We start from the raw sequence: 71,623 nt of genomic DNA, 5'->3' as shown, positions 1-71,623 counted from the left end.
TTGAACTCAAACTATAGCTGAATTCAAAACTGAACTTTTGGTTCTCCAGTCTTTCTCTGCTCTCCCTCCCCTAATGCTACCCCGCATCCAGTGCTGGGATTATGGGCTTGAGCTGCTATTCCTGGTTCATGTGGAGCTGCCGGTGGAGCCCAAGGCTTTGTGCATGCCAAGCAAACACTCTACCAATCATGTTGTATCCCTACACCTTAATTTTATTTTATTCCTAAGCTGGTGATGTGAAATGTGACGGTTTGTCATGGCCCATTCTGTTACATGCTACACGATCACAATGCGAAGCAAATGACATTTCTCTATGCACCGTGTTGCTAAGCTAATTTGGCAATATGAAGGGCAAGCAAGCCAGCTTTTATTGAAAGGTAAAGTAACAGCTCCCTGCTCCCTGAAGCAGGGTTGCAGGTGAACACACTTTTATTTTCAACTTAGAGTGGTCTCTTGGGGATGTAACCACACTATAAGCAAAGGAGTATCTGTATTTCTCATGTATACCTGTCTAGAAAAAAATTTAATCTTGTTATAATTACCTCTAAGTTTTGCTGATTTTTTTTTCTTTTTTCTTTTCTTTTTTTGGTTTTTCGAAGCAGGGTTTCTCTGTGTAGCTTTGCGCCTTTCCTGGAACTCACTTGGTAGCTCAGGCTGGCCTCGAACTCACAGAGATCCGAGATCCGCCTGGCTCTGCCTCCCAAGTGCTAGGATTAAAGGCGTGAGCCACCACCACCTGGCCTGATTTTTTTTTTTTAATGACAAGGTCTCACTCTGTAGCTCTGGCTGGCCTGGAACTTGCTCTGTCAACCAGGCTAGTCTGGAACTCCCAGAGATCTGCTTGCCTCTGCCTCCTGAGCGCTGGGTGCAAAAGAATTGTACCACCGTGCCCTGCTTTTATTGTTTCTAAAATAAATGTTTGCTTCACTTTTCACAGGGGGGAGGAGGCACTATGTGCGTCTTAGTCCATTTTGACTGCTATAACAGAGAATACTACAGACTGAGCAACTTATAAACAGTAGAAAGTCATTTGGCTGACAATTTATGAAGTTGATCTCAAGATCCAGGATGTATTGAGTGAGGGTCTCCACGCTGCACCACTGTTGTGTGAGAAAACCTTTCCTGGGGAGGTGCAACACATGTCAGCTCATCCTAGAGAGGGATCCCATGACAGCCCAAAGCACAGACACCACCAAAGTCCAACTTGGTGAGCCAGGAAGTTTTATTCCAGTGACTTACAGGAATACAGGTGAGGGGTCACTTACAGGGACAGAAATGACTCAAAGACAGCTGCATCACCAGAATCCACTCCAGCCTACGTGACAGCTCACAGAACCGGAAACCTGGAGCACAGTGCACAGCCTGCAGGCAGGTCAACAGGCTGGAGAGTGTCCTTTCCAGGTGCCACATTGGTCTCAATCTTTTCCAGGCATCTCTCCTCAGCATCTTCTTCGCAGCTCAGCGCCACTTCCTCTGAGAGGGACTCTCATCTTCCATTGCTTGCTCTGGCCAGGAGGGGCCTGGTGAATCTGGTCAGTTTCAGGGAATTCTGGGAACTATTTGAGTTCTTTACCTTCTGCTTAAGGAGCTTCCTGGCAGGATGGGGGATATTTCAATCTTGGAGGAAATTATTACACAAGAATTGCCTCATCCCTCAACAGAAAGTATCACATGGTTAAAACAAAAATAAAATGTCACAAAGCCGGGCAGTGGTGGCACATGCCTTTAATCCCAGCACCTGTGAGTTCGAGGCCTGCCTGTTTTACAGAGCAAGATCCAGGACAGGCACAAAACTACACGGAGAAACCTTGTCTCGAAAAAAACCAAAAAAATAAAAATTAAAAAAAAAAAATCTGGGTTTGGGGATTTAGCTCAGTGGTAGAATGCTTGCCTAACAACTGCAAGGCTTTGGGTTCGGTGCTCAGCTGGGGGGGGAGGGATATCCTACAAAAACCCAACCCAAACTAAAAAGCCTGTTAGGACAATAGGACAAGAAAGTATTGAAGTTGGTTTTCTTTTTTTTTTTTTTTTAACCTTTTTAGAGCTTTATTAGGAGAAAGGAGAGAGAGACAAAGACAGACAGACAGACCACGTGGAGGGGAAATACAGAGAGAACCTGAAGTTGGTTTTCTAACAAACCCGTTGTCACAAACGTAAACCCACTCCTGCACCAATGTCATTGATCCACTCCCGAGGATACTGTTCTAGTGTTTGGAGCCTTTGAGACCTTCACGGCTAGCAGAGTGAGGAGCCATGGAAGGCAAGAGGCAAGAAGATGCAACCCCATTCAGTATCCCGTGTTTGTTCAGCTTTGCTCGGACTCTAAGTGGTTTATTTTAGACACAGCACAATGGGATAAAAAACTATGCTGGTGATAATTAACCCAATCCCAGGAGCACAACAAATCATACATAAAGTCCATGAGGAACTAAGTAAGGGTCTGGGGGAGGGTTTGGTGCCTCCAAGTCTCTGACCACACAGATAGTGCAAGGGTCACCAGGCTAGGACACATCCACTCCAGCCTTCTGGGCAGATGACAGATACTGCGTTCCTTCTCCGGAAGGACAGCCAGGCTTGCTTAACATTCCAGGTGCCTTAGTGCTTATCTGTGATCAAAAGACCTTTGTGCCTTCTACACTCATGACTCAGGACGTAAGCAGCTCAACACTGAGGCCCCGAGTATTGCCTGCCTATGGACATTGGGGAATATATTAAAGGCACAACACATTGTTTCTCATAAAATCATGTCTGTACATCAAGTATTGTTTCTCTATTGCTAGCTTTCTACTTAAGTTTTATAAATGCATGCCATTTTACAATTTTTTTTTTTTTTTGAGCTGAGGACCGAACCTAGGGCCTTGCGCTTGCCTAGCAAGCACTCTACCACTGAGCTAAATCCCCAACCCGAGTGCAATTGTTAATTTATTATGGATAGCAAGAATAAATGAGCCTGGCAGTGGTGGCACACACCTTCAATCCTAGCACTTAGGAGGCAGAGGCAGGCAGATATCTGAGTTCAAAGCCAGCCTGGTCTACAAGAGTGAGTACCAGGACAGCAAGGGCTACACAGAAAAACCCTTTCTCAATAAACCAAAACCAAAACCAGAAAAAAGAATAAATGAAAAGAAACAGGTATCTTGGGTTAACATGTGTAGCCTGGGTTACTGTGAGTTTGAGGTCAGCTGAGCTACAGTCTGATCTTGACCTGGGGGTTGGGGGCAGTATAAGAAAAAGACCTCTGTTTTCAGCTACTCATTACTATGTTTAGCAATTTGTATTTAGAAATTAATTTGTTATATGGAAACAACTTTTTGTTTCATTTTGTCTTTTGAGACAGGGCCTCTCTATGTAGCTCTGGCTGTCCTGGAACTCACTGTGTAGACCAGGCTGCCCTGGGACTCAAAGAGATCTACCTACCTCTGCATCCCAAGTGTTGGGTTTAAAGATGTGCACCACAATGCCTGTCTTCAGTGCTCTTGAAATGTTTTTTTTTTTTGGGGGGGGGGGCTGTTTTTTTTGTTTTTTTTTTTTGAGACAGGGTTTCTCTGTGTAGCTTTGCGCCTTTCCTGGGACTCACTTGGTAGTCCAAGCTGGCCTCGAACTCACAGAGATCCACCTGGCTCTGCCTCATGAGTGCTGGGATTAAAGGCGTGCGCCGCCGCCGCCGCCGCCGCCGCCGCCGCCGCTGCCGCCGCCGCCGCCGCCACCACCACCACCACCGCCCGGCTTGAAATGTTTATGTGCTTTAAATAATCAAAAATCCTTATCCATGACCTAAAGAGATGTCCAGCAGCTATGAGCATTGGCTGCTTTTTTAGAGGACCTGGGTTTGAGTACCAGCACCCACATGGCATCTGTAACTCCAGTTCCACAGGATCTCACACCCTCTTCTGATCTCCTAGGGCATCAGACATGTATGTGCTACACAGACATACATGTAGGCAAAACACCCATACACATAAAAAATAAAATAAAACATCTTCATTTGCCAGGCAGTGGTGGCACATGTCTTTAATCCCAGCACTCAGGAGGCAGAAGCAGACAAATCTCAGTGAGTTCAAGGCCAGCCTGTTTTACAAAGTGAGTTCCAGGACAGCCAGGGCTGTTACACAGAGAAACCCTGTCTCAAAAAAACAAAACAAAACAAAACAAAACAAAAAAATCTTCATTCACCTTATTCCACTTGGGATTTTATTTCTGCTTGCACATTCACCAGTAAAGTGGCTTCTTGGGAAAACATTGCAATTATTCATAGCTGAATTTTTTTGCTTGGTAGTGCATGCTTGTAGTCTTAGTTAGCTACTTGGTACATTGAGGCAAGAGGACCACTTGAATTCAGGAGTCTGAAGCCAACCTAAGGAACGGAGTAACACACACAACCCACCCCCTCCACATACACACACGCGCACACACACCCATACACCCCCCACAGACTCTACACCACCCATACCTTCCCACATACCCCCTACACCACACACACCCCACACCCTGCCACATACCCCACACACACCCACACACCCACACCCCTACACACAGTCACATCTTTACACACCCCACACACCCCCACACACACCTCACACATCCCACACAGAGTGTAAGAGGGAGAATGAGTTCACACTCATGACCTCCTGTTTTTTAAACTGTGAAAGAATACTCCCTGACTCTGTAGTGGTTGGAAACTTGCTTGGAAGCCTTTTGTTTTGTTTTTGAGACAGAGTTTCTCTCTGTAGCCCTGGTTGTCCTGGAATTCACTCTGTAGACCAGGCTGGTCTCGAACTCACAAAGATCTGCCTTTCTCTGCCTCCAGAGTGCTGGGATTAAAAGTGTGTGCCATCACCATCCAACTTCTTGGAAGCCTTTTGAAGGCATCGCCTCTCCTTGTTCCCTGCAGCCATTACCATTCTAAGCTAATTTTCTTGATGGAAAATGCTAATAACTTATTAACAGGACCAGCTAAAAAAAAACTGCTCTCAGCTGGGCAGTGGTGGTGCATGCTTTTAATCCTAGCTCTTGGGAGACAGGCAGATCTCTGAGCTCCAGGCCATCTGGGTCTACAAATAGAGTTCCAGGACAGCTAGGACGGTTACAAAAGAAAAACCAAAAAGGAAAAGAAAAAGAAAGAAAAGAAAAGTGCTACCAGGCTGGAAGTGGTACTGCACTGGTGCACACCTTTAATTACATAATTTCATCATTCTGGGGGCAGAGACTTAAGAAACTTGGTGAATTCAAGGCTATCCTGGTCTACATACAGGACAGCCAGGGCTATAGAGAGAGACTCTGTCTGAAGAAGAAAAAGAAGAGAAGGAGGAGTAGGAGCAGGAGCAGCAGCAGCAGCAGCAGCGGCAAGCTGCTACCTTCAGAGTTGAACTGAGTAAGGCAGCATCCTAAAGAGCACCGAATGATGTAGCCCCTGCTTTTGTAAGAACAGCACAGGGTTTAGATGCTACCACTGTGATATTTTATACTCTGTGTGCCCAGAAAAAGAATTCTTGAGATTATAAAAGTATTCAACAATAGAATGCAGCATTCTGTAACCATTTTCTATCAGGGAGTCACTGTAAGTAGAGTGAATGAGTGCTCGTAGTGTTTTGACGTCAAGATAAATTTCTGTACTTCTAGAAGTTCAGAATCAAAGTAACAGAGACACAGGACATTTTTATCTGGTTGAAAAGAGTTCTTTTCATCGAAGAGAAATGTAACTTAAGCACCCATGCTGTCCTCAAACTTGGATTATCAATTCCCTTGCCTCACTTAGCTCTTGAGAGCTGGGATGGCAGGCATAGACTACCACAAGAGCTTTCTATTTCTGTTTCAAAAATCTTTTGTCTCAAATTCTACTTTGCAAAAAACAACAACAACAACAACAACAAAACTTTGAATTAATTGTAATGTGTATCAACATTTTAATTTCTCCTCAATTCAATGTGGTTCTAAGGAACTTAACTTCTCTAGGTCTCAGAGTTTGTTTGTTTGTTTGTTTTTTTAAGATTTATTTATTTATTATGTCCACAGAAGAGGTTGCCATATCTTATTACAGATGGTTGTGAGCCACCATGTGGGTGCTGGGAATTGAACTCAGGACCTCTTGAGTCCTTAACCTCCCTCCCTCCCTCCCTCCCTCCCTCCCTCCCTCCCTTCCTCCCTCCCTCCTTCCCTCCCTCCCTTCCTCCCTCCCTCCGTCCCTCCGTCCTTCCCTCCCTTCCTCCCTTTCTTCCTTCCTTTCTTATTTATTATCAGCTGGACCCTAACATACTTCCTGAGAGCAGGATTTGGCTGTTTGGCTTCAAACTCTACTTTTTCTAGGACAGTTCCCTTTGCATGAGAAGCAGTCTAAAAAGATTTACCTTCAAGACTGTGCCCCAGTCAACTTTCTTGTATTGTTTATCATGCTGCTTTTGGTCCTGTTGGTGCATACAGAGATTTTTGGAAGTTTGAAATCCGTGATACTTGCTCATCCTGCTGGTGCTCTGAGCCTCCAGTAATTCTTTTTGGTTTCTTTGTTTTAGACAGGATCTGAGTGTGCTGGCCTGAAACTAGCTATGTAGACCAGGTCAGCCTTGAATTTACAGAGATCTGCTTACCTCTTGCCTCCAAGTGCTGGGGTTAAAGGTCTACACCACCAGGCATTTTTAAATTTTTATTCTATTATTACTGTGTGTGTATGTGTGCTAGTCATGGAGGCAGGGACATGCACAGGCCGTGGCATGCATGTGGAGGTCAGAGGACAACTTTGTGGAGTCATTTCTCTCCTTTTACCTTACATGGGTTCCAGGGATCAAGATGAGGTCATTAGGAATGTGTGTCAAGCGCCTTTACCTGCTGAACCTGTTCTCTAAGGAATGACTTTGCTCTTCACTCTTCCTTTCCTCAATGCTTACTCCAGCTGGTGCTGCTAACATAGTTACTCATGTATTTACCAAATGCCGCCACATTTTAGTGAGGAAGGGTCTCTTTCCTCTAGGACCTGCAAGTACTGGAGAGGAGAGAGATGATCCTCAGCTGCTGGAGAATTTTTCACAGCGTCCTTTGCAGCAAGTGTTCGTGAAAAGAAAGAAACAGTGGGGCTAGCCAGGGAACTGAAGGTCTGCCTGTTTCCGGTGCCTCCTGTTCAATGGGAGATGTCACTCTCTACGCAGGAGATGTCCTCCTTATAGATGAGTCCACATCATAAAGGACATGGTCAGTTATGAATGCTATAAAACTGTAATGTGAATTTTATTTTCAGGATTCTAATCGCGTTGGTCATGCCATTAGTTACAGCAGAGTTCCTTTTTTTTCCTCCTCAACGGACAAGATTTTGTATCTTGGAAGTCTTTGCTTTTTAGTTAAGTGTTTGAAAAGCAGAAGAAAGAACAGAGCCACAGAGAGAAGGCATTCACGATAACATTCCCAAGGAGCGTTGGGGAACTTGTTACATCCTGTGCTCAGTGTTTTGTGATGCTTGAAGAGTTTTCTAGAGAGAGAAGTATGATACATAACAAATAGCTGGGAAAGCTCTGAGTCATGAAGACATTCTTTTTTTTTTTTTTTTTAATTTTATTTATTATGTATACAGAATTCTGCCTACACACCAGAAGAGGGCACCAGATCAAATTACAGATGGTTGTGAGCCACCATGTGGGTGCTGGGAATTGAACTCAGGACCTCGGGAAGAGCTGCCAGTGCTCTTAACCTCTGAGCCATCTCTCCAGCCCCATCATGAAGACATTCTTAAGAGCCCAGCTACTGGTTCTTGCTTCAGAGATATTTAGAGCATTGGGGATGTAGCTGACTTGGTAGGGTTCCTTCCACAGCATTGCATAAACAGAGTGTGGTGGCACACTGTGTACCCCCAGCACTTGAGAGATGAAAGCAGGTCAGTTCAAGAACATCTTCAACAATGAGAGGAGTTCAAGACCAGTCTGGGGTCCATAAGACCCCATTTCAAAAGGAAAAACAAAAGCATTTTATTTTCCTTTTTTTTTTTTTTTTTTTTTTTTTTTTTTTAACGATTTCTTTATTTTTATTTTATATGCATTGGTGTTTTCCTGCATAGCTGTCTGTGTGAGGGTGTCAGATCCCCTGGAACTGGAGTTACAGTTGTGAGCTGTCGTGTGGCTGCTAGAAATCAAACCAGGGTCCTCTGGAAGAGCAGTCAGTGCTCTTAACCACTGAACCAACTTCAGTGGGAGAAATTATTAAGATAGAGCCAAGTATGGTGGTGCATGCCTGTAATACCAGCACTTGGGAGGCAGAGACAGGATTGCCCAAAGTTTGAGGTTAGTCTGGTCACTGTAGCAAGTTCTGGCCAGGGCTCCAGTGTGAGACCTTGTAGTAAATTAATTGCCCTCATTTTTTCAGATAAAGGCCTTGAAAAATCAGAATGCTTATTAACATTTATCTTAAGTGTTTGTTTGTTTGTTGTTTTGTTTTTTTCGAGACAGGGTTTCTCTGTATAGCTTTGTGCCTTTCCTGGATCTCGATCTGTAGACCAGGCTGGCCTCAAACTCACAAAGATCTGCCTGGCTCTGCCTCCCGAGTGCTGGGATTAAAGGCGTGCACCACCACCGCCTGCTGGTTGGTTTTTTAGAGACTAGGTTTCTTTGTATAGCCCTGGCTGTCCTGGAACTTGTTCTGTAGACCAGGCTGGCCTCGAACTCAAGGAGATCTGCCTGCCCCTGCCTCCACAGTTCTGAGATTAAAGGTGTGCACCATTACTGCCTGGCAACCTTTATGTATCTATTTTTGGCCATATTCCCATTCTCTGGTCACACTACTTTCAGCATCATTCTACAGATATTTCCTGTACTTTTCATATACTTTAGATGTTTCATGCCCCCAAATGTAAAGTTATATGAATTTATCATTGTAATCAGAATCTATGAAGTGAAAAAATCTCTCTCAGTCTTCCCAGATAGGATAAGTTTCCCATAATTTTTGTACTTGTCTTTCCACTAGATAATGAAGGTTGGGAATGAATCCAATATCATCTGTGTGTCTTTAAAGCCAACTGTAGAATAGGTATTCATTCAATAATTGCCTGTTGAACCGATTAGTGTAAAGAACAAACATACCAGCATAACGTTGGTCCAATGCCGCTCAGTGCAATTCTGAGCGTGCCTCCAGGTAAACATCTATAGTGTTTAGAAGATATTGAAGTGAGAGCTAAACCTAGAGGTATCTAATCCTTGCTTCAAGCCCCATGCATAGATATTGGAGAACTTATTTCAACTTTCTAGAACTGTTTCTACATTTAGAGGGTTATATGATCTCAATCTAAAATGGAATCATAACCTTAAATATTTTAGGTCAGAAAATTGTACAACTCTGATAAAATGTGTACTAAGTCCATGAAAAAAATACACTAATGACAGGCATAAATAGATGCTTTACATGGGAAGCTTATGTTTCAGTTATAATTTTTAAGCATATTTACATACATTTTATATTTCATTTACTGATGCATTTTTAATTTTAAGCAAGATCTCACTGTGGGACAGATAAGATATCTCAGCAGATTTGGGTACTTGCTGCCAAGCCTGATGACCTGAGTTCAATCCCTGGACCCTACATGTTAGAAGGAAAGAACATCTTACCACCGACTGCCACTGCTGTCTTTTCCTGAGAAAGAGACCTGCTTCCTGTGTGTCTGTCATTTTATTGACTTTCTGTTCTGCCTTCTCATTGGTTATAAATCTAATCACATGACCTCCTCGTCACTGCCTGTCTCTATGGTTGGTTTGGAGATTAAAGGCTTGTGTCTCCATGCTGGTGGTGTCCTTGAACACACAGAGATTCTGCCTGTCATGTGATTGGGATTAAGGGCGTGTGCTAACACTGCCAGAATTCTGCTAAATGGCTTGCTATTAGCTCTGACCCCCAGGCACTTTTATTTATTAACATACAAATAAAATTACATTTGAGCACAAATAAAATATTACCACACACACACACACACACACACACACACACACACACACACACACACAGCTGGTACATGTGTGAGAGGACAATTTTGTGGAATTAGTTCTCTCCTTCTACCTTTATGTGGGTCCAAGGAATTGAATTTAGGTCATCAGGCCTTTTAGGGAAACACTTTGCCTACTCTACTGAGCCACCTTGTCAACCTCCCAGCCCTTCTCATGAAGATTTTGTTTTGTTTGGATTGTCTTTTTTTTTCTTTTCTTTTTTTGTTTGTTTTTGTTCTTTTGTCTTTCCAGACAGAGTTTCTCTGTGTAGTCCTGGTTGTCCTGGAACTAGCTCTTTAGACCAGGCTGGTCTTGAACTCAGAATTCTGTCTGCCTCTACCTCTATTATGACAATAATGCAACCCAAAGTAGATCTGATGGACAAGGAATGGGTGTATTGGTGGTGTTCAACTAGTCCGAGCTACCCCCGAGGCTGGCCTAGGAGGATGGTTTGAGCCAGGAATTTGAGGCCAATCTGGGCAACAAAGTGAGATTACTTTGTTACACTAATCTCAGATGATTTTACAGTAAAATTATATATTATTGTATATGCTCTTGAGATTATGTCCATCTAAACTATATCTTAGAAATATTAATATGATTTACTATTACGGTTCTTTTCCCAGCACCATGCTCAGTGGTATAATCTTGGTAAGCTTGAAATCAACATGAAGGACAGATTTACACTATGCAAGTGGGCAATCCCTACAAACCAAGGCCTTTCTTTCCTTCCTCCCATTCCTTAAGAGGTGGTTGCTAAACATTGATTAGCATACCATTGTTGAAAGCCAAAACTGGAAACAGGGCAATGAAGAAATGTAGGATGGAGGAAATTTGCACAGTAGAAAAAAAAAGATGAGGTGTATGAGAGAAAAAAGGTAAGGAATAGAATTATTTGAAAATTCCAATACACAAATAGCAGGAATTTGAAAAAAAAAAAAAAAAAAAAAAAAAAACAGAGGTGGTGTGTGTGTGTGAGAGAGAGAGACAGAGAGAGAGAGAGAAAGAGAGTAGAGATTGTGATGATTAGTTTTAATTGTCAACTTGACTCAATCTAGCATCACTTGTGTAGAGAGTCTCAGAGTGGGACGGGCTAGATCAGGTTGGCCTGTGGGAAGCTCTGTGGGAGAATATCTTGGTTATGTGTGAAGATCCAGGCTACTGGGGGCAGTACCATTCCTTAGACAAGGGTTTCATGGACTGGGTGAGTTTAAAGACCGTGTTGAACACAAATAATATACACCCCTTTCTCTCTACTTCACTATGGATGTCATGTGACTAGCTGTTTTTGAGTTCCTGGTGCCTCGACTTCCCCACAATAATGGACCATATGTAACCTGGAGTTGTAATCAAGAGTAGACCTTTTCTCCCCTGAGTTGCTTTTTTATCCCAGCAAGAGAAATGAAGCTAGACCAGAAAATAATGAACAATGTAAAGGGAGTCGAAGGAACACAAGAAAGGTTTCAGAACTAAACTCGGAAGTTCCTGAATTGAGCCCGTCTAACTCAACGAATGAAAAGATGTACATCAAAGCATGTCTTCCTGCATTTTCAGAATACCAAAAATAGAAGCTTCCGAGAATTAACAATGAAAACAGGTTCTCACACACACAAATGCATTTCTACATGCAAATAAAAAAAGGATTTCATTAAATTGTTCAGCAGTTAAACTGGAAGGTAGGATATGAGTCACAGTTCTAAAGAAAAGTAATTTCTGGGGCTGGAGAGATGGCTCAGTGGTTAAGAGCACATGCTGTTCTTCCAGAGGACCAGGGTTCAGTTCCCAGCCTCCACGTCTCAGCTTATCACTGCCTATAACTCCAGGATCTGACACCCTCACACAAACATACATGTAGGCAAAACACCAATGCACATAAAATGAAAGTAAATAAATTAAAAAAAGAAAAGTAATTTCCAACTTACTATTATATACTGAAACAAATCATCACGTTAATTTGTGAGGTGCTCAAATAAGATATTTTGAGACAAGAGCTTTAAAAAATTTTATCATCTTACCCTTTTTCAGAAAGTTACTGGAGGATGTGCTCTATCAAAATATAAGAGAAAAATAAACATAGAATCCAGAGCAGAAGGGACTCACACAAGAAGTGAAATCTCCTTACGAGGTGGTGGCACACACCTTTAATCCCAGCACTTAGGAGGCAGAGACAGGTGGATCTCTGTGAGTTCGAGGCCAGCCTGGTCTACAGGGAGAATTCCAGGACAGGCACCAAAAATACACAGAGAAACCCTGTCTCGAAAAACCAAAAGAAAAAAAAAAAAAGAGGGAGGTGGGGGAATCCCAGCATGACAGCGAAGAGAAATCCCAGAACAGTGTGCAACGAGCTTCGAATTCAATAGCTAAGATTATATTAGGAAGGCTTTTCCAAGAAACAACAGGAAATGCATGGAGCCTGATCAGGCCGAGTAATATTTACAGTTCCGACGATCATTGGAAAGAAAATTAATGATGGGCACATAGAAACCTTAATAAACCAAAAATTGTGACAATAACTGATTCCAGGGGAAAAATGAAAAACTGATAAAGGAAATACAGATGCATTATACTACACAGACACTCTGTGAATAGTAGTTTTGAATCTGTAATAATGTAAATTAAAATTTTATTTAGCCCACAGTGGAACCGACATTTGGAGAGAATGGGGAAAGATGAATGGAAGGGCTGAATTGGCGAGGGACCAATAAGGCGATCCCGCGGTTAGTAGGAAACAGACCCCCGCTGGCCTCTGTAAAGATAGAGGACGTTTTCTTGAGGTCTTGAACCCCCTTCGCATTGATGTAGACTTTATAAGGGAGATCGGGGACGGCGACTGGAGATATTGATGGAGAGGGGTTTTGGAACGGGGTGGTGTTGCTCCCACCTGCTTTGGAGGAAGCTGCCGGCAATGCTACCCTCAATCCGGGAGGCCCAGGAGACCGCATCTGGGAAGCCTGAAGCTCTGGTGCTACCCGGGGCTCGACCTGGCCCTACTTTCACTAGGAACGTGTGGCGGGGAGAGGCCGATCGCCTGCGGGCAGAGGGCTCTGCAGTTGGCAGGAGTTGCTGTCGCCGCGTTCCAGCCGCTTGGCCGGGCAGGAGCTCTGAGCTGGGTCCAGGCGGGAGGACAAGGCCCGGCCCTGTTGTCGCAGCACAGTCGCGGGTCCAGGACGGGCCGGAGACTTCCACAGGGCGCTCGCTGCCTGCCGCGGGAGGGAAGCGGCAGTTCTACCCCGGCACTCCCAGCCGCGACACCCAGCCAAACTAAGACCCATCAGCTGTCTGCCACTCCGGACTTCACCTGAAGCCCTCTGCTCTCGCTCCCACCTCACTTCATACCTGGATCCCTCTCCCACCCTGGCCTCATCTCCACTCCACCTCAAACTTGGATCCCTCTCCCATCCCAGCCTCATCCCCACCCCATCTCAGACCCGGATCCCTCTCCCATCCCAGCCTCATCCCCACCCCACCTCAGACCCGGATCCCTCTCCCATCCCAGCCTCATCCCCCACCCCATCTCAGTCCTGGATCCTTCTCCCACCCCAGCCTCATCCCCACCCCCACCTTAAACCTGGATCCCTCTTCCAATTCCACCCTTATCCAAACCATAACTTAAGACCTGCATATCCTCCCCAGGACCTCCCCAGACCCTCTAGCCCCATCACCTCAGATCTCGATCTCTTTCGCCCACCTCTCCCCATCCACATGCCAGACCTGGACCGCACCTAGGACCAAACCCCATCCTGGCCTCAGACTTGACCCTTTCTCCCACGATGGCCCTGCCCCGTTTCTCACCTCAGAGCTGGATCTCTCACTCAGCCCTCAGCCCTGAGTGTTACCCCAGCTGTCTTACCCCAAGCCCGTCTTGCCCCGTAGCCCACAAAGGGCAGGTGGCTGAGCAGCCTGTTCCCTCGCAGCCCGGCTGTACCACGTCCATCCCTGAGCCCTGGCCGCCAGTCACTGCAGGGTGTGTTAGGACCAAAGTGAGCCTCAGCCTCAGCCGGTTCTACACCTCAAAGAAGGAGGCAGGACAGAGCTGTCAACCGGAGCAGGGAAGGAGGCTCCGGATTTGGGTAGAAAAGAACCTAAAGAGCTAACGGGGAGGGTGGTGTTTGGGTAACATTAAGGTGCTACGCTACACATTGGTTTTAAGGAACATTTAGAAATTTGGTGGTAAATCAACAGAGACGGTCCATATGATTGCACAGTGAAGTCAAAATGAGAGGGGATGCAAGCCGGCAGGGAATGCTGCTATGCTATTGTTGTTGTTGTTGTTATTATTATTATTATTATTTTACAACCTTAAAATGTTCCTTGGCTTTTCAAACGAATGTAACCAAAAACTGTGTAAAAGAACCGTTAATCACCTTTGTTTACTCCAAGTCTTAAATTTCCCAGCAAGCCCGCCACAAGCTGTGTGATCTTGGCCAAGTAACTTCATTGAGAGGCTGGTTTGCTTATCTGTTAAATGAGGGTCGCTTAAGAATTAATGACAAGGTAGGCAAATTGCTTTGTGATGTCTGTGATGGGCACAAACTAGCTGTCCAAAGAACCTTATGAATGAAGTTATTCTAAATGAATAAGGCAGTTTGTAGTCAAAAAAGCGGCCTCTTGTCCACAATACCTGTGTGTCGAAGAGCTGGAGTGGAGGCGATCCAATTTGAATGTGCGGTTTTTGAGCAAACCAAAAGTGTAAAAGAGCGACCAATAATAGAGCTGCTTGTGTGAACAATCTGAGGTCTTTTAAAATGTTAATTTGTACCTGGACAGTTCCCAGGTTGTAGAAGCTTAGGGTGAGATGGGGGGAATAGAAGGGGGCAGAATCTCCAGAGAGACATAATTCATTGTTATGTATTTCATTTTACAAAGAGTGTTTCTCCTATGGGAAATGAACCTCAAGTTCCTTTAGGCAGAAGTGTCTCTGACAAAACTAACAATGTCTAGAAGAAAAGCTGAGGTAATTTGCTGTGGCTTATCGGTGAGAAATTCAGGGAAAGTATATTTTCACCTTACTTTCCTAGCTCAGCCTAAAGTGATATGAACATGGAAGCTGAACAAGAGCTTAATTCCAAGGCTTTTCTTTAGACTCTATTAAAACGTTTTCCTTAAACAGAAATCACAGAAACAATATGCCTTAATTATGATTCATATTGACTACACCATTCTCCCAATAACAAATATGAATGGTTTGGGAGCAATCCTTCAAAATTTATTTATTAATTAAATTTTATCTATTTATTATTGTATGTGTGGGTGCATGATGTGTGTGTGTAGCCCTTCTGTGGAGGTCAGGGGACAACTTTGTGTAGCTGGTTCTTTTCTTCCGCTTTTACATAGGTTTCAGGGATCAAATCCAGACCACCAGGCAGAGCAGCAAGTGCCTCTATCCAGTGAGCTAGCCCTTGTTTATTTCCTTTGTTTAAACACCTCCCACACACTCCTAAAGTGGATTATACAGTATATGATTCTTCAATGTGCCTTTTAAATTTTGGGGACGGGCTTCGAGACAGGATTTCTTCGTGTAGCCTTGGCTGTCCTAGAACTAGCTCTGTAGACCAGGCTGGCCTTGAACTCACAGAGATCCACCTGCCTCTGCCTTTTAAATTTTAACCATGTGTGTTAGTCCTGCTTCCATTTCATTGTATATGGACGTGTGCACACACTGTCCATTCCTTTCATCGTGTGTGTGTCAGTCCTGCTTCCATTTCATTGTGTATGGACGTGTGCACACACTGTCCATTCTTTTCATTGTTGTTGTTCTTCTGCTTTTTTTTTTTTTGATACAGAATCTTTCTGTGTAGCCCAGGTTGGCCTGAACCTCAGGATCCTGCTGCCCCAGCCTCCTAAGTGCTGGAATTGCAGATGTGTACTACTATGTTGACCCTCACTCTCTTAACAGTTTTATACTGTGGTCTGGGGACATGGCTTAGTGGGTAAAGGGCTTGATGCACAGCATAAGGATCTGAGTTCTAATCTCCAGCTGGCACATAAAATGCTGGGTGTGACATCATGTGCCCCTGTACTGTAATACTGTAATTAATACAGTTGCCACACACACACACACACACACACACACAAATAGTATACCATTATATACTTGTACTATTTAGTTACTTTCTTAACAAATAATCTCTCTCTCTCTCTCTCTCTCTCTCTCTCTCTCTCTCTCTCTCTCTCTCTCTCTCTCTCGATGAGACAGGATTTCTCGGTATAGCCCTGGCTGTCCTCAAACTTGGTCTATAGACAAGGCTGGCCTTGAACTCAGAGATCTGCTTGCCTCTGCCTCCCAATCCCCTCTTCCTCTGGGATTAAAGTCATGTGCCACCACTGCCCAGCTTCTTCTTTTTTCAATTATTATAAACAGTGCTTCATTGACCATTCTTGTACAGGACAGGTTTGGAAATGTTGGGATTGTTGGGCTTAAGTCATGTGTGTTTAAAATGTGGCTAGATATTGCCAAACTGTACTCAGAATAAAGAAAGTTTAGTTGTCTTAACTATTCCTCAAGGAGTTGTGAGAACATTTTTTTTTTTTTTTTTTTTGAGACAGAAATTCTCTGTGTAGTCCTGGCTGTCCCAGAAGTCTCTGGCCTCCAACTACCTCCGCTGAGATTAAATGTGTGCAGTACTTCCCCCATGCTCAACCTATGTGAGAACATTTTCAAAGATAACCCCTGTGCTTAAAACTATGATATAAATATCTTTAGGGGCTGGAGAGATGGTTCAGTGGTGAAGAGCATTGGTTGCTCTTCCAGAGGACCTGGGTTTGATTTCTGGCACCACGTGATTGTTGACAAAGCACTGTACCTCCTGTTCCACAAGATCTGCTGTTCTCTTCTGGTCTCCAAGGGCACTGAACACTTGCGGTGCCCAGGTGTACAAGCAGGCAAAACACCCATACACGGACATTTTTAAAAAAGAACTTTATTTTTATGTGTACAGGTGCTTTGTCTGCACATATGCCTACACACCAGAAGAGGGCATCCGATTGTGAGCCACCATGTGGGTGCTGGGAGTTGAACCCAGGACCTCTGGAAGAGCAGCCAGTGCTCTTAACTGCTGAGCCATCTTTCCAGTCCCTCATGGTGACATTTTCATGCATAAATATAATTGGACTTTGCTCATGATCCTCTTTGTACTTTCTCTGGAAAAACTCAATGGTTCCAAAGACAGTATTTGGCCCTGTGCTTTGTAAAGGATGTTCAAAGCTCCATGGGCTCCATTTGCCCCGGGCTTGGAAGATCATCTCAGATGCATCCCTGGGCAGAAAGTATGAACATAAATGCCCTCATTCTTTGTATGTGGGCATGCAAAAACTATGCCCACAGCAGCTGTGCCCAAACTCCAGGGTTGTTTGGGGGGGGGTTGGAGAGTAGTGGGGAGCAGGGGTGCCCCCTTATTTGGCAGTTTGGCACTATTGTAAATTGACACAGAGGACATCAAAGGCACGGAGCTTCCAGAGACTACGATTCTAACAGGGCAAAAACGGGACCTCAGCTGTAGAAGCTCGTGAATCCTCACTCCAGGGTGACTCGCCGATTCTCCAATCGTCTCTCGGCTGCTCTGTTCTTCCCCTGCTCCTTTCGTCTACGTCTTTCCTACACTTCCTAGTTTCTACTGTGTGGTTTGCTTCCTTACAACTTCCCTTGTCAGATGGGTGGGCGTGGGGCTCGAGCCTGTAATCCCAGCACTTGAGATGCTGAGGAAGGAGATCACTGTGGGTACCAGAACAGTCTGAGCTACAAGGTGAGAGTCTGTCTCCAAAACCAAGAAAAATCAGCTCTCCTTTGTCAGCGTCCTGTCTCTCATAGATTCTTTTTGACTGTAAATAATATATCTCCACCAAATCATTTTCTTTTTACATTTTTTTCTTCTTCTTGTAGAGGCCCCACACATGCTAAGCAAGCAGTCTCCCAGAGCCACACACCTGCCTTTCTACACAGTCTATTTATTTTTGTTCTTTTGAGACAAGGTTTCTTGTGCAGCCGTGAGATCCGCCTGCTTCCACCTCCCACGTGCTGGGATTAAAGGTGTGCAAAACCACGGCCCAGTGCACACATGGAAGGACACACTCAGTGAACAACTATGTGGAGATGGGTCTCACCTTTCCCTCCACCGGATTCAGGGATTGAACTCCAGTTGTCCGGCTTGGCAGCAAGCACTTTTACCCACAGAGCCATCTCAATGGCGCCCCCAGCTGGTTTTGAATTAATGAGCTCCAAGGTTGCTCCTACCTCAGTCTCCAAAATGCTGGAATCAACGGTGTGTGCCTCCACAGACACCAGAGCAAGCTTTGGAATAAGAGCATTAGGAACTTGGTTTCTCTCTCTCTCTCTGTATGTGTATACATAGGTATATATTAGATCATATTATATATGACAGTGGGTAAAAGTGATTGCTTCCAAGCCTGTCTTGAAAAACAACAACAAAAACAAATTAAAGAAATATTAACCATCATTTTTTTTTTTTTGAAAATTCAGCTTCTTAGCTGTTCTAGCCTCTCAATAGACATATGTGGTTAGTGGATTCCAATTTAGAAAGTGCAGATAAAGAACATTTTGTTTGTACATATGGGAGAGCAGGCATGATGACACACACCTGTAATGCCAGCACTTGGGAAGTGGAGGCAGGGGGATGGCCAGTTTGAGGATAAGCTAGGCAATACTGCCAGACCCTGTCTCAACATAAAATAAAATAACCTCAGTTGGGGACTGTGGAAATGGCTCAGTAGGTAAAAGACTTGTCCTGAAACCATGAACATACAAACCTTAGGGGCAGCGTTTGATTCTCAGAACCCACGTAAAAGCTGGGTGGATTTGGTGGCCCAGTAGTAATCCCACATCTGGAGGCACTGACTGGAAATCTTCAAAGCAAACTCCAGATTCAGCAGGAAACCCTGCCTCATGTATAAGGTGGAGAGTGATGGAGGAAGACTCCCTGTGTCAACCTCGGCTTACACACACACACACACACACACACACACACACAGTACTTGCATACTCACATACACACCCAGATACAAACATGTATATACTACACATATACATTTGAAAAATACAAAAATTCAATTGGATAGCAATGATAAGCAATGTCATTTGAAATCATAGTCCTGGGTAAAATCTCCCAGCAAGCAGCAGCTCTTTATATAAATATACCTAATTATTAAAAAAAAAAAAGTGGTGGTAAGCCAGATGGCACACACCTTTAATCCCAGCACTTGGGAGGCAGAGGAAGTTGGATCTCCGTGAGTTTGAGGCTGGTCTGGCCTACAGAGTGAGTTCTAGGACAGCCAGGGTTACACAGAGAAACCGTCTTGAAAAACCAAACCAAACCAAACCAAACAAGAAAAAAACAGGGGTGGTGTGTTGTTTTATGGTTTGGTTTTTTGAGACAGGGTTTCTTTGTGTAACCCTGGCTTTCTGGAACTTCCTCTGTAGATCAGGCTGGCCTCAAACTTCCAGAGATTCACCTGCCTCTGCCTCTTGAGTGCTGGGATTAAAGACATAAACCATACTGCCCAGACATTTTGGTTTTTAGAAACATGGTTTCTCTGTGTAGCCTTGGCTGTCCTGGAACTCACTCTGTAAAAAGCAAGTTTAATTTTGAATTTTAATAAAAAATTTTTTTTTATGAAGTAAGCTTGCCAAATAGATAGTGAGCCTTCCAGACATAAAAAAAAAAAAAAGTATATATTTGTTTAATGAGGTATAAAATAGCATGACACTGTTGGGAAATTATTAGAAAGCTGACATTTTTGGGGCAGGGCCACATTATTTTAGTGTACACACACACACACACACACACACACACACACACACTAACACACACACTAACACACACACTTCACAAACTTCTTTGCATCAATGTTTTCCGACTGAGCCTGTGGTATTGAGGCTAACCAGACCAGGTCTAATTGGGAAGCAGAATGAGATGAAGGCAAAAAAATTTTCCTTGCACTTGTAAATTGTGACTGGGATTAGATGGTACTATTAAGTTCAGAGAAATGGAAACTACTGCTCAAGTTCTTTCAATCATAAAAATCAAATATGATATTCACTTCCAGTTTTTTTTCCTTTGAATGTGTTGTCCATAAAACATTTTAAAGGCTAGAACTTAATTTTGACTGTAGTTGGGAAAATTGGAAAAAATAGTAGTTGTAGCTAATCAGGCACGACTTTAGTAGGATGCATTTGCACACAGACAATTGTCAGGTCTAGAAGCCAGTCATTTTGGAACAAGATTTTGGAAAAATGTCAGTTTCAATAGTCAGGTTGTTTGCCCAGGCTGCCATATTCTTGTTCTTCCTTTTCTCATCTGCTCCTCCTTCTTTTATTTATTATTTTTGAGTTTACAACATCCAGTAACTTAAACTACAGGAAAAAGACACAAAACTCATTTTTTTTCCAGTTAAAAGAAACCCTTTCCATTTACTCGTGTTTTGAACTACAGTAGCCTAAAAAAAGTGGCGATTTCATTAGAAAAAAAAAAAATCGTTAAGAAGGAGAGTCTACTAGAATGTCACGTTGTCACTCTGTGCTCCTGCAGTTAAAAACCATGTCATTATTTCCATTCTGCCCACCTCCTCATTGCGAGGGCTTATTAGCTGGGTTGTAAAAACTTGCTCCCGTTGAAGTCTGGCAAGCTGACAAGGCTGGGTGCCAGAAGTAATTTACTATCCCATGCAGTTTGTAGAGCAAAAGGAGCTATAAATAATAGAAAAAGAAATGAAAAGTTACTGGTTCCAAAGATTTTAGTGCATGTAACGCACGTCACCCCAAACTCGGATGCCTTTGCCTGTCTACAGTGCTAGAGTGCATGGAAGGTTTGGAGAATGCAGATGCTCCACGCTCCACTCAAGCCCAGGGCTCTGAAGTCCTCCGGCATCAAAGACCCATCTGTGTCTGTCCCTTCTGCCTGACTTTGAAGTCTCAGGGCCCTCTGTGTGGGAGAGACAGACAGGGGGACTTTGAACGACGTAGGGGGATGGGATTCCAGGTGCTTTGCCTCTCATTGTGTTTGGAATTAGGTATTTTCCTTTATCAAATAATAATGGGGTGGGGGCAGCATTTCTTTCTCCGCTATTTTGAGCCCCTGAGCTCTCTATGAACTCTGCCTTCAGATATACAATGTGATCACTCCAAGGAAAAGTTCAAGTTTGCTTTAAAATTTGCATTCAAGTGCATTAAAGGCAAGAATAGACATTTTAGCTTCTGGTTAGTGTTCCTCTGGTAGGCTCCTTAGAAGATTGTCTCAGGACCTTAGCTGAGGGCTGTCTGCTGTTTTCCAGACTGGCTCATCAGCACCAAAATGGAGACCAATTGTTCCTTGAAGGCCATGGGTGATCAGAATACATCTTTCTGGCTGATATCACTGTTTCTTGGTAATCGGGGTGGGGGTGTAGATCGTGAAAATTTCGACTAAAATAACCATTGGACTTGGGTAAAGTGTTTGCCATGCAAACATGAGGACCTGCCTGAGTTTGAATCCCCAGAAACCAGAGTCCCCAGAAGTCATCCAAAGCACCCAGTTCTACAGAAGTGGGGACAGGAGAAGCCCTGAAAACTCAGGAGCCCCTGAACTCCTGGTTCAGGCGTCAATAAAAAGAGTTCCTGTCTTGAGAAGGTGGAAGGCAGGGACTAACATCTGAAGCTGTCCTGTGGCTCCACATACTCATACACATAAGCACACATCAGACACACAAAAGATTAAAGCCGGCAAAACAACCGCTTAAAAAGCCAAGCACACGGGGCTGGAGAGACGGCTCAGTGGTTAAGAGAACTTTCTGCTCTTGAAGAGGATTTGCCACACGGCAACTCATCTGTAACTCTAGTTCTAGAGTTCACCTTCTTCCGACTTCCTTGGGCAGCAGACACATAAGTGGTGCACATGTACAGATATATGTAAAAATTCATATACATAAAATAAAACGCATTAAAAAAAAAGCCAAGGCAGGCATCTCCATGACGGGTAAGGTGACCTGCTGACGTCCCACACAATCTAAGTCAGAAGCTCATTTTTTAGTAAAAGGGCCCTGACCCCCATTTTGGGTAACTGTTGCCTTGCTTGCTGACCTTGACCTTGATGTCCTCCCTATGCTAATTCCCTACCGGTTTCCACCCTCCTGAATGCTTAAGGGAAGTCCTTGGCTGTGTACCTTGAATAATGGGCGTTAACAGCTTAGATGCAAGATTGTAAAACATTGGTAGGAAACTTCTGCCCTCTGGGGTTCTCCCATTGTGCTGTAAGCCTGTATTCAAGACCTCCTCCATCCTTCAATAAACGGCATTTGGGAAAAAAAAAAAAAAAGAAAAAAGCCAGGTTCAGTGGCACAGGCCCAGCACTTGGGAGATAGAGGCAGGAGGATTAGGAATTCAAGGTCATTTTGGCTGTAATAGCAAGTTTGAGGCCAGACTGAGCTACATGAAATAGAATGCAAAATTCATGTAAATGTTTTACATGCTTTAGAGAAGAAGGTTGATAATTTTTTTCTTTTCTTTTTTTGGAGGAGGGGTGTTCTGGGGATTGAACTCAGGACCTTCTGCACTCTAACTCTATCCCACTGAACTAATGTTCCAGCCCTTAGCAGGTGCTTTCAGTCCTTTTAGGTTGATATTCAAAATAATGATAATAATAATAATAATAATAATAGAGTTGTGTGTGATGGCACATGCTTTTAATCCAAGCACTGGGGAGGCAGAGGCAGATAAACCTCTGAGTTTGAGGTCAGCTTGGTCTACAGAGAGTTCCAGGACAGCTAGGGCTGATCCTGTTTCAAAACCAAAAACCAAAACCAAACCAAACCAAAACAAAACAAAAAAACAAACCCCAAACAAATAAGAGGCCACCTGTCTCTGCCTCCCATGTACTGGGATTAAAGGTGTATGCCACCAGGGTTGGCCAAATAAATAAAAAAAATATTTATGTGATATGATTAGGAGGACCAACATAAAGGTTTAAAGCAGTGCACATAGCACTCTGGGCACATAGTGAGACAGCTCTTATTATGAGATGCAGAAGCGAAAAGAAGATTTTTGCCATTTTTATTATAATGATTCTTAGGGACAAGATAATTAGAATAGCTAAATTTCAAAACGAGAAAGAGCATAGTTGATTTAAGAACTGTCGTTAGCTCGTTAAGGTCTTTGTCAAATTTGCCTCAAAAGGAAGGATTACAATCTGCGAGAGCTCGTTGGCTTCCCTGTACTTAAAGTTTGTAAATGCCTTGCACATTTATTTGCTGATCTGTTAATTACAAGGGAGGCATTTCTCTAGTCTTCAGTGTTGGGGGACTCCCTGTCCATACTGAACTTGCTATTCTCGGTCATTCTGGCTATTGACCAGTCCTACTTTACTATCACAAAGAAATCGCATCTTTGATTTACACATGTGAATTCCTACCATTCTCAGATCTTAGCCCTGAAAGGGTTGAGGAATGTTGAAGCCCACATCAACCTCTGTGTCTGTTCTGAGGCCAGTGGGGCAAGATGTGAAACGCAAAGAAAAGGAAGGCAGAGGACTGGGTGGAACTGGGTAATTGCTAAGTCTATTCCCTTCATAAATCACATAGGGGATCAAGGCAATGATGTGAGTGTTGTAATAACAGGTCTAACAAGAATCCCTGCTTTGGCTTTTTATCTTCTCCCAGGACTTAAAGAGAACTGAACCACGGAGGTTTTTTTTTTTAAGGTGTAGTAATTATACCAGCAATATTGCTTCCCATGTGAGTTACAGGATGGTTCTCTTAGAAATGTTAATTTGCTTGGGCAATGCTGTAAGGAAGATCTAAGTAAATACTGATTTATTTCACTGACTTTCAAACTTTTCACTATCAAAATCCTGTTTTCTAAAACAAATGAGACTCTGATATCTACCCGAACCCAGTATTTTGAAATATTTTATCTATGTAAATCAGGATATTTATTTTTAATTTAAAATCGTGTGTGTATGTGTGTGTGTGTGTGTATGTGTGTGTATATGTGTGTGTATATGTTGTGTATATGTGTGTGTGTATGTGTGTGTGTGTGATGTGTGTGTATGTGTGTATGTGTGTGTGTGTGTGTGTGTGTGTGTGTGTGTGTGTGTGGTGTGCCATAGGGCGAATGTGGAGATCAGATGACAACTTGCAGGAATCTGTCCTCGACTTCCACTGAACTCAGGTGGTCAGGCTTGGTGGCATGATGGCCCTAACTATTTAAATAAGAAAACACTTCTCACCATTTTCAAACGAACCTCCCATGCAGAGGCTTCAATTGGCACGTGAAATTCCAAGTGACCAAGCTGCTTTCCAGAAGCTCGCAGAATGCTAAGGCCAGTGGTCAGTCTTAGAGCCATATCGAATTTGCATATTTAACAATATCATCTTCAATTACATATTTTAGTTTTTAGGTTCTCGGTGATGGGAAGTGAGGACCTGGGATAGGAGAATGATAAAAACAGACGACATCCAGTTGAAAGCGTACTTCGGGCTCTTTCAGGTAATCCCCGAGGGGCTTTTTCCGGTCTCCGTGGCGCGAGGGTTTGGCCCCGCCTCCAGCCCCGCCCAACCCCGCCCACTCAGGAGCTATGGTCCAGACCGGAAGGGGTTCCCGCTGCAATTCTCCAGTCAACCACAGGGAGGCGACAGCGGCTTCAATAGTGAGGAGGACGTACCCAATGGCGGAAGCGGAAAAGGCGGGACCTAGAAAGCACGTTCAGTCAGTCAGTAAGAGTGATCCTGAAGGCTGAGAGGTGGGTACTTCGTACGCGTGTTGGCCGCCCGGCGGCTTGTGAAGTCCCAGCCTCATGGCGGAGATAATTCAGGAACGCATAGAAGATCGAATCCCGGAGTTGGAACAGCTGGAGCGCATCGGACTCTTCAGTCGCGCGGAAATTAAGTGAGAGGGTCAGGGAAGAGGAAGGACTGGGGCGGGCTGAGGGATGCTGGAGGCGTGGGGGGACTTCTCCGAGTTTGTTTTTTCCTAACATGCTAAAATAGGAAAAAGCCCATTGTCGGGATTTGATGACGGTCAGCATTCAGTCTTAACCCATTGCAAGGCGATCTGTCTGTCAGTCTGTCTGACAGTCATTCAGTGGTCAGGGTCTTGGGGCCATAGAGGTGATAGAGCCAGGATTCCAGCCCATCAAGGACCTACTGGGCAATGGGAATGGCGGGAGAATTCAAATAGACTTTAAAAAAATTGGTTGTAGTTTAAAAGCTTGGGGTATACAACCTTAGAGATTCAAGTACAGCGCCATGGAAGTCCAGGCTGGATGGATAGAACTTCCTAACTAAGCTTGTAGATTGGAGACCATTTAACTCGTTTCATAGACTTATTTAGAGCTTTGCCACAGCACCTGGCATATAGCTGACATTCGGTAATTTGTTAGAAATCAATTGCTTTCAATGATTCGCTGTGACAATTCACTTTACAATGACTCCGGATGAATTACAGTAATGTGAGTATAGCCTCGTCCATTCTTAAGTATTACTGAGTATATTCTGTATTCACTTTTCCTAAAACACATGTATAGTCACTCCTTAGCTAAGGATGGGCTGTCTTCTCCCCTAAGTGTTTTGTAGAAAAGCTTTTTAGATATAGTTTAGGTTTTTCAGAATTCACATACTGAAAATATAGACATCAAGATTTTAGCATAGAGATTTGGTTATCATAAAAACCTAAGCATTGAGGGTTGAGGCTGCAGCTAAGAGTTCTTGCTTAGCATGCACAAGGGCCTGGGTTTGATTCTGGGGAATGCAAAAAAAAAAAATTGACAAGCCCCCAAGGCACCTAAATTTGGAGGAGAAATCTATGTTAATAATATATATAAGTAATAAAGTGTTGGCATTATTTACTTTGCTGGTGGAAATGGCAGTGATCCTGGCAACTGAGGTGATTTTTCCCGAAAGTTTAAAGATACATCTGGATGTTCTTAACAGCACAGAGGTAACTGTGTAAGAGAATAAGTGGAAGATACTTGTATTCAGGAACTAGATGTTTTGTTAAATGTGTATTTTCAGTATATCCAGAATAAAAATCTTAAGTTCAAATTTAACTTTTCAAATGTTACAGTTTAATTGGCTTCCTTTGCAGGGCTATCATCAAGAAAGCTTCTGATCTGGAATACAAAATACAGCGGAGGAGCCTTCTCAAGGAAGACTTTATCAATTATGTTCAAGTGAGTGATTCATAGCTTTTTAGTACCTTCAGAAAATTTAACTCAGGGGGCCTTGAGAGAGGTTCAGTGGTTAAGAGCACTGGCTGCTCTTCCAGAGGACCTGGGTTCAATTCCAAGCACTCACATGGCAGCTCACACCTGTCTGTAACTCCACTTCCAGGGACCTGACTCCCTCACACAGAAATACATGCAGGCAAAACACCAATGCACATTACGAACAAACAAACAAAAAAGCTCAAGATTTTAACTCAGACAATGATGAACTTAACAGTAGTTTTCTACAGAATTCCGGGATTCTGTGATTGTGCATACATTTTTATTAGGATCAGAGGTAATTGTGTGGAGTGCATTACCTCCTAAGGCTTAGTCCTTGTCAAGCTGACCTCTCCTCCTGTTGGGTCAGTAGGTCAGAGACATCATTGTGTATCAGGATTTTAGCAAGAAATTTGCCTTTTTAGGAGTGGGCAAGATAGAGGAGTGAGAATCTGACAGTAGCAGATGATGGGAAGTCTGTACAGTGCTTGGCTAGCACTGTCAGCTTGCAAAAGAGGCAAGCTCCAAGATTCTTCCATCTTCCAAATGGACAAGGAGCTGTGGGAAAATTAGACATATGGGATGCATTGTCACGGGAGGGAGAACAGCTACTATGTAAGGACTCGGAATCAGAAAGACAAAAACATTTTTTTTGTATGGGTATATCATGTAGTGTGCAGTGTCTATAGAGGCCCTGGCTGTCCTGGAACTTACTCTGTAGACCAGACTGGCCTGGAACTCACAGAGATCCACCTGCCTCTGTCCCCTGAGTGCCGGGATTAAAGGCACGTATCACCACCACCCAGCAATATCTCATGTTCTTGAGCATTAGGATAAAGCATGTGTCATGGGGCTAGAGAGATGGCTCAGTTGTTAAGAGCACTGACTGCTTATCCAGAGGACACAGGTTTGGTTTCCAGCCACATGGTGACTCACAACTGTCTGTAACTGTAGTCCTGGGGGATCTAATGCCTTTTTCTGGCCTCTGGGGATCCTTAGTGTACATTGTACACAGATCTATTTGAATAAAACACCCATACACGTAAAAACAACAAAACAAATGCATGTGTCACCATGTCTGGTGGGGGCTGTTATTGGAGCTGGGGCAGTAGCTCAGTTGGTAGAGTGCTTGCCTAGTGTGTACAGAACTCTGGGTTCAATCCCTGGCACTGTGTAAGCCTGGATGTGGTGGCTAAAGTTACATGTGTATTCCTAGCACCCTTGTAATCCTAGCACTTGGAGGCAGGAGAATCATATGTTCATTCGTGGTCATTCTTGGTTACATAGTAAGCTCCAAGCCAGCTTGGGCTACATGAAGCACTATCTCAAAATACTAGAAAAGAAAATATAAAAGAAAAAAGCAATTCTGCTTTCACTTCCCAAATTCTGAGATTATAGATGTGCATTACTGTACCTGGAGGTGTGGGGCGCTTGTGCATGTCAGGCTAGTCTTTTTTTATAGATAGAGTCTCACGATGTAGCCCTGGCTGGCTGGCCTGGAAGTCCCTATGTAGACCTATGTAGACCAGGCTTGAACTTACAGAGATCCTCCTGTCTGCTTCTGGAGTGCTGAGATTAGTGGCGAATGCTGCAACACTGACTGGCAAGGGTTGTGTGCCTCGTGACCGACTCTCCTAGCACCTTGAACTCATGACCCTCCTCCAGTCTTAGCCTCTGAGGTATAGACGTGTGTTACAATGTTTGACTTAGATTTTTTTTTTTGTTGTTGTTTAGACTGATAATGGGAACATGCTGTTAAATTTAAGTCAGGAAGTTGGGTTAATTGATATTATAGATCTTACAGGTCTCATGCTTATAAGTAATGTGCTGTCTTTGAATCTTGCCTACAAACCTGTCGTTACTATATATATTTGTAAGTTTTATGGAGGTGAGTTTTTAGTGAATTCTAGAGATTTATAAATTCTATTGATAAATTATCTTTTATTTCATGTTCTTAATTTTTTATTAACATCCTGTATTTAAAAGATTATAGTTTTCACGCTTCTCTTTGTATTTCCTCCCACATAGTATGAAATTAATCTTTTGGAGCTGATCCAGAGAAGAAGAGCAGTAAGTTGATGTTTAATTTTTTTTTTTTTTTTTTTTTGTTTTTTGAGAGAGGGTTTCCCTGTGTAGTTTTGGTGCCTGTCCTGGATCTCGCTCTGTAGACCAGGTTGGCCTCAAACTCACAGAGATCCGCCTGGCTCTGCCTACCGAGTTCTGGGATTAAAGCTGTGCACCATCACCACCTGGTGATGTTTAATTTTTTTTTTTAATTTATTTATTTTTATTTTATGTACATTGGTGTTTTGTCATGGATATTGGGTCCTCTGGAACTGGAATTACAGACAGTTGTGAGCTGCCATGTGCGTACTAGGAATTGAACTCGGGTCCTCTGGAAGAGCAGTCAGTGCTCTTCAGCCCTGATGTTTAATTTTTTTAAGTTGGTTTTTCTGTTGTGGAGGCACTGATTGTTGATAACCTATGCTGTGCCCAAAGTGGATACTTGCAGTTGGCCGTTTTTTGTTTTTTTTTTTTGTCAGTACTGAGTGTGAGTACGTGAGAATGCTATTTTGGATAAATGTGATTAACTGAGGCTTCCTTTTTGTTTTCGTTCCTTTTAGAGAATTAAATATTCATTTAAGAAGGATGAGATTGAATATTCTATTGTACATCGGGTACAGGGTGTCTTCGGTCGTGCTTCAGCAAAGTGGAAAGTAAGTGATGATTGCATATTTGAAGAGACGTGAAGATACACAGTATGCGTATTATGAGTTAGATGTTTGGCTACTCAAATGCCATGTTCTCTCTGTTCCTCTCTAGTTCTCAATATTTATTTGCATGATGGTGCCATTGCTTGAAACAGGTTTTGAGCCACATAAACCATTAAGAGAGTTCATCTTATCATTTTGTTGTTATTCTGTGAGGATGACACTGAACACTATATTTAATACATTATTAGGGATTAGAAAATCAAAAGGGTCAGGTGGTGGTGGTGGTGGTGGTGGTGGTGGTGGTGGTGGTGGTGGTGATGGTGGTGATGATGATGATGATGATGATGATGATGCACGCCTTTAATCCCAGCACTCGGCAGGTGGATCTCTGAGTTTGAGGCCAGCCTGGTCTACAGAGTGAGTTCCAGGACGGCTGAGAAACCTTTTCTTAAAAAAAAAAAAAAAAAGAAAGAAAGAAAGAAAGAAAGAAAGAAAGAAAGAAAGAAAGAAAGAAAGAAAGGACAATCAAAAGAGAGCTGGGCATGGTGGTGCACACTTTTGGGTGTTTTGGGTTTTTTGCTTTTTGTTTTTCGAGACAGGATTTCTCTGTGTAGTTTTTTTTGCCTATCCTGGAACTCGCTCTATAGCCCAGGCTGGCCTCAAACTCACAGAGATCCACCTGGCTCTGCCTCCCAAGTGCTGGGATTAAAGGTGTGTACCACCACCGCCTGGCTAGGGTATTGTATTTGTGAAAAAGAAGGTCTGTCTAGCTTGGGATACATGAAACACTATCAGAGAGAAGACAGTAAAGAAAATCACCAGGGAGATGGATGATGGCTTGGAGATGGGTGGTACCTCAATGAAGTTGATTTTCAGATTTTGATGTGTATATATATCTACAATACATCATATGTGCATCACACACACACACACACACACACACACACACACACACACACACCGCGAGTATGTATGAGAATGTAAAGTTTGTGTTTCTTTACATGGTTTGAGAAGTTTTAGAATTTTACTGGACAAATTAGATAAGTGTAGATTTTGTCTTGGAACATGGTAGGTAGGTAGGAGTGGAGAGTTAGATTGAATTCTCATGTTTAAGAGGTCCAAGGCTTCAGTGAGGAAGACGCTCATAGATGAAGAACGTGTGGCACATTGGATCTTTTGAAATTCGCCTCTTTCCCCTAATTGAACTAATACAATGTAAAGATCAAATTCAAGTTTCTTATCCTGTGCTTTTCTTGCAGGATGATGTTCAGCTTTGGCTATCCTATATAGTTTTTTGTAAGAAATGGGTAAGTAAAGCCACGTGTAGCTGCTTCTTCCCTTTCTACAATTTGCCTCTTAAGCTTCATTCAGGAGGTTTAAGCTTAACAGTTGGAGAAAGAACCCAGGGAAACAGGAGCTGAGCCTCAGTCTCACAGTTGTGTATCTGACCGTGTAAATGATTCTAAGTCAGTTGAAAAGAAAATCATTTTTATACATATTTGTTCAGTTAAGAAAAAAAATTAGAGCCAGGCGGTGGTAGTGCACACCTTTAATCCTAGCACTCAGGAGGCAGAGGCAAGTGAATCTCTGAGTTTGAGGCCAGCCTGGTCTACAAAGTTAGTTCCAGGAAAGCCAGAGCTGCTACACAGAGAAACCCTGTCTCGAAAACCAAAAAACCAAATCAAAACAAAACAAAAATTAGTGCTAGAAAGTTGTGTTTAGTGGTTCAGGTATAAAAAGCATGAGTGTGTTTTTATTTGTTATGTCTCAAGCAGTAGCAAATCTTTTCCATTGAGTGTGTGCATGCGTGTTATGTAGCCCTAGCTGGCCCGGCTGATTTTCAACTCACAGTGATCCATCTGCCTCTGCTTCCCGGGCTCTGAGTTTAAGGTGTGAGCCACCATACCTGGCCTTACATTGGATTTATAGTTAGTAAGATATATATATTGCTAACAGATGAGTAGCAGTGATTTCTCTGTGCAGGAAGTAGAGTGTTTTCTTCTCTTTTACAGGGTACCAAAGCTCAGCTTAGCAAGATATTCTCTGCCATGCTTGCCATTCACTCAAACAAACCAGGTATATCAAAATCTTCAACAGTTCTTTTTCTACATTTTATTCAAACTCAGGCTATTTTGGAATTTACTGTGTTTGATGAACCTGGGAAATTGTTGGTCGGGCTTGAGCTTAGACAGTTGCTGCGTCTTAGTTTATCCCGCTTGCTTTGTCTGTCTTGTTGCCGGGCCAGCTGTTGCAGTTGTGGACAGGAGGATGGTGTATCTTTTTAGCTGATAGTTCCGTGGGACACATTTTATTTGGAGGCAGTAGATTCTGAGCAATTCGAAAAGTTAGAAGGACAAAAAATTAACATAGATTTATAAGGTTGGCTGGCACAAAGTGTGTACTCATTCCCCCCCTCCCCCAAGACAAGGTTTCTTTTTGTAGCCCTAGCTGTCCTGGAACTCACTCTGTAGACCAGGCTGGCCTTGAACTCACAGAGATCCACCTGCCTCTGCCTCCTGTGCTGGGTTTAAAGGCGTGTGCCACCACTGCCTAGCCTGTACTAGGGTTTTATAAGAGAAACATTCTCGTGTGAGTGGTGAGTAAGGGGCATCCTCTTGTCTAGCAGAGGTGCTCTAGTAATTGTTCTCACGGTATTAGGTTCAACCAAAGATTTATATGACACAAGACTCAAGTGATCTTAGCAATTTGCAGGACTAAAAGTCAGTGTGATTCCTAAGTTGAGGTTTCTGGAGGGACTACATGAGTGGGAAGGGGAACTACTTTGGTAACCTGTGGGTGCAGGAGGTTCTGGAAAGATCCATGCCCAATTTTAGGAGTCACATGCTCAAGAGTGCTAAAAGCAATGGCTTGCCACCATTTGTGACTCCAAGGAAGTCCAGATGTGATTACCAACCAGGGGTCACTTTTACTAAAAGCAGTCTTGCTTTTTGCAGAGTTGGTGGCCAAACCCAGGGACTTTGTGCATTATAGGCAATGTTCTCTTGCCGAGCTGTTCCCCAGCCCTCTATCTAATTAAAACTTTTAGGAGGCAGAGCCAGGTGGATCTCTGTGAGTTCGAGGCCAGCCTGGTCTACAAGAGCGAGATCCAGTATAGGCACCAAAACTACACAGAGAAACCCTGTCTCGAAAAACCAAAAAAAAAAAAAAAAGTACATCATTTCTTTATTTCGTGTATGTGTGAGCCATATGTGTATGTGTGTGGGCATGTATATGCCTTGGCACATTATGTAAAGTTTAGGGGAAAATTTGTGGGAACTAGTTCTTTTCCTCCACTATGTGGGTCCTGGAGATCCAACTCAGGTCATTAGATTGATGACAAGCACCTTTGCTGATGAACTAGCTTGCCAGCCCTTTCTCTAGCTTTAGATAGAGTCGCTAAATTTAGTATTAGAAACTCCCTTTTCCTTTGGTAAGATTAATAACTCATTAAGTATTAAAAGTAAAGGATTGATTAATTTACAGAAATGAAGTCTGATTTTTCTTTCTTTCTATAGCTTTGTGGATTATGGCAGCCAAGTGGGAAATGGAAGATCGCTTGTCTTCAGAAAGCGCCAGACAGTTATTTCTTCGGGCTCTACGATTTCATCCTGAGTGTCCAAAACTCTATCAAGAAGTGAGTATTTGGGCACATAGGATAAGAGAGCGATATCTCTGTGATACTTAGAATGAGAGAGATATCTCTATGACACAGAATGAGAGAGACATCTCTGTGACACTTAGAATGAGAGAGACATCTCTATGACACTTAGAGAGGGAGATATCTGTGACACTTAGAATGAGAGACATCTCTGTGATACATAGAGAGCAAATACTGCTTAAAATGTAATTATTTCTCCTCTGCTTCTGTTTCCTTTTTTTTTTTCTTCATGGTAATTGTGTTTTGTGAAAATCTTGTTGCTACTTTAAAAAAAATAATTTACTTTTATTTTATAGGTATTGGTGTTCTGCCTGCATGTATGTCTGTGTAAGAGAGATCTTGGAATTACAGACAGTTGTTAGCTGCCATGTGGGTGCTGGGAATTGAACCCGGGTCCTCTGGCAGAACAGCATGTGCTCTTAACCACTGAGCCTTCTCTGCAGCATGAGCCCCTGCACCCTGCAGTTACTTTTTTATTATCCTGACAAAATACCATGACCAAAGGAATTTATAAAAGAAAACATTTAGTTTAGGGATTCATGGTTCCAGAGGGTTAAAGTCCATGACCATCATTTCAGGGAGCATGGCAACAGGCAGGCATGCATGGTGCTGGAGCAGTATCTGAGAGTTTACATCTGATCTACAAGTGTGGTGCAGAGAGAGAGCTAGTTGGATGTATGCTTTAGAAACCTCAAAGCCCACCCACCTGTGGGGCGTTTACCCACCAACCCCACAGCTCCCCAGAGTTTTCTTGAGTGTGAGCAGCAGGACATTTAGATGGAAGGATTTATTGCGGAGAATCTTGCGGAGATAAACAGATAGAAAATAAAGGATAGCCTCGAGAGGGCCTGGAACCTATTCCAATGGGTCCCCACTGTTTCTGCCCCAGGATATTTATAGAGATGCCAAGACACCTGCACTCAGGCCCGTGGTCCTAATCATCCTCTATGCGGACCTGCTGGGTAAAGTTATGAGGAACCCGAAAACGGGCCCCCACAGGGCCCCCTTTCTTAATATATAAAAAAATAACTCATTATTAATGGCTTACAGCAATCTCCATAGCTGTTACACCTCCCAGTATGGGAGTAGAGGATGATAAAGATGGCATTTCTCTTTTGAATTAGTTCCAAGGAGACTACAGCAGTCTTAGCTGCCTCAAGCCCTTTCTAAACCAAAAACTTTTTTTTTTTAAAAGATTTATTTATTTATGATGTTTACAGTATTCTATTTGCATGTATTCCTGCATGTCAGGAGAGGGCACCAGATCTCATTACAGATGGTTGTGAGTCACCATGTGGTTGCTGGGAATTGAACTCAGGACCTCTGGAAGAACAGTCAGTGCTCTTAACTTCTGAGCCATCTCTCCAGCTCCTAAACCAAAAACTCTTAAGGCAACTACAAACTTAAAGAATCTCTTAGCTTCATCATTACCATTAACAGGTTAACATAAATATTGCTATACATAGTCACAATTCTCCCAATCTTACAACACAAAGCAAACTCTTAACAGAACCATTTGAATTAGCATATATGGTGCTATATATAGTTAACAATTTTCTCCATCTTACAACTTTAACTCTTTTTTTTCCCAAGTTACATACACACACGTACAGTTAAAGCTTGCTTACATTTACACATAGAGTTAAATCCAAGTCACATACATGTCCACATACACACACACATATATATCTCCATTTTTTTCCCCTTTTATTTTATTTTACACTACCATTCAGTTCTACTTATCAGCCACAGGTTCCCCTGTTCTCCCCCCCTCCCACCCCTTCCCCTTACCCCCAGCCCACTTCCCATTCCCACCTCCTCCAGGGCAAAGCCTCCCCTGAGGACTGCGATCAACCTGGTAGACTCAGTCCAGCAACTTTAACTCTTAATCATTTGAATTTTCTTGCTAACAGAACATAGGAAAAACTTCTATGTATTCACGTCAAACTTAAATATTTCCTTAACTCCACAAAACCAGGGTGCATTAATATCAATAGGTTAAACATAATTTCTGCAAACATAATTCAACTTCATAACTACTCCTTTTCTTTATAATTTTTTAAACAAGGTCCCAAGGCTAGTTAGAAAACCTAAACTTTTCTGTTTAAACAGTTCCATTTGTAACACAAAATCAGTTCCATAAGTAATTCCATTTTACATAAACAGTTCCATAAAACAATTCATGAATCACCAGTTAATAAAGAATATGTCCATACACAAAATTGCATCTTTAGTCTAGGTAGAAACAATAAATTTCTTCATTTAAACAGTTCCATTTTAAACCCAATTCCAGAAAACAGTTTCTAGGTCATTACTATAAGTAAACTCAAAATTGTCCCATTGCAATGAAATCTATTGTTCAGTTCATTAAGTCCTCAAATTCAAATGATAAATTCTGGTACTAGCCTTCCAAATATGAAGAAATCCATAACCAAAATCTTTTTGTAGTTTTATCTCATTTTAAGTTCAAAAAGTTCAAACAAGTAAATTCTGGTATCAGGCTTTCACTTCCAAATATGAAAAGACATTTTACAACCAAAACTTTTTTCAGTTAACAATTTTTGTTCAAACAAGCGTCTCTGAACTTTTATTCTCAAGCCAGAGACCTTTTTAGGTACAGTAGTATTCTAAATTGCACCGTTTTTGATGTTAGCTCAGGTTTTTCTGTGTTGCGTCGATTTTCTATGGATCTCAGCTGCGTATGCCTTGTGCTGGTTCTGGTGTCCGCCATTCTTAGCAGCTTCTGGAGCTTTTTAAACCATTCAGACTGCCACTTGGGATAATGCTCAGCCATTGCATTACTCCTCAGTAAAGGACCAGGAAGATTGAAGTGAGCTCTAATATGGCCCACAAAGATGGCAGATTTCTTTTGTGGAATAGTGTCTTGAATTTATTGAAACATTTTGACTTGATTGTTGTTAGTTCCAATATTTTCACCAAAACTGTTACTATTCAAAGGAGTCAAGAACATAGATGTTCTTTCATGAAACAGATCCTTCATTATCTTACTTTGAGAAAAAGCATTTTCAGGATTTAGTATTTTCACTTCATTAGCTTTAAACTCCTGATGTTATTAAGCAGCTATAATATTTAGCACTGATTTTTTTATAAGGAACTTTCAGGTGAAGCAACTCTTTTGTAAGACAGCTTGATTTTCTGAAGTTTGTTTCCCTTCATATAGAAATGACTATAAAGCAGTCATTTCTTTTTCTTTTCTTTTTTTCTTTTTTTTTTTTTTTTTGTTTTTTGAGACAGGGTTTCTCTGTGTAGCTTTGCACCTTTCCTGGAACTCACTTGGTAGCCCAGGCTGGCCTCGAACTCACAGAGATCCGCCTGCCTCTGCCTCCCGAGTGCTGGGATTAAAGGCATGCGCCACCACCGCCCGGCTAAGCAGTCATTTCTTTTTGAATGCCTGTTTCCTTGTCTCCTTATTAGATTTGTAAGGGCAGTTTGTTCAAAAGGCAAAGAACTTTTTTAATTTCAACATAAGTTTCTTCATATCTAAGACAACATTCAGTGTATAAACTGCTTTCCCTTGTTTTAAGGATTTTAAAGTGGCTTGTTTGCTCTTATAGGTAGCTTTTTGTCATCCAACTATCGTAAAAAACTTTGCACAGCTATTAGGGTAAATAAGGCATTTTACTAACCACCCCCCACCCCCAAACCGAGAAGCACCTAGTTCCGTATCCTTTCAATTTTTTTATTGGAACGGACACTTAAACTCTTAGACGATTTTCCTCCTTATTCTTTTAAAAGCTGTATTTTGTTTGCCATGAACGTATTTTCAAGCTGACAAAAGTGTTTCAGGGCAATGTCACCATCTTTAGCAGAAAAACTACCTTTCCCAGAATGCATTTCCCTTATATCAGTCCCTTATTGCAAGTTAGCTTTTGGGCTTCATTTCCCAAAGTTCTTTTCGGGTCTGAGAGTCAACTGGTTCTTTTACCAGACTTGCTTACAAATTCTTGCCCGGGAGGTTTGAACAAAGTTTTTTGCTTTCGCAACGGGAGATTTGAACAAGCATTTTACATTTTCAGCTATGGCACATTGGGAGATTCCTATTCTCTCCTCAGCTGGCTTTAACAGGTGTCTCTCCTTCATTTGACACTGCCCCCCCCAATCAGAACTGCACCTGCTTCCTTAGCGCACATTGAGGTGGGCAATTTCTGATAGCAACTTTCCTCGGGGCTTGTGTTTGCCTTTGCCAGTCAGCAAAAAAACAAACAAACAAATATTTACAACAGCTTTTCCATAGCTCCTTCAGAGATTTTCTCCCACTGATTTATCTCATTTTGTTTGTTCCTTTCCCCCCAGATGCAGAACTTCAGATATCTCAGGCTGCTCTGTTCCTCTGCTAGCTGCCTTTGGAGGTACAGGGCTTTTTTCCCCCAATCTGCCTCAAACTCTTAGCAGCTTTCACAGGTCATGCATTTTCTGGGGAGGAATCTGTCCCCTCTGTTTCTTCAGAGTCTTTCTCCCTGACAGTATCCAGTTTGGTCTCAGTTTATCCCCTCTACCCCAGAAAGTTTCTAACACTACAGTGGCAGCTTTTTTGCTTCTGAAGGTAGGGGCTTTAGTCCGTTTCTGTTTTTCAGGGTCTGAGGTTTGTGTTCATAAATCAAACTTAGCAAGGGAGGTTTTTGCCATTTCTAACCTCCCATTAGGACAGGTGTTTTGCCTCATTAGGCCTTCACCTGGCCCAGCCCCCCAGTGGGTTGTGTTTGCTTGTCTGGGTGCTCAAGGACAGAGCTTATGTCAGAGGCAATCACCCCTTAGGGCTGCACTCCATCTCACCGGGTAAGAGGTGCTTTCTCTGACAGAAAAGAAAGCTTTACTCCTGGATAGTTCTGTTCTGCCCTGGTTGGGCTCTTTCCCCAGACAGCGTTCTGACTCAGCAGCACAATTGCTTCAGACACAGTTCAGCTTTACTGTTTCCCAGAAAGGTCCTTACTCTGATAGGAAAGCTTTTCTCAGATTTCTTTTTGAAGTTGTGGACCTATCAACCCGGTGTGAAACCTCAGTAAACCCTCCCCCCACTCTATCCCCTACAGACAAAGAGAAGCTTAAGCCAGGATTCCTAAATTTAGATAAGAACTTAGACCCTTTTTTCCCAGGTGGCGGTATCAGCTACAGGGACTTGAAAAAACACAGTCAGGATATTCGACCAAAAGACTAAAAAAGGGAGGTGGGTTGTGGAAAATGAATTATATGGTCTGTGCCTTTAAGAACTAGCCTTACGGCCAGGCGGTGGTGGCACACACCTTTAATCCCAGCACTTGGGAGGTAGAACCAGGCGGATCTCTGAGAGTTCAAGGCCAGCCTGGGCTACCAAGTGAGTTCAAGGAAAGGCGCAAAGCTACACACAGAAACCCTGTCTCGGAAAAAAAAAAAAAAAAAAGAACTAGCCTCACAAAGAAAGGGGAGCGCTCCTTCCAACCTCCCTGTGAGAAAATTAGAAAGAGCCTCCCTGCCGAGGCTTGTAAACTTAGAATACACCTTGCTTTTGCATTCTGTACCTAAAGTCTCTGCTGGCTTCTTTGGGGGATGTGATCTGGGCATAACACAGGCCAGTTTGGGCTATAGAGATCCTGTCTCAAAACCAAATGGGATGGGAATCTGGTGGCACACGCCTTTAATCTCAGCACTGGAGATAAAAGACCCAGACAGTTTCCCCAGAAACCCAAAAGAGCTGAGGAAAGAGATATCTTAAAAATGAGTCAGTTCCCCCTTCTTGCAGAGGGTAAAGACAGGTGTTTTCAAAAAGAACAAAGTCAGGATGTCTGGTGGTAACCGATTAACCACGAGATGCCCTTCTCCGGAGATAACATGACCAGACCCCGGAGATGAGTTGCAAAACTCCTGACAGGGCAAACAGATAAGGTAAAATAAGACAAAGTCCAGGCCCGGGAAAAACTGGACCAATCAAGGATGGACCCGTACTAACCCCCTCCCCTCTAAGAAATTTGTAGGTTTTGCCTATAAAAACTAACTTCCCCAAGAAAGAGTAACTCCTCCCTGCCTCACTGCGCTGAGGTCAGTGAATGCTTGAGATGAGTTCCCTGTTTCGCAACTTGTAACAAAGATAAACCTTGCTTTTGCATTCTGGTATGCTCGTCCTTGGTGGTCTCTCTGGGGGCCACGATCTGGGCACAACACCAGGACTTGTAGGAAAGCAGGCAACTGTGCCATTCCCACCGGCTTTAGCTTTGTTTGTTCATTAGCAATCTTCCCCTGGGTCCTGCACCTTCCTGCCTCAGCTCTGTGCTCCAGGAAGTTCACAACTGCAGGAACCCTAGTATCCCCGAAATGCACTCCAACTCAGAGACGCTGGCCAGTCACCTCTGGGTTTTTGGTCAGGAGTGAGGATTCAATGCTAACAGAGTTTGCATTGCTTTAGGGGATCTTTGCATTAGGACGATTAGGAGCACCATTTCATTCTGAAACGCTCACTCAAAACCTTTGCTGCCTCAGCTCGGCTGTAACTGAAAAGCTTGGCTTTTTTGCTTTTCTCAGGTAAAGTTTCCTGCCCTTTTGGGCTTTCTATAGCTCTTTACCCGCACTCTCCCAAGTGTTTCCCTCAGGGTACTCTGACCCACTGCATTGCAGGGAGGATTTTTAAAGCTTGAAAGAGAACTTAGAGAGGTTTTGCTGCCTTAAGAGGTTTGTTGTTTTCCCTTAGAGCTAATCACAGGTGGTCCCCATACTAATATCTTCAGGTGATTCTAATTTGTCCTTCTGAGAGTTCTGAAAGACTCTAGTTTTTAAGTTTTTTAAGAGCTTTTGAGAAAGATTAAAGCTTCTTAGAGAGATCCCCCCCCCCCCCAAATTTTCCAAGAAAAGCTTTTTAGTTTAAGAGAAAGATTTTTTTCCCCCCAAGAGAGAAAGACCAACTTTTCCCAAAACTTCTGAACTTTAAACTTTTTGGCTTTTTATACCTCCATTTTTGCCTCAGGGAGAAAACACTTTCTCCTGCTGCTTGGACTTAGCATTTCAACTGTCCCCAGGACAAAAGCTTCCATAGGAAACTTTTTCTTCCCCATAAAGCTCAGAGAAGAGCTTTTTTACTTCTTGTAAAGCCCAAAGAAAGATTTTTTCCCCCCAGTTTGCATTCATAGCCCCCAAAGTTAGAAAATTGAAGAGTTTTTCTGTCTAGTTGCCTTAAATTTTTTTCTACACAACCTTACACTTCTGGGCTGGAGAGATGGCTCAGAGGTTAAGAGCACCGACTGCTCTTCCAGAGGTCCCGAGTTCAATTCCCAGCAACCACATGGTGGCTCACAACCATCTGTAATGAGATCTGGCATCCCTCTTCTGTATACTAAATTAATAAATAAATCTTTAAAAAAAAAAATCTTACACTTCTAAGTTTTCCTACACTATATTACTACCCTATACCTTACTTATTTTTCACAGATAGAAATTGAGAAAGGTATAGAAGATAGAGATTTTTTTTTTTTTCGAGACAGGGTTTCTCTGTGTAGCTTTGCGCCTTTCCTGGGACTCACTTGGTAGCCCAGGCTGGCCTCGAACTCACAGAGATCCACCTGGCTCTGCCTCCCGAGTGCTGGGATTAAAGGTGTGCGCCACCACCGCCCGGCGAAGGTGGAAAATTTTGACAGAAGAGAATTGCACTGCAGCATCGGACATCCTTCCAGTCCAATATGGAATATTATATATTCCATAATACTGGCATGCCTTTCCACTGGCAGGGCTGACTCAGCACTTTCACTAAAAACTCTGTAATGAAACTATTATTTTCCTTTATCTTTAGTCCCTATTTCTTTGTCTTTAGTCCCTGTTCATTTGTCTTAGTCCCCCCTTTTTTTCTTTAGTCCCTTTTTTTTCCTTTAGTTCATGGCACCATTCTAAGGGGCGTTTACCCACCAACCCCACAGCTCCCCAGAGTTTTCTTGAGTGTGAGCAGCAGGAAATATTAGATAGAAGGATTTATTGCGGAGAATCTTGCAGAGATAAACAGATAGAAAATAAAGGATAGCCTCGAGAGGGCCTGGAACCTATTCCAACGGGTCCCCACTGTCTCTACCCCAGGGTATTTATAGAGATGCCAAGGGGTGGAGCAAAAGACCTCCTCCCCCAGCACAGCCAACTGCAGACTGTTGTTGGCTCATTTCAGACACATGCACTCAGGCCCGTGGTCCTAATCATCCTCTATGTGGACATGCTGGGTAAAGTCACGAGGAACCCGAAAAAAGGCTCCCACACACCTCTTCTAACAAGGACACACCTCCTAACCTTTCCCAAACAGTTCTACCAGCTGTGGACCAAGCATTCAAGTGCATGAACCTGTGGGGGCCATTCTCATTCAAACCACCACCCTAAAGAAATGACAGTTTTCATTTAGTAAACATATTCTCATATGGCTCTGCTTCTTTGTTGCTACATGGGGTAGAAATCTGTGTTACCCACTTAGCCTTTGTGGATACTTTTTACTATATATGGATAAGATTAAATTAAATACTTGCAGAAACTTCCATTAAGTCTTTTCACTCATACACTTAGGTTACATGTCAAATGATCTCTTAAAATAATCTCTTCCATCACACATTGTCAATATCAGCTGGTTTCATCCCAACGTAAAATATGGTCCTCCATTTTTCTATATCTGATACTGATGAAGGCATCTTGAATATTAAAAAGCATCTCTAAGGGCTTCTAGGTCATTATTTCCTTTTTGTAGTACTTTAGGATGGAGCTGATGCATGCTGAGAAACTGAGAAAGGAAAAGCAGGAATTTGATAAAGCTGCCATGGATATGGTAAGAGCCTAATGTACTATCAAGTGTTAGTCTTTTGAGCCTGCTTACAAATAAAAGAAAAATTTTTGAGGTATTTATTTTTCTTTCCAATTTAATGTCACATTTTTCACTTATAGATGAATTTGTAATTTGTAATTTACTTTAATTTTTAGAATTACAGTGTGTGTGTGTGTGTGTGTGTGTGTGTGTGTGTGTGTGTTAGTTAGGTGCTTGTGTGGAGGTCAGAGGACAGCTTGAGGGTGTGGGTTTCCTCTTTCTACCACATGGATCCTTTTCCCCACTGAGCCATCTTCCTGGCTCAAACCTGGAACTCTTAATCCTCCTGCCTCAGCCTTTTAAGGGATGAGATTACAGGTGTGCTCTACCTTCTCAGGCTCTTTTCCTTTTTTATATAATTTGAAATGTGACAGAATAACTTTTTTAAAAAAAGCTTTGATGTTAGGACTGGTATTATGGGACATACCTGTAATCTTAGTGTTTGTGAATCTGAGCCTGGAGGATTATGAGTTCCAGGCCATCCTGGGCTACATAGCAAGACCCTGTCTTCAAAATATAAAACAACAAAACAGAAACCGAGAAAGGAACTTGCTGTACTGTTACTGTATTTCTAGCTCAGAACTTTGTGTGTAGGTGGGGCATGCGTGTGTGGTATACGCTTATGTGTTTGTGTGTGAGGGAGTACAAGAGTGCATGTGTATGTACATATATGTGGTAGCTAAAGATTGATGTGTGTCTCTCAATTGCTTCACCTTATTTTACTTTTTAATTACATTGGAAAATACTGTTTTGTGGGGGGTGTTGGGGGGCACATGTCATGATAAGTATGTGGAGGTCAGAGGACAACTTTCAGGAGTTGGTTCTGTCCTCCATCAAGTGGGCCCTGGGAATCCCTCTCAGGTGGGTCAGGTTGGCAGCAGGCACCTTTACTCACTGAGCCGTCTCATCAGCCCTTACTTGCTTTTTAAACTACATTTATTTACTTGTGTCCACAGTGCACCCGTGGAGGTCAGAGATGACTTGAGCAGTTGGTTCTCTCCTTCCATTATTTACCTCAGAGATCCAGCTCAGGTCATCAGACTCGGCAGCAGGGTTTTTATGCATGAAACCATCTCAATGGCCCTTATTAAAATTGAAAAACAATTATTATATTTCATTTTTTTAATTGTTTCTGAGACAGGGTCTTATTATGTTGCTCTGCCTAGATCTCTTTTATGTTGACCAGGTTGGCCTTGAACTCATAGGGACCCACTTGCCCCTGCCTCCTGAGTGCTGGGATTTAAGCTGCGCCTAGCTGTAAGATACTTTCATTCATCTGTTTGTGTGTGTGTGTGTGTGTGTGTGTGTGTTGGGGGTGGGCACATAGGTACCATAGTGTGTGTGTGGTGGTCAGAGGACAACTTGTAGAAGTTGATTTTCTCCTTTTACCTACACTGGTAGTCTAGGATAGTTAAGTTCCATCCTGGTGGGTTTGTTTGTACTTCCTGGTACTGTCTTTTCAATTATGGTTGATGTAACACTTTGTAGGGGAATTTTGATCATCCTGAAGAAATTCTTAAGGGCGAGTTGGCACGAATCATTTACAAAAATTCTGTAAGCAAGATTAAAGGTAAGAATCCTGGATATTTTTTTTTTTGGTAGGCATTCTCTTTGTGATGAGAAGGACTATTAGCTTGTAGGCAAAATGTACTGTATCCTTCAGAAAAAGCTTCCTTCTGAGCTATCATCCGGCATTTCAATAAGGTTTTATTGAGTAGTCAACTGACTTGGGGGAGTTAAAAAGGAGTAGATGATTTAATCTTTGTCTTATGCCCTTAAGTTTATGAAACTTAGAAGTAGCTAGAAATATTTCAAAACAATAATGTCTTTGTTTATGTGGTAGGGATATAGGATGATATTTTTTCTCTGTTCTGTTTAAAATAAAGTCACCACAAGAACTATGCTAACTATGGGCATAGTTCAGTGGTACACCATGCATGAGGTCATGGTTCAACCCAGCACCAGGAAAACAAAAAAAAGCTTGACATGGTGCTACCTAACACCTGCTGAGACAGGAGGATCATGATGAATTGGAGGCCAGTCTGTGGTGGCGCTTGTAGCTCAGTGATAGAGTGCTTGCCTAGCATGCACAAGACCCTAGGTTTCATCCCTGCCGTTAGGGCTCAGGAAGGAGTAGAGGCCAGTCATGACTATATAGTGAAACCCTGTCTCAGAGCAAAAGACAACAACTCCCAAAGACTAACTCTAACACATAAAGAAAACAGTACTTTTTGAGTAAAGTCTGCCTTTACAATTTAAGTACCAGCAAACCTCCCTTGATTTTTTTAAAATTTTAGGTGCAGAATTTCATGTGTCACTTCTTTCAATTGCACAACTATTTGATTTTGCCAAGGATCTACAAAAAGAAATTTATGATGAGTAAGTAAAACAGTGGTAAGGCGAACATGTCTATTTCTGTCTTGTGATAAATAAAGACTGGGGAGGAGTGAAGAAGAATATATACCTGTCGGTGGTGGTGCACACCTTTAGTCCCAGCACTCTGGAGGCAGAGGCAGGTGGATCTCTGAGTTTGAGACCAGCCTGGTCTACAGAGTGAGTTCCAGGACAGCAAGGGCTGTTACACAGAGAAACCATCTTGGGGGGAAATATATATATATATATATATATATATATATATATATATATATATATATATATATATTTTACAAACTTTTAGGAAAAATCATGTAAATTATGTTATATTATGAATAGAAAATATATATATTCCTGCAGTGTTTTTTTTTTGTCTGACATAAGGCTTCATTTCAGACATAGAATGCATTTTATACATATCCTAAAAGATTGCCGGGAGGAAGTGGCACTCGCCTTTAATCCCAGCACTGGGGAGGCAGAGCCAGGTGGATCTCTGTGAGTTCGTTCGAGGCCAGCCTGGGCTACAGAGCAAGATCCAGGACAGGCACCACAGCTACACAGAGAAACCCTGTCTTGAAAAACAAAACAAAACAACAAAAAACACATCCTAAAAGCTTATGTCAATACACATTCTTCTTTTCTGCAAAATCAGAATTGTATTCATAACTCATTATAGCTTAGTGCTGTTGATAATTTAACCTGCAGTGTCTGGTTGTGCTATTTAAGAATTATTTGCCCAGCACTTGGGAGGCAGAGCTAGGCAGATCTCTGTTAGTTCTAGGCCATCCTGGTCTACAGAGTGAGATCCAGGATAAGGCACCAAAACTACACAGAAAAACCCTGTCTTGAAAAACAAACAAACAAAAGTTATTTTGTGTGTATTAGTTAATTTTTGTGCTGTGATGAAAGGCCATGACCAAAAACAACTTACAGAAGAAAGAGTATATTTTAGCTTATGGTTCTAGAGGGTTGGAGTCCATAATGGTGGGCAATACAAGACATGCTGATATGAACAGGAAGCTAGCTGATCACATCTTTACCTGCACTCATGAAGCAGAGTGTGTGGATATGGAGTATGGCTATCAACCCACATATCCTGCCCTCAGTGATATCCTTTCTCCCACAAGCTATACTTTCTTAAGATTCCATAACTTCCAGCCGGGCAGTGGTGGTGCACACCTTTAATCCCAGCACTCGGGAGGCAGAGGCAGGCGGATCTCTGTGAGTTCGAGGCCAGCCTGGTCTCCAAAGCGAGTTCCAGGAAAGGCACAAAGCTACACAGAGAAACCCTGTCTTGAAAAACAAACAAACAAACAAAAAAAGATTTCATAACTTCCTTAAACAGTGCTTCAAACTAGAGACCATGTGTTCAAATCCATGGGCCTTTGGGAGGAATGTTTCTCATTCAAACCACTGATAGTGCTTACATTAGGTACTTCCATTCTTAGGTTCCATTTCTAGGGTCATGGGAGATAAGCTAGAACATGCATCCGTTTTTTCTTTGGATGTCTTCAGGGTTCTGGTAGAGGATTAGATTGTGTTTTTTTCTCTGCCTCTGTTTGAAGAATTCAAGAGCCCAGGCTCTTCAGGCTTCTATGGCTGAAGGTAACTACTGATCTGATTTGGAGCGCTATCATGATTTTTTTTTTTTTTCATTTTGAGACAGGTTTCTTTTTGTACTCCTGGCTATTCTGGAACTAGCTCTATAGACCAGGCTGGCCTGAAACACACAGAGATCCACCTACCTCTGCCTTCCAGATGCTTGAATTAAAGGTGTGCACCACCACTGCCCAACTTGAGCTACTATAATTTTTTTTAAAGATTTATTAATTTATGTGTATGGGTGTTTTGTCTGTGTGTTCATTTATACACCAGAAGAGGGCGTAGGAAGGAATTCATGAGGACTACAATTATAGATGCTTGTGAGCTGCTACATACATGCTGGGAATTGAACTCAGGACCTCTAGAAGAGCAGCTGGCGCTGTTAACCACTGAGCCATCTCTTCAGCCCCCAAGCTATTATAATTTTAAAGTTAATATTTGTTGGGGTTCTGTTCCAATTTATTTATTTATTTATTTATTTATTTATTTATTTATAGCAGGGTCTGGAACTCACTATGTAGCCCAGGCTGGCCTTGAATTTGTGGGAATCACTGTGCCTCAGGCTTCTGAATGCTGGGAATATAGGCTTGTGCCACCATGTCCAGCTAAAAGTTAACATTTGTAAATGATGCCTGAAACATTCTGAAATCTAATTGATATATAACAACTCTGTTCCATTGATAAGTCTGTACGTTATGCTCTTCTGGAAAGCCCATCAGGAAATGACTGTTGTGGTGGAGCAGCTGTAAAAGGGTATCCCATGTCCTTTATAGTAGACCATCAGAACTTTGTTATGCCGGAGTTAGTCTCTTAGCATGGGACAGGTGCCAGTGAGCTGTCATTTTCAGCCTTCAGGCTCTGCACACCGACGACCCATTCACTTGGGATTATGTGGCACGGCGAGAATTAGAGATCCAGTCCCAGCCAGGTGAAGAGCAGCCTGAATCAAAACAAGCAAAAGCAGTGGAGGTGGGCCGAAGAGAGGAACGGTGCTGTGCAGTGTATGAAGAGGCCGTGAAGACCCTGCCTACGGGTGAGTGAGTGTGAAACTGACACTGTCAACACTTACATTGGGATGGGAAGTCTCCCTGTTGAGGGATAGAGCTCAGTGGTGGAGTGCTTACCCAGCAAGCGTGTGCCCCGAGTTCTGTCCCCACTAGAAGAGAAAAAAAGGAAGAAAATCTCAGTAGAGTCGTTTACAGTGTGCCTGGCTTTCTTTTTCTTCCCTTAAATTAAAAAAGTAATTACATGTATTTATTTATTGTGTGTGTACATGTGTGTGAGTGCATGCCACAGCATACATTTGGTAGTCAGAGGACAACTCATTAGAGTGGGTTCTCTCCTGATACGTGGGTCCTACCTAGGAAGTGGGCTGAGGTCATCAGGATTGGCGTCAAGAGCCTTTATCTGTTGAGATGTCTTGCTAGCCTCTTTATACCCCCTCTTCTCTTTTGAGACAAGACCTCATGTATTCCAGGCTATCCTCAGTCTACCATATAAGCCATGATGACCTTGAACTTCAGGACCAGTATGTGTGGTGCCTCATATGCTAGACAAGCATTCAATCACCTGAGCTATATTATTAACCCTATATGCCTCTTTCTAGTTGCTCTCTCTGTGATGATGAAAAACTAGAGTTTTTCATGATGAGCGTTCGTGTAACCCGGGCTGGCCTTGAACTCCTGACCCACCTGCCTCTGCCTCCTGTGTACTGGAATTATAGGTGTATGCTAGAGTTTTCATGAACTTCTTCAGCAATGGAGGTATTGAGACTCATCTGTCTGGCATCGATACTTAGTATAACTCAAGGGATGGAGGTGTAGCTTATTTGGAAAGTGCTCTCACAGAGCACATGAAGCCCTGGGTTTGATCTCCAGCACTGTAATAAACTGCAAGTGCTGGTGCATACTTATAATGCACCCTGGAGGTGACGACAGGAAGATCTGAAGGTCAAGGTTATCCTTAGCTGTATAGTGAGTTTGAGGCCACTCTAGGCTGCATGAGACCCTGTCTCAAAAACAAAAAACAAATAAGCCAACTCCTAAACCCCAAGAGATTATTATAATAGTTTAAGTATTATCCTGTATCTTTCTTTTTTCTTTTTCTTTTTCTTTGTGTGTATGTGTGTGTTTTGGTTGGGGAGACAGGGTCTCACTATGTAGCCCTGGCTGGCCCAGGACTTCTCAGGTAGGCCAGCCTCAAACTCACAGAGATCTGTCTGCTGGGATTAAAGGTGTTAATCACTACATGTGGCTTCATCTTGTATCTTTCCTTAGAGATTACATTCTTTTTTTTTTTTTTTTTTTTTTTTTTTTTTTTTTTTTTTTTTTTTGAGACAGGGTTTCTCTGTGTAGCTTTGCGCCTTTCCTGGAACTCACTTGGTAGCCCAGGCTGGCCTCGAACTCACAGAGATCCACCTGGCTCTGCCTCCCGAGTGCTGGGATTAAAGGCGTGCGCCACCACCGCCCGGCCAGAGATTACATTCTTGTTTGGTAATATTGGAAATAAAGGCAGTGGAGATAGCCAGCCTAGACAAAGATTTTGAGTTTATGTCCTTGCGCTGTTGATTTTCCCAAATATCTGATGTTTGGTTCTCTATAATGGGAGTAGCATTATTTTTTTTAGCTAGGTTAATTTAAACTTTTCTTTTGCTTTTTGTTTTTGTTTTTTGTTTTTCAAGACAAGGTTTCTTTGTGTATCTTGGCTGTCCTGGAACTCGCTCTGTAGGCCATGCTGGCCTGGAACTCACAGATCCACCTGTCTTCTGCCTCCTGAGTACTGGGATTAAAGGAATAGGCCACTAAGCCTGGCTTAAATTTTGGTTTTTTTTTTTGTTGTTGTTTTGTTTTTTTCTGAGACAGCGTTTCTCTCTGTAGCTTTGTGTCTTTCCTGGAACTCACTTTGTAGACTAGGCTGGCCTTGAACTCACAGAGATCTGCCTAGCTCTGCCTCCCGAGTGCTGGGATTAAAGGTGTGCGCCACCACTGCCTGGCTAAAGTTTGTTTTTAAAAACAATTTATTTTTATTTTCATTTTATGTGTATGTATTTTGGTACCTGTGAATGAATAATGTCATGTGTGCTGGTGTCCACAGAAGCTAAAAGAGGTTGTCTGATCCCTTGGAGCTGGAGTTACAGGTGGTTGTGAGCCACCCAGTTTGGATGTTAGGATCCTAACTCAGGTCCTCTGGAAGAGCAGCAAGTACTCTCAACCACTGGGGCATCTTCAGCTATTGACTTAAACATTTTCCTAGAGCAGTTTCCCTTTGAAAGGAAGATATTTGGACTAAGAGGATAGTGAGCTAATTGATGTCATTTGATTTTTCCAGAGGCTATGTGGAAGTGTTACATCAACTTTTGCTTGGAAAGGTTTTCTAAGAAGACCAGTAGTGTACCCCTCAGAGGGCAGGTAAGGATTTCCATTGTATAGCTACAGTGGTTGGTTAGAAAGTGTCTGTCTACTAGACAGGGACAGAGTTCTTTTGGGGTCTGGGCCAGGTTCCAGAATTTCAGACTTAGCCACTCGATTTTTCACTGTGGGCGACCTGTCTGCTTTGCTCTATTCTGGGTATAGGATAGGAGGGCTTTCCGCTGATTGGGCTGTGCTAAGTGCAGGGGCATAGCTCACCTCATCATGAGTGACTCCCCATTCGGAACTGAGCCCCATCTCTGAATCTCAGAAACGTGCAAGAGCACTTTGCCCAGATCAGTGGCCAGAGACTCCTGCTGGATTCTGTTTAATGACCCCATGTGTTTCTGATTTCAGAGGCTGGAAAGAACCATGTTTGCATTCAGGAAGGCCCATGAACTGAAGCTCCTTTCTGAAGTCCAGTACAAGCAGTGGGTAAGGCCATAGGAAGCAGATTCATTGCCCGTTACTTATGCTTCATTCTGATTTAACATCGAGGACACCAGAACAGGAAAGTCAGAAAGAGCCTGCTTGGCATCCCCTCCCGCTTTCTCCTTTCCTTCCTTACATGTCTCTCGTCTCTTCTCTTACACATCTCCCCCCCACCACATTTTTAAAGGATTTTTTTGTTTTGTTTTTTGAGACAGGGTTTCTCTGTGTAGCAGTCCTCGCTGTCCTGGAACTCTCTCTGTAGACCAGGCTGAACTCAGAGATCCATCTGTCTTTGCCTCTTGAGTGCACCACCACTAACCAAGGAAGGATTTCTTTTTTATTTTATGTGTTTGAGTGTTTTGCCTGCACATATGTATGTATAACATGTATGTGCAGGCTGGAAGAGGGTTTTGGATCTCATGGAACTGGAGTTATAGATGGTCGTTTGCGACATGTGGGTGCTGAGAATTGAACCTGAGTCCTCTGGAAGAATAACCGGTGCTTTTAACTGCAGGGCCTTCTGTCCAGCTCTTCTCTCTTCTGTCCTCTCCCTTCCTCTACCTCTCTCTTCCCCTTCCCTCTGCTCCCCATTCTTCCTCCCACCTTCTCCTCCTCAGCCCCTTCCCTTCCCGTCCCCTCCCCTCCCCTCCCTCTGCTCTCCTTCCTCCTCCTCCTCTCCCCTCTGCAGTGTTGGTGCTGTGGCCCCAGTTCTTGGGAGGCGGAGACAGGCAGGCTCCCTGGAGCTCATCTCTCCAGTGCAACTGCTTAGAGGGGCCCCAGTTCAGTGAGAAGCACTGTCTCAGAACATGAAGTGGGGGGCCGGGAGACGGCTCGGCTGGTACGTGCTTGCTGTATAAGTGTCGGGACCAGGGTTTGGATCCCCAGCACCTACGTACGTGCCTGGAATTCTGGTGTGCTTAGGGGAAGACAAGATGCCCAGAGGAACCTGGCTAGTTAGATTAGCTGTGAGGTGAGCTCTGGGTTTAGTTGAGACCCTGCCTTAATGAATGAGGTGGAGAGATAGGGTTGAAGCTAATAACAGCCTTGGACCTCCATATGCACAAGTACACTATGCATGTGTGCCAGCATGTACATATGTACCCACATTCATGTGAGCACATACATATATACATATCACACACATAGATACATGCCAAACAAAAGAGAATCATTGTGGAAAGCACCCAAATCAACCTCTGGCTTCTATGTACACACACACACACACACACACACACACACACACACACACACACACACCTATATTAAAATGCATATCTGTACACTCATACAAACATATGTATAACTTAAACACACAAATAAATGTAAAAATCACCAGATTATTCTGTATTTTCTCATAGTCTTTTGGGTAAAGTTATTCAAACTTTTTTAAAAAATTTATCCTGCCAGGCAGTGGTGGTGCACGCCTTTAATCCCAGCACTCGGGAGGCAGAGCCAGGTGGATCTCTGTGAATTCGAGGCCAGCCTGGGCTACCAAGTGAGCTCCAGGAAAGGCGCAAAGCTACACAGAGAAACCCTGTCTCGAAAAACAAAACAAAACAAAACAAAATTTATTCTAACTTCTTACCTTGATCTTTGCTTATATTTCCAGAAACATCTACTTTAGTCTTCTCTTTGGCATCCCACCCTCCAGTCGTGCTAAACATGAATTTCCTCTGGTGCTAAGCCGTCTCTGTCTTCAGCCCCTTGTGCAAACTGGTTGGAGAGCCTTGACTTTTCTGGTTCTGTGTTTCCCTGTCTTCCTGTTTCTCCTTAAGTCTGAGCTTGACTGCTTCCTTTCCTGAAGTCCTTCCTCGTCCCGGCCATACACAGTGCTGGTCCTGCTGCCCTGCACTCCTGTAGCAGGTGGTTCCTCTGTGTGCCACAGAGCTCGTGAGCTTGGAAGCTCTGTGGGCAGGGAGGAAGGTCTGATTTGCTCAGTATTTCATTTGGCCTTTAACGATGCAGAGTAAATGTACTTGCTGAAGGAGCTAGTTACAAACTGCTATTCACTGGTTTTTTTCACAATATTGTAAAATTAGACTGTTACTAGTTTTTTCCCTCTATAATAAACTAGTATGGATACAAGTATTTTGAACAGATAAGATTTTCTTTCTTTCTTTTTTTTTTTTTTTGTCATTATTTTTTAAAGTAAACTCTAAGACTCAACACTTCCATGATTCTTTGTTTTGTTTATTTGTTTTAAAGACTATTTTTATGTGTGTGAGTGTTTTGCCTGCATGTACATCTTCACATCACATGTGTACCTGGTGCCTTAGGAAGCCAGAAAAGGGTGTTGGATCCCCTGAGACTGGGGTATATACTGTTGTGAGCCGAATGTGGGTATTGGGAATTGAACCCAGGTCTTCTGGAAGAGCAGCTACTGCTTTTAATCCCTGAACCTTAACCTCTCCAGCCCCCCCCCCCCATGATTCTTGTTATATAGTGTCAAATTACATTTTCAAAAAGTTATACCAGTTAAGTACATTGAACGAATACATTTCCTTCTGAATCTATAGATACTGTTTTTACCTTTATTATGCTCCAGTTAGTGGGTATGGGTTCTAGCTTACATTACTTAGACTCTCTGCTTTTCATCCCTTTTCTGATGAAAGGAATGTCATTACTCTGTGTATATATGTGTCATGATACGTGTGTGAGGAGAGTGTTTTTGGGAGCTGCTTCTTCCTTGCAGTGTGGGATCCCAAGAGAGAACTCAGCTGGCTGGGTTGCCCAGCAGGCATCGTTCCCTGCTGAGCCATCTCTCTCCTCAGCTCTCCTCTGACTTTCCTGTGGGTAGGAGCAGGGGAGGAGGAGGGATTCCAGATGCCCTTTGTGCCTCTAGCAGCTATGGTAAAAGGTGTAGTGGGAAGACTGTTGAGATTGTTGTCATAAATAGTCTTTATATGCCTCTATTCATCTATGTCGTTTTGCTTCCCAGTGGCTCTTTACAGTGTGCTTTGTCTTGCTTAGATTGACTTGTTGCTGCACCAGGACCTCTTTAAAGAGGCTTTGCAGGTGGCAGAAGATGGGACGGAATTGTTCAAGGACTCTGCAGCAATGTGGCAGGTGAAGCTGCAGGTGCTCATTGGGTCAAAGAGCCCGGATGTAGCCATGCAGTTTGAAGAAGCCTTTGCACGCCTCAAACCCCAGGTCCGTGAAGTCTGTCTTTCATATTTCGTTCTCTTTATTTATTTTTATTATTTTATGTGTATGAGTGTTTTGCCTGCATGTATGTCTGTGTCTCAAGTGTGTGTGCCTGGTGCCCAAGGAGGTGTTGCATCTCCACGTTGGTGTTAGGACTGGAACCCGGGTCCTTTGTAACCACAAGTGTCCTTGACCACAGAGCCAACTCTCAGTCCTTATATTTTACTCTTTTTGGAAAACTGGTTGGTTGGTTGGTTTGTTTTTTGTTTTTAAAAGACAGGGTCTCATGTAGCCCAGGCTGGCCTAAGGAGAACCTTGATCTTTTACTCTTCTGCTTCCGCCTCCTGAGTGCTGGGACTTTTAGGCACACTTCCCCATGTCTGCTTTATCTAGTGCTGGGGACTGAAGCCAGGGCTTTGTGAGGCTAAGCAGCACTCTATCTCCTGAGCTGGATCTCCAGCCCTCTCTCTGGAAACCTTCTAAGGTTTCAGTGAAAGCTCATTTGTAATATGTTGTCTAAAGAGAGCAGACCCTGGAATAATTGTTGTTAAATGGTAATAGTTTGAGGATTGAGGAGAAATTACTTCTATTTCTAGTCTGTATTTGTGAGTTTATTAATGTAAGATTTCTCATTCTGTTTAAATGTCTTACAAATGAGAACTACTAATAGAATATTCTCACATCTGATCATAAACTCAACTTGAAATCACAAAAATCTAAATGTTAATGTTTTAAACTTACTTTGTAGAAAAATCTTTCTTTTCCTTTTTTTTTTTTTTTTTTTTGGCTTTTCAGGACAGATGTCTTTACGTAGCCTTGGCTGTTGTAGAGCTAGCTCTGTAGACCAGGCTAGCCTCAAACTCCAGAGATCTGCCTCCCAAATGCTGGGATTAAAAGCCACCACTGCCTGAGTAAATCTTTTATACTAGTGAGTGGGAAAATGTACTGCAGAGGGTGAGGTGGGGAACAAAGAACATCACTGCTTTCTGCTGTCTGCCCCTCTCTACACAGTGAAGATCAGGCAGGCCACCCCAGATCAATTCTTGTGAAGTAGTTCCTCCCAGACCACAGACTCATGACCTGGGTAGCTGTGGGGCTGACTGGATGCGGCTTTTCTTCACTTGCTTAGCTGAACAGTGACTGCTAATGATGGCTACAGTCAGGATCCCCTCAGATTGGACTAAATCATCAGAGTGTTGCTCTGGGTGACTTGGCTAGGGGGCTGCAGTGACCGTCTTCATAGTGATGAGTTTTCAGAGCACAGTGATGAGAAAGTCAGATCTAACAGGTTTTTGTTTATTTGTTTTTGTGAGCAGGTTTGCCTGCCCCTGTGGATTTCTTGGGCAGAGTGGAGTGAAAGTGCTAACAGCCAGGAGGACACTGAGGCAATCTTTAAGGTACAGGCTCCCTCTTCTGACTCTCGTGGTACAGGGAATGGATGGTTCATATCTAAGTCTCCGCTTAGTGGTTTGGGGTGGGTCTTGGTAACACGTTTTGACATCACTAAGTTCCTTTACACAGCTTGTTTTTGTTTCTTTTCTTTTAACTGTAGAAAGCTATTTTAGCCGTCACAGGTGCCAGTTCAGTAACTCTGAAGGAGAAATACCTGGATTGGGCTTATCGAAGCGGTGGCTACAAAAAGACCAGAGCAGTGTTTAAAAGGTACTCCCAGGTGCCCACACTCGGCCCTTCATACCCAGCCTGTGTGGATTACAGTAGTGTCTGGAGTGGTAATCAGAGGGACTGTCAAAACTTAACTTCCTCTTTCTGTTTTTGCAGTTAAAGCAATCCATACACACAGGGCAAATGACAGTTAGCTCATTGAGGAATGTAATTTGTCACTAGTACAAGCGGCTCTGTTAGTAAATCATTTCTTTTTCTTTCTTTTCTTTTTTGATTTTTCGAGACAGGGTTTCTCTGTGTAGCTTTGTGCCTTTCCTGGAACTCACTCTGTAGCCTAGAACTCTGATCTCAAACTCACAGAGATCCGCCTGCTTCTGCCTCCCGTGCTGGGATTAAAGGCGTGCGCCACCACTGCCTGGTGCAAATCATTTCTTTTTAAGGCAGTAGGGATTGAGCCCAGGCCCTTGCACCTAGACAAGGGCTGTACACTGAGCTGTATCTCTAGACTACTACATCATTTTAGTACTTGTTTCTTATATAGTTGATGCTACACTATAATCCCAGTTTTCAATACCGTTGCTAAGCATTAGACTGTCTCCTTTCTCCTTAGGAAAGCATCTTCATAGCAGCAGTTATTTAAAATAGATGAATGAAACCTCATGTGTACAACATGCCTGTAACCCCAGGAGACTTAAGTCAGGAGATCATTTGAGCCTAGCACATACAGACCAAACAGGGCAACAGAGAGAAACATGTTATTAAAACAAAACAAACAAATGAACAACAACAAAAATGTGTGTGGGGAATTGTTTAAGGGTGGTGAAGGGTCAGTCACTCCAAGGTGAGGCATGGGAGTGGCTCCATCAGGCCGTTTTGCCTGAGATTGCTGCTGAGTCTCTGTTAAACTGCCTGCTGTGGAAGCAAAGCCTGGTTATTCATGTTTGTAGATGATAGAAGCCTTCTGACGTTGTGGGAACTGACATTCACCCACTTCTTTTTAGTTTACAGGAAAGCCGTCCATTTTCAGTTGATTTTTTCAGGAAAATGATACAGTTTGAAAAGGAACAGGTGAGTATTCTGGACCCCTTCCTGCTGGAAACAGGCTCTGTGGTTATTACTCAGGGCAGCATCTTTCATTTAAAACTTTAGTTAGAGTGGAGCGCAAACTCCTGGTCTTGTTTTTTTGGAGTGTTCTCACAAGCACTCAGAATTCTCCTCACCTGACTCCATTCCTGGACTGTGTTCTGACGTAGCCCACACTTTGTTACCTGTAATGGTGCTGAGGTGCTTGCCAGGTGGAGGAGTACTTAAAGCCACAGGGCTAAGGAACTTGAAGATCATATACTATTATTTATGTGTTATTGTAGTATACGAGTTTCAGAGCAGGGTATGGTGGCTCATGCCTTTAATCCCAGCACTCAGAGGATTGCTATGAACTCCGTACCAACCTGGGCTACATAATGAAATCTTGTCTCAAAGAAAGAAAAAGGAAGGTTTTAAGGTGGTCGTAACTCTATGTCAGAGCACAGATTCTCAAAAGGAAGAAATCCTAGCATAGGCTATACAACTGTCTGTTTATTTTTTCATTTAAATCCCACTCAGCCCCTCAAGGGTTCAAGTGTTATTCCTGGGACACCTCACAGGTTCCACCCTAAATATAATTAGACTTTCCCTACGTCAGCAGAGCAAAGTGCTTTCCTGGTTGATGTTTGCTTCATTCTGGTAAATGTGTTTGTTTGTTTGTTTGTTTGTTTTTTTCTTGGTCGTATTTATTTTTTGTGTGCCACAGTGTGAGTGTGACAGTCAGAGGACAACTTTGGGAGTTGATTCTCGGCTTCTGCCTTGTGGGTGCTGGGGATTGAACTCAGGCTGTCACGCTTGGTGACAGGTGGGTGACCTTGGCTGCTGAGCCGTCTCTGAAGTCTTGTTCTTCCTCTTTTGGGATAAGCTGAGAACTAGGCTGGTTTGGTCCTTCCCCTTCAGATACCTAACAGAAGTTGCTTAAAATACAGTCGAGATGGATTTATGGTTAGACAATGAAGGCAGATCTCCTGCTTGTTTTTATAGGAACCCTGCAGGATGGCAAACCTGAGGGAGTATTACGAGAGGGCGTTGAGAGAGTTTGGCTCTACAGATTCTGGTAAGTAAACTTCAGATGTGTGTGTGTGTGTGTGAGTGATGCTCGTGCAGTCTCTGGGCTGGTGGTAGGTGGATAGAATAGTGCCTGTGGTTTGCACCTCAGGTCCTTCTTAGAACAGTTCTACAGTGCTTTTCCTGCCTTCTTCTCTTGTGGTTTTCGAGACAAGGTCTTGCTCTGTAGGCTAGGCTATCTTGGAACCCACTACATAGTCTAGACTGGCCTCAGGTTTCTGCCAGTGCCCCTTGTCTCCACCTCTGTAGCATAGGATTTTATTTACAATTGAAGTTTGCAAGTTCTCATATCCACTAGTTCTCTTAAGGACTCTGGATCAGACAAAGATTTGCTTGGTTTGGGTCTCTCTCTATTTTTTTTTTTTTGTTTTTTCAGACAGGGTTTCTCTGTGTAACTCTGGCTGTCCTGGAACTCCCTCTGTAGACCAGGCTGGCCTCAAACAGAGATCTGCCTGCCTCTGCCTCCTGAGTGCTGGGATTAAAGACATGCTCTACCATGCCCAGCCTTGGTTTGGGTCTCATAAAAAGAAATTTATGGCCAGGCGGTGGTGGCCCACACCTTTAATCCCAGCACTTGGGAGGCAGAGCCAGGTGGATCTCTGTGAGTTCGAGGCCAGCCTGGTCTACAGAGTGAGGTCCAGGATAACCAGGACTACACAGAGAAACTCTGTCTCGAAAAACCAAAACAACAGCAACATAGTAGAAAGGAGTTTGAAAGTTTTCACTGTAAAGAAATGATGAATGTTTGAGGCAATAGACAGGCTTAACTTTATTTAAACCTTACACAATGCTTATATGTATCAGTATTACATGGTACCTCATTTTATTCATATATTTTAAATTTTTACTTACATTAATTGTATGTGTGGAAACTTCTTAGAACTTTTTAATTGGCTTAGTACTAAATAATTGAATTTGCCTAATAGAGCCTTTCCAGCTTTCTAATTAGGTTTACAGTAATTTTTTTGTTTCCTTTTCAAGATCTTTGGATGGATTACATCAAAGAAGAATTGAGCCACCCCTTCGGTAGACCTGAGAACTGTGGGCAGATCTATTGGCGAGCCATGAAAATGCTGCAGGGGCAGTCAGCAGAGCTGTTTGTAGCTAAACATGCCATGCATCAGGCTGGCCACTAGCAGAGAGTACCACCCATTTGGTGAAGTTGTACTGCAAGCCTCTAGGACGGTTTGTAGTAGGAGTCAGTGTATGAACTGTTGAGAAGTGGCAGACAGACAGGGTAGCTGACTGATTTTGTAACATTCTTTAATTGGGCATGAATCTTTGGTTCCAGAAAAGAGAACTGCCACTGCCTGTTAAATCTAAAATACATGGAAATCGTAGGCTTGAGTTTCATTTCTTGTTCCAGGACAAGCAACACCATTCTAATCCAGACTAGGTCTGATGGAGCCAGTTCACATGTAAGAGAAAGGATAGTTTTGTGTGTTCTCCCCTTGTTGTGAAAGCCTGCGTGATGCCTGTGGAGACAGGAGGAACGAGGGCAGTGCTGAGGAGAAGCAAGCCATCTGTGATCCAAATGAGGTTGAACCTAAGGGACTTGATTCCCTGTATCAAAGTTGGATTTGCACTTCTAGATCATTCAAGAAATCGGGCCTTCCTTCACATGCAGGAACGAAGGGAGACGTGGATGAGGAACAGAGAAGGAGGTGCTGGGTATGGGGGAGTTGTCCTTTAAGAAGGTTAAGGTAACGCAGAAAGTTATTTCCTCCAAGGAATGACAGGCCAAGAAGTGTTTGTATAGAGGAGGCCCAGCAACAAAAGGACAGGCAAGGGAGTCGGGAAGTGCCTCAGTGGGAGGGGTGGAGGGATGGAGGGGAGGAAAGGAGGAGGGGAGGAGGGATGGAGAGGAGGAGGGGTGGAGGGGAGGAAGGGAGGAGGGGAGGAGGGATGGAAGGTGGCATTCGGGGAGGGAGGAAATTGTTTGGAAGCAATCCTCTCACTCTTCTCTGATGCTGAGGGTAGAAACTAAATCTGTGCATTTGAGGCACGTGCTTTACCATGGAGACAGCTCCGCGGCCCTCTTCCTGTCTTGAGCTGGTCTCACTAAGTTCTTGCTGGCCTTGAAAGTACTCAAGTCTAAGCAGGCCTTGAACTTTCAATCCTCCTGCCTCAGCCTCTCAAGTAGCTGAGATTACAGGCCTGAATCACTAGATCTGGCTTTAACTTAACGATTTGACATCACTGTGAAAGTATTCACAAGTTACTTAATATTAAGCCTTAATTAATGTTACATTATCTTTCATGTTATTAAATGAACTTAAAAAACACCTAAGGAATTCATAGCATTCCATTGACTTACTTTATTAATCCCCTGTGGTTAGACCTTGCCATTTATTATTTGTTTTAATTATAAATGCCGTTGGTGAGGATTCTTGTCAATCTTTGGTCACATCCATGGGTGCTTCCTTAGGGGACTTATCTGACAGTGAAATTGCTGGATCTGGGTGAAGGACAGAGAAGACTGATGTTTTGCTAGTTTCCTCTTTCCAGCAGCATGTGAAAGAGACAACACCTGAAGTCTCTCCCAGCACTGATTGCTTATATAATATTGGGGGTGGGACTTCCTGAGCCTTCAGAAGGGAGTGCATCAGTGAAGGCTGTCTGCAGTTGGGCTTTTCATACTGTGATGGGAATTCAGGTGGTGAAGCTGAAACACAGCAGTTATTGGGTAGGGATGATACTTGCCATTTCAGCTAGTTATCCAGCCTTAAGCCCTTCACAGGTAGTTGCTGCCAGCATCAATACCCCAGAAGTCTGAACCAGCCCTGGATAATGGGGAGTACTTGTCCTGTCAGCACATGATGTCTGTCAGCGCTGCCCTGCTGGGGCTTCTTCCTGACAGGAATCCTTTCCCCTTGACCCGGAGTAGCCACTGCTGAGGACAGACCTTTGCAATAGATTCTTTAGCTGACAGCCAGATCCTGGGTATCTTGTGGCTAAGCAGCTTCCCAGGTGTGGAACCTTAGCACACCTGGAATCTCAGGCAGCTGTGGTCAGGTGCTGGAGACCACATGACTGCCTCAGGCCAGCAGCTGTGGAGCTTGCAGGACGCTTACCCCAGCTCAGAAGTGAGCTCTGCCAGCACCTGCAGCCTGGGGTGGGAAGGTGTGGCCAGGTGCAATGGATCAGGGGAAGCCTGTGGGCTGGTAAGCTGAGGTTGGTAATAGCCTGCTAAGAGGCTTCAGGGCAGGGAAGGCCATGGGTGTAGATGAGCACTTGGAAGCAAGGCAAGGCTGGAGGTTCCTCTGTGTCTTGGTAAATGAGAGTTGAAGCTGATGGCAGAGCTGAGGACAGCAGCTGGGGAGCCTGGATGAGGACCAGGTAAGGGCAACAGAAGAGGGGGCTCACCTAAAGATGCCTGCGTGTTGGTGGGATGCTCAGCTCACCCTGAACACCAGGTCACATATGTGTGTGCTTTTATATTTTAAAGGAATCCAAGGGCCCCTTTTAATTCAGAGTTTCCAGAAACCTGCTTTCATATTGTGTTAGTCAGCCTCTGGTTTTCCCAAGACCATTATTACAGCCTTCACCTGCCCTGTTCAGTGTCGGCCCCTGCTTTAGCAGTGAGCTCCTTGGCAGTAGAACTATGCTTAGGGCTGCATCTGGCACCCAGCACCTTGCCTGGCACAGTCCACATGCATAGTAATTGGGCTGGTGATCCAAGATGGCGCATACTAGAGAATATGAAGAGATTTGGAAAGGAAGTGACTTTGGGTTGCAGAGTTGGGTGAGACTATTTTTGTCAGGGCAGAGCAGGACAGCATGTGCTCTTTTTGAAAGGGTGGTGGTCTCCTGAAAGTGGGGAAGAGAAATCGCAGGGCAAATGGCCTTGGAGTTTGGGTCCCAGAGCAGGCAGAGGCAGACAAATAGTTTAGCAGGTAGATGGGTGTGCATGTGTATAAGTGACAGGGCCTTGTGGTAGTGGAATGCTGTTGAAAGTTTCAAACTTTGATATGTACCTGTGAGTGCCTGCATGTGTGTATGCATGTGAACCTCGTGCATGCCTGGTGCCCACAGACCACAAGGGCACCAGCTCTCCAGGAACTGGGGAGCTACAGGCAGCTGTGCATTGCCCTGTGGGTGCTGCTCCACTGACCCACTTGCACCGGTGCCTCCGATCGGAAGGCTCCCCAGCTTCCCAGATAGTGCCACCCCCTGGGGACCAAGTGTTCACACACGAGCCTGTGAGGGACATTTCACATCGATCTCTAATCCGGGTAGCTGATAATAACTACCTCTTAGGGTTCTGAGGGTGGAGAGGGAGGACCTAGAACTGTACTGTCCAATTCAATAGTAGCCACCAATCCTGTGTAAGTTTGTTAGTTATAATTAAATAAAGTGAGAAATCCTGGCCACATTCATGTGCTTGGTGGGCACACATGGCAGACTGTTCACCAGACAGACTTGAAAGCGTTTCTAACCTTAAGGAAAGCTCTCATGAGTGGTGTTGGTTGAAACTGCTGAAGCCCGGTACTCATTGCTAGGGGACTTCTCCCCCCCCCCCCCTTTTTTTTAAACACACTCTCACAACAACCCTATGTCCATTTTACAGATGAAGAAACTGAGGCACAGAGTAAGCTAAAGACAGTTTTCCGATTGTTGCAAAAGATGAGTAATGTAAATCTGTTACTTAACTATTTGGGGCGTACACTCCAGAGGCATCTGTCACGGTGGAAGTACTCTATGACCGTCATGACCATCTGGTTCCAGAACATTTCATTGCTCCAGAAGCAAATTCTGTACGTCAGTAATTCCTCCATTTCCCCCTCCTGAGCCTGCTGTCATTCATCTGCTTTCTGTCTATCCATTTACCTATTCTGGGTAGGAAAATGTGAGTTGACCAAAAATGGAATCGTGTGATAAATGGTCTCTCGTGCCTGGCTTCTTTCAGCTCAGCATATTTTTGAGGTTCATTCATGTTGCAGGAGATGTCAGCACTTCATTCCTTTCTGTGGATGAATACTTCTATCACTGGATGTACCACATTTTGTTGATCTTCATCCGTCGATGGACAGACATCTGGAATGTGTCTTCCTGCTGGTGACTGGGCTGCTACAAGCATCCTTGTTTTGTCTGATGCTGTCTTTAGTTCCTTTGGGGTATGCATTTGGGAGTGGAGTCGCTGGGTCCTGTAATGCTAAGTAAGTCACAACTCAGTTCCATGTTTAGTAATTGGCAGAGCGGATTTGAACCCAGCCAGTCTGCCTCCAGACTCTGTGTTTTGACTGTCTTGCTGCTTAGAGCTGGTGTGATTACTACAGCCTTAACACCATGCCTTTTTAGGCTGATTCCTTTCCCACCCTAGTCCTGGCACCACTAAAGCACTCTGCTTGGAAATCCATTGTCTTTCTCCAGGCTTTCTATTGTGAGGCCTTTTAACAGTGTACATTCCAGCTTCCCAGAAGGCAGGAGAATTGTTGGGGCTGCCTGTTATGACTGGACAGGCCCTACTCTTCTTCCTGTACCTCTGGCCTCCTAACTCCCCGCTTTATCTGCACCCACTTTTAACATTCTCTTTGAGATCTAAGAGAAGAGCTGAAGAACAAAATTCAAGCTTGTAGCATCTGCTAGAGACCTTAATGGCTTAATGGCTTAATGGCATGTAAATGGCCCTGAATCATCACCTGTATGAGGCTCCCCATGTGGACTCCACGACTTGGCAATTAATGGCCTTGTTTAAGACAAGATGTCTTGTTGAAAGAGATGACCAACCATATTTCTGAAAGCATCCACCAAACATTTTTGTAAGTGCTAGGATAACCCCAGCGTGCTGTAGGCTGTTTGGCTGCTCTCTTGGGAAGTTGGCCCAGAGTTTAGTAAGGGCCTGAGCAGACCTGCGGTTTATCAGTCTTGAGACCTTCCTTCATTAGTTTCTTAGCCAGCGGAGTCCAAAGCATCCCTCATCATACTTACTCATGGGAAAGGCCCTCATTTAGAAAAGGAAGGCTTCACTGTGGAGATTGATGGGGAATTGGGTACCTGGGAGCTGACAGAACATGCTGTCTACTCAAGGAAGAGACTAATAGACTGGTGCTTTGCCTCTGTTTCTGGGTTTTTTTCTTTATGTGCTTATCATTTATTTACAGACAGGGTCTTGCCATATAGTCCAGGCTGGCCTCTGGATCTAGTAATCCTCTTGCCTTAGGCTGGGATTATTGATTATAAGACATCAATATCGGGGCTGGAGAGATGTCTCAGCAGTTGAGATGCTCTTCCAGAGAACCTGGGTTCAATTCCCAGCACCCACATGGCAGTTTACAATTGTCTAATTCCGGTTCCAGGGGATTCAACATCCTTAAACAGATGCACCAATGCAAATAAATAATTAAAAAAGACATATCAATATCAATATGTCATACATAATTTTGGCTTTTACACTGTTACACAGACAGGTTTCTCTGTGTAACAGTCCTGGCTGCCCTGGAACTCACTTTGTAGACCAAGCTGGCCTTGAACTCACTGAGATCCATCTTCCTCTGCCTCCCAAGTGCTGGGATTTAAAGGCTTGTGCCACTACTGCCCAGGCCTTTTCTGGAAATAGACTGGGTGTACTAGTTATTTTTCTCCTTGCTTTGTCAACACACGTGACAAAAGACAGCTTAAAGGTGGAAGACTATTTTGGCACAGGCTTTTTGTGGACAGCCCATCTAGATGGGAAAGGCGTGGAGGAAGAAATGGGAGGCAGCTAGTCACATTGTACCTATAGTCAGGAGGCAGAGAGTGATGAATACTGGTATATTCAGTTGCTTTCTCCTTAAATTTGTTGTGAGTGTGTGCACACTCATGCTATCATACAGGTGTGGCGGTCAGAGAACAACTCGGAGAAGTCAGTTCTCTCCTACCAGTGGGTCTCAGCCACTGGACTCTGGTGTCAGGCTTGGCAACAAGCACCTTGGCTGACTGAGCCATCTTGCCTGAGCCCCTAGCTCAGAGGGTGGTCCCACCTTTCTTCCTCCATTGAACCCTTGGAATGACCTCATAGACAGTTCCATAGTTTGTTTCCTAGGTGATTTAAATCTCGTCAAGTTTGACAAGATTGCTTTGAGAAAGTAGTGCCTTCTGCAAAGAACAAAATCTAAAATGAAAGCCAGTAAATGTTCAGAGAGTGTTCAAGAAAGCAAACATTCACCTAGTGAGGAAAAAGCCAATTTCTTCTCTCTTTTCCTCTTTTAAACATAGTTTCATGCAACCCAGATTGGCCTCAAATTCCCTTTGTAGTGGAGCATGGCCTTAAACTCGTGCCTCTCCTGCCTCTTCCTGCCTGAGATTACAGGCACACGCCACCTTGTTCTGCTGAAGAGTCAGCTCTTTGCCGCCTTTCTTTGGTAAGATACATGATGCATAAAGATGCACTTGGATGGAAAAATTCTTTCACTATAGGAAAATTCGAATCCTCCCTTTCTCTCCCACGCCAAAAATGTTTCAGATCTGGCCTTGCTCTGGACAAGGAAACGTGAGTAATCCTGCACTGACCTCACATTGTGGTCTAACTCTAGTTAATATTTTCTTTAAACCCCGGGGTCAGTGATAGAACACTTTCCCAGCTTGCTTGAGGCCCTGGTTTCAGTCTCCAGTGCCATATAGAACAACTCACAACAAGAATAACAAAATTAGCATCCATTTTCAACTAAGTTAGAGTTAAACTAAAGTGAAAAAAAAATATGTAAGACCAGTGTTTGTCTAGTGGCCTAAAATACAAGTGTTACTCCAGGAGCATTGGGCCAAGAGGTACCAGGGGACAAGAAGTGGGCTCCTGAGATGGCTCAGTGGTAAAGGTGCTTGCAACCAAGCCTAATGACCTGAGTTTGATCCCTAGAACCGAGGTTCTTTGCAAGAGCAGTGTGTATTCTTAAGCACTGAGCCTTCTATCCAGAACTGACTGGTAACTTTTTACATTTTACTTGTTTGCACATGTATGTGTGTGGAGGTGTGAGGACAAACAGTGGGGGTCGATTCTCCTGCTACCACGTGGGTCACGGGGACAGAAGTTGTCGGCAGGCTTGGTGACAGGAGCCTTTGCTGACCACCGCTGTGTTTACCTTTAGCGCAGCATGAAAGGGTTCCTTCCACACACAGGCAAGCTTTACAGTATCTGTAGAGGTCAAACAGTGCTTGTGCACACAGACAGGCATGGGAGAAGCAGGAGAGTTAAACACACGGGCATCCTTCAAAGGAAAGAGATGTTTAACCTGTTCCTTCTGGAATGCTGGGAATGGGTGTAGTTTACAACTTGGTGATCCTCTGCTGTCTGATGAGTCAGGCTCTACCCGTATCTCTCAGGATTTATGTTTTACTTTTCCAAGGCCTTTTCCCCTAAAACCTTCTAGGTCATAAATCTCATCCTTGTGAGAGATGTCATTTGTACTTTACAACAGCCTAAGTGACTTCTACGCTATCTTAGTGCCAGGCATTACGTTTACCTCATTCTCCCCAGACCCTTATCTTGAACATGGCTTCTAAGTCAACAAGAGCCCGCCTTCGGGGCGAAGCCGTATGTACTTCATAAAGAGCTTCAATGCAAACATGCCTTAAACTTTGCTGTACTCCCAAGACTGAGATAATGGTTATCTAAAGACTCCCCCCTCCCCCCAAACTGTGCTATGCTTAAATATGGCAAAAATAAACGAGCTAACTTCAGACTCCAAGAAGTCTTGGCCTGGCACCAGTTACCAAAGTCAGACTGATCTGAGTTTCATTCTTCCTTTCCCTCAATCATTTTCTCTGCCTACAGTAAAGCCTGCAGGGACCCACACGTGACGGTGCCCCCAACTCGGTGATGGCTCTGGTTCTAGCACAGCTCAAGGGGGTTGCTTTTTCTTTCTTCATCTTGTTTTGTTTTTTGAGACTGGGTTTCTCTGCATAGCCCTGGCTGTCCTGGAACTCTGTAGACCAGGCTGGCCTCAAACTCAGAGAACCGTCTGCCTCTGCCTCCCAAGGGTTTTCTTTTTCTTTTTTCCAGAGCTGAGGACCGAACCCAGGGCCTTGCGTTTGCTAGGCAAACGCTCTACCACTGAGCTAAATCCCCAACCCCCCCCCCAAGGGTTTTCTAAAAATAGACCGATTATAGGCTGGAGAGATGGCTCAGAAGTTGAGCGCACTGACTTCTTTTCTGTTTGGTTTCCATCGTCCACATCAGGCAGCTTACAACCTCCTGTAACTACTTCTAGGGCAATCTGATGACACGCTCTTCTGGCCTCTGTGGGTACCCACCTACACACGATAGATATCTTTACAGACACGAGAACATGTAAATACATTTATATACATCCAAGGTAAAAAAGTAGGGTACAAGAAACCCTGTATTGGGAGTCCCTGGGATAGAAGGCCTGCTAGAACTTAGTGGGTGTGTGCACATTAACATCACAGGAATTGAGATATGGGTCTGTGGTGGTTAAGTCTTCCTTCTATCATTGGGACATCCATCTTGGGTTGCTTGAAGGTTGAAGCTATTCCAATGACCTAGGCTTGGACCAGCTCCAGAAGCAAGAGTTTCTGGGCTCCTTTCTAGGCCTGGATGGCAAAAGCCTCCAGCATCACAGGCTTCTGCAGGCGGCCTGGTCCAAAGGGTCCATTGACTTCATGTATTTCTGCTCTTAGCCATCCATACCTCCAGGATCCTCAGTGCCTAGGATGTGGGCGAGTAAAGGCTATGGAGGAACCAGAGGTCAACCAGCCTCTAGGTTTTTGCGTAGGGGAAGAGTGAGGGGCACTTCTTGGGGACTGGGCTAAAGCAGGCTGCTTCTCTTGTCGCCTTTTTACTGGTTTGTGGAGTGCCTCTGTCACTCAGGGGTGCTTGGCCTCCTGGGAAGTGAGGCCCTTGCCTGCTGCTCAAAATGCTAGATGCTTTCTTGGTTCTGTTTTGTAATCAGAGAATTCATGGACCTGAGTAGCTATAGGCTTTACTACTGGGACTTTTTTTTTTTTTTTAAATGGGGTCTTACTATATAGTTCTGGCTGTCCTTGAACTCACTATGTAGACAAGGCTGACCTTGAACTCACAAAGATCCACCTATGTTTGCTTCCTGAGTGCTGGTATTACAGGCACCCAACATGATTTACACTTTAAGGACTGAAGTACTGGAGAACCAGGACTACTCTGGGGAAGAAAAATGACCAGTTTTGCTTCTGTATATTTGGCACTGTTGAGCAGGGATTGGAAGTCAACAGACATTGGTGAGTTTGTGGGTGATTGCTAGCTATTTCTACTAATGAGAAAATGGAACATTTACTTAGTTTTCAAGGACTTTCTGTTGGCTGAGAAACTAAATGGCAAATTAATTAAGGCAACAATTATATAATCCTTAAGTGGCATGAAATTCTATTTTCTACTTAGTCTTTCAATCCTTATAATTACATGAAGCCACTATTTTGTTGTTGTTTTTTTGCTTTTTCAAGACAGGGTTTCTCTTTGTAGTTTTGGTGCCTGTCCTGGATCTTGCTCTATAGACCAGACTGGTCTCGAACTCACAGAGATCCACCTGGCTCTACCTCCCGAGTGCTGGGATTAAAGGCATGCGCCACCATACCCAGCTTGCTTTTAGTAAGGGGAAAAAGCTTATTTAGCACACAGAGTGGGCAGGGGCTAATTTACCTCACTTTAAAGCCGAGAGTGCAAGACTTCTCCAGGATCGTGTGGTAAGCTCCACACACACAATCTGTGGCCTCGTTGGCCCCCACCATTCTGAAACCTGGCAGAGGGGCTTTGGGCGGGACTCATCTTGGTAGGTCTGTGGTCTATCAGAATAAGCCACCTGGGCCTCCTTGACAACCGAGGGCTTTTTTCTTACCTGCTTCAGAAAAGGTTTCAGATCTGAAACCTGAGTATCATAGCAGTTAATTGAATATTTAAATTGTTTTCTAAATGCCCGGGGAGAAATGTGGACAAGAGAGAACTTTCTCTCCGTCTCTGTCTCTGTCTCTCTCTCTGTATAGTGTGAGCATGCATGTTGCTTAGTGTGATCTAGGCTGTCTTCGCATCTCCTCTGTCTGCTTCACACTCAGATCTTTTACTGACATGGAGGGAGCCATCATGGCCGGCTGGTGCTGTGAATTAGAAAAGTCTTCTTTGTGTTGAGGTATAGTGGCCCAGCTCAGCCTGTCCTCCTAATATTCTTTCAAAAACTGCAAGTTGGCAGTCCCCCCCCTCTGGCTGTTGTTATCTAGGCTAAACAGTCAACAGGCAGTGAGTCTAAGTGTCTGAAACGGAGAGGGGTGGAGGGAGCAGGTGCTGGAGGTGGAAACGGAGATTTCTGAGTTTTTAGTAGATGTCTCAGCATTTCCTGAGGTTGAGCTTGTTTCCTATGAGTGGAGAGTTGTGGGTGTGGATCTGGTCACAAGGGCAGGCTGTGGCACCAGAGGGGGAGAACCAGGTGCGTGTAGGTGCCACTCAAGTCAAACTGGGAAGGAGCTCTTGAGGAGGAGGGAGCTGTCTTAGAAGGACAGGCCAAGGGGGAGGGGACTAAAGGGCATTTCTGGTGTGTGACTGCGTGCTGTTGTGCAATAGTATTGTGGGGTGGGGCAGGGGAGTTCCTGTGATTACCCCAGCTGTGCCTTTACCACTGTTGACTAGGGCAGTGGTGACTGCTGCCTAGCTTCTGTCACAAGTGTGAACCGGGCTGGGCTGGGATGATGAAGGGACAGAGAAGGAGGAAACAAGACAAAAGCTGACTGGCCACCAAGGAGCAGAGGGCTATTCGGGACAAATGAAAAAAATTCCTGTTTTGGACAGAGTAGAATCTGTCTGCTTAGCTTGAAATCCAAGGTTCTCCTGAGTTCTGGGACTTGGGGACTGCCACCACACCTGCATGAGAAACTTTCATTGTTTTTTTTTTTTTAATTTTTAATATTTTAAATCATGTTTTAAAAATGTGAGTGTTTGCCTGTGTGTATGCGTGTGTACTACATATGTGCTTGTGCCTGTGAGGTTAGAAGAAGGTGTTTGACCCCTTGGAACTGGAGTTACAGATGGTTGTGAGCCACTGTGTGTGTGTGCTGAGAACTGAACCTGCGTCCTTTGCAAGAACAGCTAGTGCTTTTAATTGCTGAGCCATCAGTCTAGTCCTGAGAATGTTTTATTTTGGCATTTCTTTCAAACACCATCTTTAGTCTGTGTGTCTGTATGTCTGTATGTCTGTCTGCCTGTCTGTCAGTGGCACGTGTATGGAGGTCAGAGGACAATTCTCAGGAGTACATTATCCTGTCACCTTATGGGATCCAGGGATTAATCAGGGCCTATGTGCAGGTGCCTCTGCCTGTGAGTTATCTTGATGGTGTGGCGCATTTTGATACTTTAATACACTCTTGCTTCTGAGTTATGGCTTTCTTGGTGTTGAGAAATCCGGGGAGTGTCTTCCTTCCTCCCATTTCTAACTTAGTTTGGTGCCACTTTAGAATGGTGGTCTAGTCACCAGGAACCCTGGCAGGCTCTGTAGGGTGGTGTTTTCCCAAGCTGCCTGTATGCCTGGGCCAGCCAGAGCCTTTCCCGAGAACTTTCTCCCTTCTCAGAAGTAACTGGCTGGACTCAGCCTGCAGGAAGAAATCTGAGCCTGCCTCCCTGGGAGACAGAAGCAAGTTCATTGGCTAAGTAAATACTTTGGTCCTGCACTGCCCTTGAGTTTCCAGAATTTGCATTCTTAGCTCCTGCTAATACGGGATGCCCCATCTAAATTAGAGTGATGGGTTTGGAGGTGTGTGTGTGTGCTCAGTTTGCACTAATGTGTGCAAGTGTGACGAGCCAAGAAGAACCACCAGGTTGCAGGGTGTAACGGAAAGGCAAGGGCTGGCTCTCTGTTGACTTAGCAAGTCTGGCTGCAAAGCCAAGCCCTTTGGAAAGAATGGCCTCCAGCTTCCAGCAGTTCCTATTGGGCTGGTTCTGGACAGACTAGACCCTCCTTTATATATTGGACAGGAGGACAGGATTTGTACTTGATGGGGGCCTTTGGGGTCAAATCTGACCATAGGTTCTAAACGAGGTATCTCCCTCCGCCTTCCCTTCATGTCTGAGAGAAGCTGTCCAAGGATGCACTCTCCCATTCTCTGAATGTTGCGACGTGTTCCTTTCTTTACTTTTTTTCCTGATGAGGTAGCTTTGATTTCCAAAGCAATCTGCTCTGACAACTTCTCATTAGCTGTTGCACAAATGTGGCAGATAAAAGTGAGAGCCATATGTTTGGCAACTGCAGGCGGGCCCTTGAATCTCTCCCAATCACTACCTGTGGCTTTATTCTGCTTGTCCAGCAGGTGGCAGTAAAGGCACGTTGACTGTGCAGTCCCCAGCGTCTGGTTCAGCCTTACTAACTGGCATCTTTCTTGTTAACAAACTCTGCTCAATCTTCAGCATCACTAGAAACCTAACTATGACAGACTGTTGACGGGGATGGACCCCAAGGCTTTGTGCATGCCAAACAAGCCCTCTACCAACTGAGCTATATTCCCAATCCAGGAAGTAGTGTTTTTGTTGTGTTTTGTTTTTCAAGACAGGGTTTCTTAATGGCTGTCCTGGAACTTGCTCTGTAGACCAGGCTGGCTTCGAACTCACAGAGATCCACCTGCCTCTGCCTCCCGAGTGTTGGGATTAAAGGCATGCACCACCATTGCCTGGCTGGAAGTAGGCAATTCCCACTTTATAGAAAGAGAAACTGAGGCTTGGGTAGTAAAACAGCTGGCCAAGGTCACGAACACGGTACAACTCATGTCTGATTCCGAGTTTGGGGCTTGTGTGTTTATTTTTCTAAAGTGGGAAACATTTAGATTTGTCAAAAAAAAAAATCTATGATGAATTTTATTTCAGTTAAAACAAGGGAATCTGGTGTAGGTTTGATATTAATAATAAGTTTGGTTGTTGCTCTTTGAAAGAGGATCTCAGTAGCCTGGACTGGCCTTGAGCTTGCTTTTAGCTGCTGCTGATCTTGAGTTCTTTATTCTTCTGTTTCCATCTCCTAAGTTCATCAGTTACCCTTGACCACCCGCGGTGTACTGTAGACTCAGGATGAATGTGGGGGCCACATTCCCGTTTTAAAGGAATTCGGGTAGGTAGGGTGATGATACACATAGCAGAGCCGTAGAGGAACTGTTGGAGTGGACACAGTGGAGTGGACCTGAGTATGTGGGGAGGGGTGGGGCCGGGAGGGGGATGCGAGTCAAGGAGCCCATCCAAGGACCGAGACAGCCTCTGAGCTAAGTCCTTGAGGCATCGTCTAGGCCAAGGGAACTATGTGTGTAAAGTCCCCTAAATGCGAGAGGGCTTGTGGACTGGAGAGGACTGGGGTACATAGTGAGGGGTGAAGCCAGGTAGCGAGGGGTCTTGAAGTCATGCCGAAAGCTTGAAGGACTTTAGCAGGAGTGCGGCACGGGTGGGTTCCCGCTTTTGGAAGATTCTTCTAGTTCCTCCTGGAGAGTAGTGGGGGAAGGCTGAGGCTGGGGACCACTGTCCAGGTAGAGAGACGGTGACCTCAACGAAGGTAACAGAAGCAGGAGGTGTGCCGGCAGGCTGGAACTATCTCTAGAAGGTGGGAACAGCAGGGATGGGGACAGGCTGCCTGTGTGAGAAGGCAGGCTGGGGTACCAGGTGAACTGTAAGCACAGCCCCTGTTTCAGGAAGGTGGCACTTCACAAGTGTGCTCTCAGAGTACGCTGGCTTGCCAGGACTGTGCAGTCCGGTACTTGGAGCCCGTGAAGGTCATGCCTCTGGGCCTCCCCCTGCCTTTCTTCCCCTCATGTTCTCTTTCCTCTCAGCAGATACTCACGGATGGTATCTTCCTTGCACGCGGCTCCTGGAACAGACATTCTGGGTACCTCCCTCACATTCCCTTCTCTTGGTGACGTTACCTTTTCCATAAAGCCCCCGAGCATTTGGGGAAAGCCACGCGCACTCCTGGATGTAGGGGCAGTGCACAGGGTTCTGGCACTGAGTAAACTCTCAGAACCACGTTTTTGGGTCTTTCTATTCTTTGCCTAGGCTTGCCCAAACAAATTACCAAAGAGCTAATTGCTCTTAAGACACTCAGTTCTGGAAGGCCCAGTAGGGAATTGGGTTCCCTCCAGAAGCTTCGAGGAGAGTTCGGGCCCTGTGTGCCTGGGCTTCTGAGGGCCGCCAGCCTTCCTCTGCTTGCAGCTGCTCAGTTCTCACTGCCTGGGGCTTGAGATCGGCGGACTTCCCCCGTGTCTGGCTTTGCTTATAAGGATGCTTGCTGTTGGATTTAGGGCCCACTAGAGTAACCCAGGATGCTCTCAAAATCCTTAATGACATATGAAAAGACCCCTTTTCAAAATAAAGTCACACAGGTTTTGGGGTTTAGGCAGTAGACATAATTTTAGGGGGCCACCATCCATCCCACTACAGCCCCTGCACATGGCAAGAGAGAAGAAGTGCTACTGTGATGACGTCATTGAGCCCCCCATTGATCAACCAGTCTTCTGGACATCTTCCTGGTGGCTCTGAGCCAATCGGACACAAGTCCCCTTATCCCTCACTGCTAAATGTGTCTTGACTGACACCCTGTGCCCATCTGGAGGCCTGCACACAGGCAGGTATGGGAGAGAGGTGATGACAATTGGGAT

At 43.9% G+C, this 71,623-nt stretch overlaps 1 protein-coding gene across 1 annotated transcript; it reads left to right on the top strand.

Moving 5' to 3' along the window:
• The first annotated feature begins 24,574 nt into the window (after nt 1-24,574).
• Utp6 (UTP6 small subunit processome component) lies at nt 24,575-57,387 on the top strand. The gene is made up of 19 exons (XM_006977501.4): nt 24,575-24,816; nt 26,014-26,098; nt 28,160-28,201; nt 28,756-28,848; nt 30,105-30,152; nt 30,858-30,921; nt 32,361-32,479; nt 41,202-41,279; nt 42,804-42,885; nt 43,613-43,694; nt 46,139-46,323; nt 48,618-48,697; nt 49,055-49,132; nt 52,100-52,279; nt 53,590-53,670; nt 53,826-53,935; nt 54,898-54,964; nt 55,964-56,036; nt 57,029-57,387. Exons 1-19 carry the CDS (start codon nt 24,725-24,727, stop codon nt 57,181-57,183), a joined length of 1,794 nt encoding a protein of 597 aa, XP_006977563.1. The 5' UTR covers nt 24,575-24,724; the 3' UTR covers nt 57,184-57,387.
• The last annotated feature ends 14,236 nt before the right edge of the window (nt 57,388-71,623 follow it).

This window comes from Peromyscus maniculatus, chromosome 8 (assembly GCF_049852395.1).
Source record: "Peromyscus maniculatus bairdii isolate BWxNUB_F1_BW_parent chromosome 8, HU_Pman_BW_mat_3.1, whole genome shotgun sequence".
Lineage (NCBI taxonomy): Eukaryota > Metazoa > Chordata > Mammalia > Rodentia > Cricetidae > Peromyscus > Peromyscus maniculatus.
This window is presented reverse-complemented; position numbering and strand designations above follow the sequence as displayed.

Bases quoted from the DNA above. Each gene is read 5' to 3' on its own strand.
- Utp6 (XM_006977501.4), top strand. From the start codon at position 24,725: ATGGCGGAGATAATTCAGGAACGCATAGAAGATCGAATCCCGGAGTTG. The intron at 32,480-41,201 runs GTGAGTATTTGG...TCCTTTTTGTAG, and splicing joins GTCCAAAACTCTATCAAGAA to TACTTTAGGATGGAGCTGAT. The intron at 48,698-49,054 runs GTAAGGATTTCC...TTCTGATTTCAG, and splicing joins GTGTACCCCTCAGAGGGCAG to AGGCTGGAAAGAACCATGTT.